Source organism: Macadamia integrifolia, chromosome 3, assembly GCF_013358625.1.
Source record: "Macadamia integrifolia cultivar HAES 741 chromosome 3, SCU_Mint_v3, whole genome shotgun sequence".
Classification (NCBI taxonomy): Eukaryota; Viridiplantae; Streptophyta; class Magnoliopsida; order Proteales; family Proteaceae; genus Macadamia; species Macadamia integrifolia.
Window position 1 is genome coordinate 6287447 of NC_056559.1, and position 61351 is coordinate 6348797.

Genomic DNA, 61351 nt, shown 5'->3' on the forward strand with positions numbered 1-61351 from the left:
ATGATGGATGAGACAAATAATAATAATAATAATAATAATAATAATAAATAATAAATAATATCTTTAAGTGACTCAATACTAATGCATTTAAAAGAAATTCAAAAAATATAAAATAGAAAAAAATAGTATGGGAGCTAAAGTGATGTTTGAGTTTCAGCCAAGAAAGCAACATTTAACCAAGTAATAATAGAAGGACAAAGCCACTTGATTGTTTTCTTAGATTAGTAAAAACATATTTTGAACCAGAAAATTTGAAAAAAGTTTAATAGATTATAAGTGAAAATGAGGGGTAATCTGGGTATTTAAAAAGAGGAGGGGAGAAAGAGATGTAAAAGTCTAAAAATTAGGGAAGTATCAGAAAAAAAGTAAAAAGTAGGGGAGTTTTAGTAAATATAGGACAGTGTAGGGGAGTGATGGTAAATTTCCCGAATTTTAAATATTGCAGCGTATGAGAAAACCAATTCCACCGTGGAACCAATTATAATCGTTTAAACGAGTATAATACGTTTTTCATTTTGAATCGATCGGAAAAAAAGTTTTCCCTTCGTATGAGAAAACCAATTCCACCGTGGAACCAATTATAATCGTTTAAACGAGTATAATACGTTTTTCATTTTGAATCGATCGGAAAAAAAAAAAATCCACCGTGGAATCCTAGGCCCTTTCTCTTCGTTTCTCTTCCCATCGCTTGTTGAAAACTCAATCGAGGGAGATTGCAGCAGTGGGAGGGCGATTGCAGTGGCGAGAGGGCAACATCTCTCTTCTTTTTCCTCTCCTCCGTTCGGCCAGCCTAGACTCCTCTATGTAAGTATTTTCTGACTTCTGAGTGAAATGGATGCATAAATCTCTCTCACCTCTATAATTTTTTCTTCCATCACTGTTAAACAAAGCAATCAAGTTGGGGATTAGGGACAGGTTGTCATTGCATTCCGATTAGGTGTTTTATTTGCTTTTATTCCTCCCTCTTTTGGCCTTTACTTCAATACTTTTTAGTCATTCAGAGCAGCAGTCAACTGGGTTCCTTTCTTCCTCTCTTTCTTCTCTCCTCTCTCTGCTCTTGATCTTGGGTACCTTTTGTTCTGTCCTGCCATATCCCTTTTTTTTCTTAGTTTTGTGGGTCTCTTTGGAGATCTATGGAAAATAATCGGTTGTTTCAGTGGACCGTGTCGGGCTCTTCTCACCATTCTTCAGTGGTGGGGCTTCAATGTTACAGTGATTTTCATGAACAAATGGATCTTCTACATATGCATCTGGTTTCTGAGATTGCATAGTCCGCAACTTTTTTTAGTTCTCTTCAATCGTACTCTTACGTTTTGTTTGATTTTATTTGAGTGGATTTTGATTTTTAATCTGATGGCTAAATTTAGATTTTCTGATGGTGTTAATTGTCTCTACCAAAAAAAAATAGTGTTAATTGTTAGAAAATCCTGTGCTACACTTCAATTGCTTTCTCCCATCATTCTGATGAGCTGAAATGGGTTCTGGGTTGGTATGAAACCGAGTATCGAAAATTACAGGGTACAGCTGAATGATAGAACAATTACAGGATATAGTACCATCCATTAATCTACTTTGATCCTCTTTGATAGAAATATTTTTTACTAACAAAATTTAGTTTTAGTTTGTTTTACTTCCATTGCAGCTCATTTACAATAAGAATTGAAGAAATGTTCAGGTCTCGGTAGTAGCCTATTTTTTGCTGTAACCATGTCTAAAAGTTTCTTTCTTAATTTTTTTTGGGTAAAGGTGTCCAGAAGTATGAGAGGGTCTAATTCAAAGAAATAAAAAAAAGAGTGATTATTTTGGATGAGTTCTTGAACTAATGCCAATTTACCAGTAGATCTCAATTAGTACTTACAAATCCAATTTGGTAACCACATTTTGTATCATTATTTGTTAATTAAGATGACAACCAACGAAAGGAACAACACTATTGGGTACCTTAGAGGAAGTACTTTAGAGGAGAATCTTATGTGTCTGATGCTCATATTGTGTGAACAACATTGATTGTTAAGAATAAGGATATAGCATTGAAAAGGTATGATGACATACTTTTTAATGTAAATCTAGAGTAATGAGAAAGGATTTCAAATTGGAAAGCTAGATGGGGTTTAATTGTTCATGAAAGCATGGCAGATTAGAATTTAGTTGCAAACAATCAATTTTAGTTCATTCTTAATACCAGAATAAGCATGTATTTTTGCTTCCAAATTTTTATAGAGCAACCATATTAAACATGTATCGTATCATTGCTATACACATTTTATTGTGCCGGATTTTTGAAAAGTATTATTGCCGCATATTCCGTTTAATTGCCGTACGTACCCGTTCTCGTACTATAGCTGTTCCCGAACTTACTAACTATGGTATGGTGGATCTCCTAAAAATACTTTTCATTTTCAATTTCTTTTCAATATTGCTGGTTCTTATCTACTGAGATTCACCTCTCATGGTGAGATATCCATGGGGCAATAGGTGGAATTGTTTAGTGGAGTCAAATTTGAATTGAAAAGGTCTTGTGTTGCATTACAGTGGCTTGGATGATAAGGTGATTATTTTATGGACCTTATGGGAAGATAGTTGTTAGAACAGGATTCCCTATTCTTAATACAACTTTTTCCTTTTTAGTTGGAGTAGGGGTTGGGGGATTATTTTATTCATTACTGATGGAGTTTAAGGAAATCATTATTTCTCTTTTAAAAGGTCAAATGGTCAAATCTTATGGGTAGATAGTTGTTACTTGTTAGAACAGGATTCCCTATTCTTAATACAACTTGGTCCTTTTTATTTGGAGTAGGGGTTGGGAGATTATTTTCTTCATTACTGATGGAGTTCAAGGAAATCATTATTTCTCTTTTAAAAGGTCAAATGGTCAAAGCTGCGGCATCTTGGTTACAGAAACATAATTTTGTGAATGTATAATCTGTCTCTCCCCCCCCCCCCCCCCCCCTTTTTCATTTGTCCTAGTTTTTGAATATTTGATATACACATCCTTGCTTCTGAATTCTATTTTATTCAGCCATAAACACCTTGATCCATGATTGTACTTTATTCTCTTTAAACAGATTGACAGTTAGTAATTTGGAAACTGTACATGGAGGCCAAATTCTTCCGCTTTCTTAAGATTGTGGGTGTGGGTTTCAAAGCAAGGGCTGAAGCGGAGGGTCGCCTTCTGTACCTGAAATTGGGCTACAGCCATGAGGTTGAACTGGTGGTTCCACCAGCTGTTCGTGCATTCTGCTTTAAGCCAAACGTTGTTTGTTGCACTGGAATAGACAAGCAAAGAGTGCACCAATTTGCTGCCTCTGTTCGCAGTTGTAAGCCTCCTGAAGTTTACAAGGGCAAAGGTATAATGTATATTGATGAAATTATAAAGAAAAAGCAAGGAAAGAAATCCAAATGATCGCATGAATGAAATTGGATTGTGTTGGTCGTGGTGGAAGTTTCCCGTCATCTCTGAAGCTGGAACTGATTTTCCCTTGCAGCTTTGAACAATTTTGAATTATTTGATCATTTTTGCAAGAAAGTTGAGTACCTTTTTTTTTTTTTTTTTTATCACAGAAGTGTATTGCATTCCGAGGCTGGGGCATCATTTGTTCAAGTTAGTCCCTCTTGTCAATTTAATCCCTTGAATGATAGATTTGGCAATTCGAGGGCTGCAGAGCATTCTACAAAGTTTGGTTCTGGGAAGTCCGACTGTATTCAGGCCAAGGCTCGGGACAAGCTCTTTTGCATGTGCACCGTGTGTGCAGTCTCAGTATTCGTTCAGGGCTTCTTAGTTCTAAAAGTGTCCTGGCCGTCCTGGGTACTGGGGGTTCAGGAAGAGATCATAGTTTAAAGAACAGACCAGGTTGGTTGAGCTGCAAATTAATCAAACCTTTCTGGGCTACTGGATTAATTCTTGGCTTTTGTGCAAGTGAACTTTTTTTTATGGAATGAAAGCATATATATTCAAGTAAGGTAGGGAAAGACATGGTCTCATACAAACTCTCCAGAAAGTCTTCCAAGGTTAGGTTTACAGGCTAACTGATCAGCTAGCTCAACATGAAGTCCTAAACTTACTGAACATATCATAATTCAACAAAAAAATTTGGAAACCCAACCATCAAACGGATCAGAATTGAATTTGTTCACTGTCTCAACACAATCTGATGATTGTTGGAGCTCTAAGGATCTTCACCAATTGGAAGGTGAGGTCTCCAATGTGCTGCAGTCTCTATCCCCGACTCTAGCTTGGACTTGAGATGAGCCTGGCAACAGAACAAGTGCACCCCATCCTGAAGCACTAGATGAAAAAATGACTTCCATCAGAAATAGCCACTGCAGAATTGTTCCGAAAAAGAATCTATTGGTTCTCTCTCAATTGGTTGGATCATAGGTGGGATGATTTACTTCACGTGTGAGTTTTCTAGTTCAAGTCTAGGATCGCCTAGCTGTGCCAATAGAAGTAGTATCCAACTCAATGCATGCTCCACTAGGCCTGGGAGTATATAGCTCAACGTCACTAACATGGACATTGATGTCAACTGAGACCAAGGTAAGACTCTCCACATAAAGTGGGGTAAGGCTGCATACATATATTACTCACCAGACCCTGTTGTAGTTGGAGCCTCATGCATTGGATATGCCCTTCCTTATGGAAAAGATGGTGATAGAAGGGAATGGTATGGTCACGGCCTTTACCAAAAAAAAAAAGAGCTAAAAGGTAAAAGTATGATATGCTCCTAAGGCCTAACCTTCACATGGGAAGTCTCTTCTCTCACTTTTTCAACAAAGATGGCTTTGCAAATGCTCATCTTCCCTTTTCCATTTCAACTTACATAAACTAGAGATGGGGCTCCTGACTTGACTCTCTAGCTAGCTTTAACTACTTTATACTTCTCTGCCCATAAAATTTTCTTTTTGGTAAACTTGCCCTTGTTAATTTTCACTTTCCATCAATGTGATTCCTACTTCCAGCAGCTTTGTGATTGAGACACTGAATCTAACCTGGCTACTGCTTTATGATTGAACCTCACTCATCAAACCTGATGGAGCTTTCTAACCCTTTTTATTAATAAATGACTTCAAACAATTCTTACTGTGATTGAACAAGAGAATTCAAGCCTCAGACATAGTTCATAATTGAATTATTAGTGTATTGTCATTACATACAAGGAAAGACTGACAGATTTGATAGTTTAACTTAACTGGGTCTCACAAAGGACTTCAAGCAATTCTTACTGTAGCTTTTATATGTTCCTGTTACAAAAGTAGTGATTGAACAAGAGAATTCAAGCCTCATGATTCATGAAAGGGATCTTGGGACAACCATTTACAGTATCACTAGGTAGACTAAGTTAATAAGTGAATTTTTAGCGTATTGCCATTACATACAAAGAAAGAATATATGACAGCTTTGATAGTAAAACTTCACTGGGGCCTCACAAAGAAGATACTTAACTCCGGTCTAGCCATGTCATCCGGGTTAATCATGTGGAAGGCTTCCGAGTCTTTCGATCCAGTCACCCTCTCGAACCGGGCCCTCACATAGGTAAGCTCCCCCTCCATTGATTCCTTCTCAGATGGACTGGGAAGAACACCAGCCCCCATGGAAACCCCTTGTAAGAGCTGCATCACATAAAGCTCATCATCTGAAGCTTGCTTCCTTCTAATAGAATATCCAGCTTTTCGCCCATTGCAATACACAGCCCATACAAATTCCTCCAGTAGCTTCTTCTTGTGGGTCTTGTTCTCACTCTCAAAGGCAATCCTGACTAGACCTGAGTCTATCTCCTTGTGGAACAAACTTGTGTGCACAGGTAGCTCTATAATGAACATGGGTGCACACTTGGGGTCTTCTTGTATGATCAAGCTTACCCTTCCTTTACGATACCCAAACAGAGTTCCTATTGTAGCCTTGTTGGTGAGGAGAGCCTTCTTTGGTCGCCCAAGTAGTGCCACCATCTTGCACCCTGAGTTCAGTTGAGGGAAGAGCTTGAACATGCGAAAGAGTCCTCCAGCCGACTTTGATCTCTTGTCACTGGACACACTGTGTTTAAGTAAAGATAGCAAACCAGGAGTTTCCATGGTGACACTGGCAATATAACATAAGAGGGCTTTGCCTTAGGTGGGTGCCTGAAAGTTTTGAAGGTTTGTTTCTGAGAAAGAATAACAGGCTTTAACTCTATATATAGAGACATGGCTTATAATGGGAACAGGAGAGTTAGCAAAGGTGGTTGGGTGTCCTCGGAATCTTTGAAGCTTGGAAGTGGAGATGAGGGAAGTGACCCATCCAGTTGGTGGGAAAGAAGAAAGGGAAAATGGAGAGTTTAAAGTTTGATGTGACCAAGTTTAGTGATTGAAAGAAAGATCAGAGTGGGGTTTGGAATTGATAAGGTAATGAGGTTGGACCACTTGTTGTGGGGACTGGGGAAGTGAGGGAAAGGAAGGACCCTTGCTCACTAATTATTGACGTCCTCATCTTAGCTCAAACACAAACACATGACATGTCCTGCTTGTTTGTGCAAATCTCTCCCAAACAATCAATGTGTAGAAAACGAAAACCTAAAATGATGTAGAAAAATGAATGGGAATTGCAAACGCATAATCACACAATGCACACAAAGATTTAAATGGTTCGATAAGATGTCTACGTCTATGGTGAGATGAGATCTGTTTCACTATCAATAGAGAGTAAAGTTACAAATGCTCGTCCACATATTTCTCTTAGATTGATTACAAAGAAAGAACCCTCGCCACAAATTTATAACAAAAACCTATATAAGTAATTTAAAGAAATACCCAAATAGTCCAAAAATAAATTATGGCCCTCAAGTCCTCTTTAACGGCCCTTTGGAATCAACCACAAATGCAAGCGATTGAATACAAGACATCAAACCCCAACACATTGATCACCAGTTCAATAACCTCATGTGACTGTTTCTGTTTTGTTTATGCATTGGAGATGATTTGAGTTCATAAAGTGAGGATTACTTGAATGCCTAAAAGAAAACTCTAGCATTCTTTCTTGGAGAAATTGAGCTCAAAGACAATGGAGAAGATGTTTGAGTGGGGTAGATGATCTGTTGAAAATAAGTCAGTCTTGTCGCTTGCAGAACAAGTGGACAAACTAGACAGGCACCACCAAATGCTTGTCAGGTTTGGTCCCTATCTTTGAATAATGGCAAAAGGAAACAACATTGGGACTACCTCTTATATATCCCACACAAGTATAAACATATACATCTGATACCAAGTCTAACACTCCCATCTTCACCTTGTACAAAGAAAGTTAAGCTTGTTTCGAATTCTTGACCTGTTTTGAAAATTGACCTGTTCTGACATATTTTGATCGTGACCCAAATGGGAAGTTTTCTGACATCTGATGGGTCAACCATGACTTGGAGTATATAATGTACTGTTGTCTTGTTGAGAAAGTTACTGTATTTTGGGGGGTTTTCGCATTGTTGGAAAACTAGGTTTTGTGACTTGACTCGTCATCTTCAAAACCTAGTGAGTCGAAGCGAGTCACAAAAAACTCGACGAGTCACATGAAATTTCCCCCTCTCATTCCCATACTACTTTCTCTAACAATTGAAATAAATAATTAATAAATTAATTAAATGAGACAAGATAGAATAAGTGTTTGTTTATCAAATTTTTTTTAATGAATCCCACCATTCATTGTCTCTTGGATGAAAGTGATAAGATCCGACTTGGAGATGTCATGGTCATGAATAATGTTTTTTTAATTAAATTTAGATGTATATACCCAATAGCCACTAGACTCAATACATAAGCTCAGACATTGAACATTTTTTTTTAAAACATCATTAGAATATATTTTAGTTCAAAACTATTCAAAAATGACGACTCAAAATTTTGATAAGAATTGGCCATTTTGTTGTGACTAGGGTAAAACAAACGAGTCTTGAATGACTGGGTATGATTTGGTTCAAGTCTTGTCATTTTTTAATATAGGACGAGTTTCCATGACTCTTGATCAGGTTTTTAATCTTTTGACCAAACTCGGCCTGGTTTCCTAGTCAAAACTTGGTTTGCCAACAATGGTTTTTCGAGCTAGGGTTTCAAGGCGAGTTTTCTCGCTGCGGCTTGGGTGTAATCTCTCTTCTGCACAGTGAAACATCTTCTTCTTCTTCGCCCAAGGACATAACACACCACACCGGTGTATGAACCTCGTTAAATCTCTATGTTGTGCAGATCTATTATCTGTTTATTTTCGTATTTTCTTGGTGTTTGATCTAACAGAGCTTATATAAATGGGGACAGAAGAGTATATATGATTATAAATGCTGGATTTTTCATTGCTTTATTTTGCCACATGGAAAACTCTATTTGGATAGAAAATCCACGAGTCAGCAAAGGATCTCGGGTTCCAGCTTCTCCACAAAGTTTGGGGCCCATACAAATTACCACACGTGGATATTTAAAGGCAGTCAAGGGATTCTTTTCCAAGCGGCCCCCTTAAAAGTCTCTTCCCTCTATAGATAATCTCAAGTCAGTACAAACAACTTAGCTTTGTGTCCTTTGAGTAATGAGAACTTCTTTGCTTGTTGCAGGGAACGAGGCCTACATAGGAGTAGCATTTCAAAGCAAGATGTCCAAGTTAAGGGGATATGCTTTTGGAAGGTCAGTTAATAATGGCCATCAAACAAAACCCCACTGATTGGATAGTTATGATCACTTGATTTTTCAGGACTCTAGGCTTTCTCCCACTACTGGACTTGCCAAATCACAAAGCATTTGAAATTATTGGTCCATTGACTACACCTTTAGGAACATTAATTTTCTTTGCATAAGAGCGTACCATAAGTTGTTCCACTTCCACATAGAAAATGCCAGTTCTCAGATAAGGTGGCACCTTCTGTTACTCTTGATATCACAGCCCCTAGCCCCCTACCTATATAATGGCAGGAGATCGCTGTCTGGTCACATGGTCCTGTATGGGCCAATGAGAGTGCAACAATGATATCAATATTGATGGAATTTTTTTATTTTAAGGGAAGAAGGTGGTACTTTTGCGCTATCTTATTTCTAGGCATAGGATCCATATAACTGGGCAATGTTCTTTTTCCCATAATATATTATATATTGAGTTAAATTAATTTCTGGGTGCGAACGCCTGATATGTCTAATTGGCTTACATCCCGGTTCAAAGCATACCCTACCATGCATTACATTGACGGAAAACTTTTTTCATTATCTCTATAAGAGAAAATAAATAAAGGGAGACAACGGAGAGAAGTCCTTTCTCCATGGTATGACACATGTTAGCAAAACAGGATGCATGAAGTGTAACTATTCTCTACGTATGAGGAGAGGATTTGGACTCATTGTGTGGAGGCAAAAATAAGTTAATAGTCATACGCTCAAATGAGTCTAAAAATGGCATACTCAGTGCATGAGGCTTCTGCCACTATAGGTTATGGAGGATCATAATGTACACAGCCATACCCCCACTTCACAGAGAAATTGTTTCTGTCTTGAACCTTTGGGTTTTAACAAATGAAATTCACCAAGGTTTATCGGATACTTTGCAAGTGCCAAACAGATGCTTCATTCCATTGCGAAAAGTCGCCATCAACCAGTAATAAGGGTCAATTTTATTTTCGAAAAGAACACAAATCTTCCAATCTTTCTCAATCTTATTATAAAGGGAGCTGAAAGGTCTCCTTAGCAGTAGTTACTCACATAGAGAGTCATTGTATTTTTTGAAAAGAACACAAATCTTCCAATCTTTCTCAATCTTATTATAAAGGGAGCTGAAAGGTCTCCTTAGCAGTAGTTACTCACATAGAGAGTCATTGTATTTTTTGAAAAGAACACAAATCTTCCAATCTTTCTCAATCTTACTTTTAGACTGTGTTTGGAAGCCTAGGAACATAAAAGAAAAGAAAAATTATACAATTTTTGTACTATTTTCTTGGATGATAAATTTTCCCAACGTTTGGATTGATTTGTACTATTTTCATTTTTTTTTTCTTTTTTTTTGCAGATATTCACCCAAGTAAGAAGAGAATCTCATCATCCAAGTGACATTATGATTGGATTCCTGTTCAGTTTTATCATTAAGGAGAAAGCCAGTTCCTAATCGCATGGCTGGCATTCCTTCCACGCAGCCTGGCGTACAGCTGTTGGATTAGGATCATTAATTATGAACTGTTGATATAATTAAGGCAATAAAAAAATCCAATTGAAACAATACATATTCTAATTGTATATTGACTTACTCCATCCTTAAGAAATAGCTCCTAAGCATTCCAGCTCGCAGGCAAGAGATTTCAAAATCAGAGGAGAAGAAAAGCTTATCAGCTCTGAAAAGACAAACAAGGCATGGGCTTACAAACAGTTCAATGGCATGGGTTTAGGTGGGCTTGTATCCAAGTCAGTCCACCATTACAGTGTTTGCTATCAATGTGTTTGGACATTGTGAAAGACCTTCATACCATGGATCCACTTTCCCATGTGTTCGGACGTCTCTAATGTTATCAAATAGTGTTCTTTTTTCACACATTGACACACATAAGGAAGTCGAACCCGGATGTGAAAAGACATCTATGCTCTGATCCACTTTGCTATGTGTGTCGGTGTATGGAACACTATCAGATAGTGTTCTTTCTCCTGATGGGATATATGAGTCAAGTAAACAATCTGAACTAATTTCGGGTTGAAAATGGGTGAAACCGAAGCCTACCTGATAAGGGAAGGTTAGGTTTCAGTTTTGGTCCGGTTGGGTTCAATTTATTTTAATTTTCTCTTATCAGGTTGTGATCAGGTTTGTTCCCATTTGGGTTCATTTATATATTTACATATATTAGTTTGGTATCATTTTAGGTCAGTCTTGTGTGGTCTAATTTTAGGTCGGTTCCATAATACTCAATTACTCATACCAAAGCCGGTTTGATAGGTAATTGGTCTGATTTGATCTTCTAGTCAGTTTGCCCAGCTCCTTTTTGGTATTTGACCAACCCTATGGGTGGATCTTAGCATAGGGCTCTTAATTGAACCCAATTGGCTGGAACCAATCTCTAGAGGCTTGGGCAACTTGGGCTGACATACAATATACTCAAGTGTAGAGTATAGCTTGATTTTCAATAAAAATTGAAGTGCATGCCTAGTGCATGAGGCTCCCCATCATCATTGGGTCTAGGGAAGGTCATACACTTATAATATTCACAGCTTTGCCCCCATTTTACGTAAAGGTTGGTCATCAATTTTCCAAGGAGGGTCATAATATACATAATTTTACCTTCGTGTCTCAATTTAAATTGACGACTGTTAATTGCAATGGAACAACCTTATTATTATGGTTCACCCTCAACATTTGAAATTATGAAACATGTAAGATTCATTACCTTCGTGTAAAACCATCAAAACAACAAACAAAGCATAGCATCATGTCCAAAGGGGAACAACAAAATTATTATTTTTTTGAGGGGGGGGTGCAGTGGAGCGGGGAGAGAGAGAAGTAACATCAAGGATGGGGGATGAGATCAACCCACAAGTTCCATGAAGCAATGATATGCTTCTTTTAAGGAAATTGGAGACAGGACAAGCATGAAGGGATTAGATTTTGGACGTAACATTAAAGTAGATGGATTTCCACATCTTGTTTGTAAACTGAGAGTTGGATGATCATCTACAGATGTTTCATTCAATCTAGAGATGATTTGTGGCTGCACAAAAGCCAGCTTGCCAAGGATGTCACAGATGGAAGAACCAATAAAGGTCATTTCAATCCAGGTCCATTCCCTATGGAAATGAATAATGGTTCTTCTAGCGGGCCAGCATCTATAAATGATAGTTTTTTGTATACAATAGCAGAAGGGGGCAACAAAATAAGAGATAAGGGATATCCTTCGTTCCCTGTGGCAAAGGTAGTAGGAAGGGTTGGTGGGGATATGGCGATGAATGAGGAAGATTAGAGTAGGGTGACAATTAAGCAGGCAACGCCATAGAGTGAAGCTATGGCTTGGAATATAGCCTTTAAACCATACTAAGTTATGCCATGGGACCACTGAGGTAGAAGACCAAACGAAGGACCAAGCAGAGGCATGAGTGAAGATTCCATTGAAAGAGGGGAACCAGGTGCATTTATCTTCCCTTTCTCTATGGGTAGGGGGGAGTGGAGGAAGGGAAGACCAAAGGTCGAGGAGGGGGGAGAGTGAGGGGGAGACTAGCCTATGGGAGATAAAATTAGGGAGACAGATGCAATGGTGTGGAGATTGGAAAGGTAGATAGTCCTCAGAGAGATTAAATGGGACAGGAAGCCGAAGGATGACAAGGGTCCTTACAGAGAGAGGTGGCATGACCATTGATGATGGTGAAGGAGATGGCATTGAGGGCGATGGGTCTGTGGCTGAGAATCTTTCTTCAGATCCAAGAAACATTAGGATTGAAAGGGATCGTCAAAAGAGAATTGTTCTTAAGCAAATCATAGTGGATCTAAAAACCTAAAAACCTCTCTACTTAGACACAATTTTCCAAATGAGCTTGAGGACTCCACAGTGTTAACCTCTTCGATTCTTCTAATCCCTAAGCTTCCTTCGGCCTTAGGGAGGTAAACCTTGTTCCAGCAGAGGGGCCGAAGAAACTTGAAGGAATCAAAGCCCTTTCAAAGGAAGGAGCACATGAGTCCTTCAATGGACTTGATCGCGGAGGTAGGGAGGACAAAAATGCCAGACTAGTAGAGGTACATGGATTGGAGGACTGACTGATGAGGGTGAGACGATCAACAAAGGAGATGAACTTGCCTTTCCAAAGCTAGAGCCTTTTTATGGAGAAGGTCAAGCATAGAGGAGCAGTGATGGGAGGAGAGCCTAGAGGAGATGTGAGGGAGACCCAAATATTTTTGATAGGTAAGGATCCCAAAGAAAATATCGCGATCCCAAGAAGGATGTCTTGAGACTGAGGGGAGACACCGGAGATGAAGATGTTAGATATGAGAAGATTGATACTGAGACCCGAGAGAGGTTCAAAGGAGTGGATGGTGGACATGATAGTGAAGATGGAAAGGGGATCAATCTTGGAGAAGATCATAGCGTCATCAAGCAAAAGTTATATGAGAAAAAAGAAGTGATTTGCATTTCGAGATGGGGTAAATAAGATGAAGGTTGGTATCAGATTGGATGGAACGAGATAGGACTTACAACGAAAGGGAGAAGAGAAGAGGAGAGAGGAGGCATCATTGTTGGATGCCACATCCTGATAGGAAGTATCCGACATAATTGCCATTATCTAAGACAGAGAAGCAGGGGTAAGAGATGCAAGAGTGCACATAGTGGACAAAAGAGATTGAGAAGGACATACAAAGCATAATTTTGAAAATAAAATCCCAATTAATCGTGCCAAACGCTTTATGAATGTCAATCTTGAAGATAATTGCTGGAGAATAAGATTTATAATTAAAATCGTAGACAATTTATGGCAAAGACTGATATTGTCCAAAATACTTTTACCAACTATAAACATGGAATAATTAAAGTTCACAAGAACATTAACTAGGGGTCCGTTTGATAACGTTTCAAAAAACACGTTTCTGTTTCCAGAAACAGCAGGAACAGAGTAAAAAGCCTTTGATAAAACTGTTTCGTTTCACTTATTTTCAGAAATAGAAATAGAAATTTTTACTTATTTATGGTTAAAGAAACGACCCAGGCGAAACAAGTTCAATTTGTTTCGTCGTTTCTGGAAATGACTTGTGACCATTTTTTCATTAGTTACTATCGACTTCTAAAAACATGACTTATCAAACACCTTCAATTTCGTTTCTATTTTTGCTGTTTCTTGAAACAAAAAAGACGAAAACGCTATCAAAGGGCCCTAGGATTTAATTAATCAGAGGAAATATGACTGAAGAAGAAGAAATCATTATTTTTCATTACCCATGTGTTGTTGTTTTGACTGCTCTGTCTTTATTGTTTGTTGTCATTATTAGGTTTAATTAATCAGAAGAAATTTATTTTTTACGGAGAAATCGCTATTTTTATTAAAACCGAAGAAGAAGAAATCATTATTTTTCATTACCGATGTGTTCTTCTTTTGATTGGCCTTTGTCTCTCTTGTTTGATGTCATTATCATGCATTTGAGTAAACCGTATACTCAGTGGCTGCTTCATAGTTACTATCCTTTAAAGGCAGCAACAGCTGCATCAGCAGCAGGGATTAAAGACGATGGCTACATCAGCGTCAGCAGAGGTGAAGATTGACGCTCCTTATGGTTCTTGGAAGTCTCCCATTACCGCCGACATCGTCTCCGGAGCGGAGAAGCGCTTGGACGGCATCGCAGTTGATGGCCGCGGTCGCCTTGTCTGGGCTGAATCTCGTCCAACTGAAGCTGGGTATGCCCTTCATATCCGTTTTTGCATGTTTCAGATTGAAATCTTTTTCTCCTGAGTTATTTAGCATTACTTTTTGACACTAGGGCCTGAAGAAGCATTCTACTATGTTTTATTGAGCTGATAAAAAGGATTACAATGACATGACACCGATCACAATCATCACAAAACATTGCAACTACAACAAAAACAAGAAATTAAAGTAGAAATATAGACCCCGTTAATCTTTGTTTTTTTTTTCGTTTGGTGGGGTGGGGGTGGGGTGGAGCACCATAAACCCTACTAATCAGGCAACGGCAATGAGTTCTCCGACTGACAGCCACCCCAATCTCCCAATATCCTGCCTAGCAAGAAGACCTGCCATGTCTTTTGTCGACCTTGGCTTCCATCCGAACAAGGGTATTTTCTAAATTTAAAATTTCAGTGTTGAGGGTAGTTGTTCCAAAGATGCGCAGCTTCCTTCTATGTTTTTAACACGTTGTATTTATTTGATTTAGTTTTACTCAGTTGTGTAAAAGGTTTGGCATTCTGTGTTGGGGAATTTTGTGAATGTCTAAATGATGAATGGGCTCTTCCCTTAATTCATCCAGACGAGTGGTTCTGGTCAAGGAACCAGACAAAGCAGGAGAGGAACCTGTGGATATTATCCCTAAAGAGTTTGCGGTGCGGACCCTGGCCCAAGAATATGGAGAGGGGGCATTTGCAGTTTCTGGGAATATGCTTGTTTTTTCAAATTACAATGATCAGAGACTGTACAAGCATTTCATGGGTTCTGAAGGTTTGCTTCTTTTTAACATCTCTGGCTCCAATTTTATCATTATTCTATAATCCTTGTATTGTGTGGGTGTTCATTCTGTTAATTCATGGAATAATCATCATCATCTCTTATTTTTTCTGTTACCCTTTTTTTTTCTGGTCTACCAATATACCTGTAGCCATTGATTGTTAATAATACCATCTCCTGTTGCAATCCTGTATGTGAATATGATGTTTAATGATGAACCAATTATTGCCTATCCCTTATTTCATCACTGGTATGGAAAAAATGCTGAATTTGACACTTGCTTCTCCTATTACATCATCTCCTATTTTTTCTGTTTCCCTTCTTTTCTCTGGTCTACCAATTTACCTGTAGCCATTTTTCAATAATACCATCTCCTGTTGTTGTCACTGTAGAAAGAATCCATTGGGTTCGATTTGGAATGTTAATCAAAAGGACTGGAGGTGAAAGCTAAGTGTTGAAGTAATAGATCTAAGAGTTTTCAATCTGTCTTAATTTGGTGACCCAAAATAGAAATATTTTGACTCAACGTATTGACCTTTATTTTGGAATTATACCTTTTTTTTTTTGTCTCTGTTGGTTGGAACCTGGGTCTGTTTTCTTTATGGAGCATCTGGAAGTGTACTATTTGGTAAGTTGGATAACAGAATTGGTTTTTTTTACTTAAAACACTGGCCAATAAGAGAATGTAGTGTCGGTCAGGCTGGGTGTCTATCTTTGTTGTCTCTTAATATCCATATAAGTGGAAGGTTTATTTACTGGATTCCCTGGCTGGCCAGCCTACTAAACCTCACATAGTTTCCCAAAAGCCTTTTCATGGAACCCCTACACATAGCAACAGACCATGAGGGAGCAGGTTTCTCTCATGGCACTCTTGCCAGGAGATTTAACCTTTCTTCTATTAGCTGCGGGATTCTGCACAATCGCCACCTCTCATGCCAGGTGCAGCCCTTATCGATTGTTCGGTTCTTAACCACGAAATCTGTAATTTCCATTGGAGAGGGAGGGTATAACATTTGTTCCACTTTTGCCTAATGATTTCAAAGACAAGTTCGTGTTCCCTTGGCGAATGCAATATTGGATTTCCTGTGTGATTTGCATAGTTATATCATTATCCAAGCTCATCTTCAGATCTTATAAAAGTCAAGCATCATTATACCCCAATATATTAATAAAAAGGGATGTACTGAGCTTTGTATATCCAGCAATCTCAAATCTTTCTACCACCCTGAACGTATTTGCAACGATATCAATCTGCATCTTATCACTCTAATACACAAATCCCACTTTCTGAGTTCCTTCTAACTTCAATCGGAAAGCTTTCTCGATATCACCTACAGAATTGTGAGCTTATGACTAATCATTTGAAACCATTGTTAAATAGACAATATTCTCTAACCCACCTTTGGGGGGCAATTCTTTAATAATCCCCATCAATTTCTTAATATAATTGGGGAAAAGGTTTCGTCACCCCTTTACTAGAAAACCTTTTCATCACAGACCATGTGGACTGATGACATGGCAGACTATCCATTGGATTGTTTTGGTCCCCAATGATAGGCCACCTATCAAATTTGTGGCAATATATCCACTATACATTCCACTATGCTTTGGATTTTCCCCTTGATTTTTGAATGGTTCCTGTTGGCTGCTGAATCCACTTCACTAAACATTTCAAAAAAATTTCAAACCTCAATATTGACACATAATGATGTTAGACATTTTGATTATGGCTAGATACTGATGCAGACAACATTGTCCACCATATTTGGGCCCTAAGGGAACTACAATGCGGCAGTAATAAGGATTTGATGGGATAAGATTTGAGTACTGCTTGGGCATGCTGTAAGCTAGCTCCCATATTTGATCCCAACTGATCAATAGAAGCATCAAATGTAGAAGCCTGATCCCTATCTGAATAGCTAGAGGTCCTTCATTGTGAAATGTAATGTTCCAAAATTTGGTCGAAACCAAAATATACCATCAAAATCTATGAAATGGGTTCAAAATTTGGTCCGTTTCGCAAGTCAACTCAAAATGGCCATTTCGGTGGCTAAATGATAGACTTTTGCCTTGAAACTTCATGTAGTGCCTATTTAAGCATGTTTACATATGTTTGAATCATTAGATTGGAAAAAAAACCCAAATTGGTAGTTTGGCTTCGAATCTTATGGCATATGATAGCTATGTCATCCCCTGACTGAAGAATCTCTCAAAGTCTATTGCAGCAGCCCTACAGGTGGGAGATTAAATTTTGGAAAAAATTTGGCCAAATGATGTTTCAAATATACCTAAATGTTGAAGTGAATGCTCCACAGTTGACCACCAAGCCTTGATTGAGTAGCAAAATGATTTTTTTTCCTCAACAAATTTGAGGTTTTGTAGCAGTTTTGGAAATCTCAAGAGAAAGGGGGCGAAAGCTCGAAATGAGTCAAAATTGTATTGAAATATGTGAAATTTTGTCGAAATCTGCAAAATTTCATCGAAATCTGAACTTCCCTATGCTTCACATAGGATTTTGTTCAACTTCATAATTAACGATATCTTTTGTTTCAATTTTTTTGTTTTTTGTTTTTTGTTTTTTTTGTTTTTTTTTTTTTTGTGATGAATAAATAAATTCATTACCAAGGAAGGAAGAATAAACAACTAAACAAGGGGGAAGAGAAGGGGGGATCACAAGCTACAAAGCCCAGGGCAGGGGCACAGAGATACACAGAGAGGATACATCAGTGGGGGGGAGATAATAGAGACAGGGAGATCCCAGGACACAACAATGAGCCTGTTCCTTGGGGTGTCAGCGACAGATTGATGGGGGAAGGCATCCAATTTTGGAGCTCACATCAAAGTAGATGGATTTCCAAATCTTATTTAAAGAGCGGGAGTTGGAAGTCCATTTGCGTAGATTGCGCTCCATCCAAATATGACTGATCATAGAACAAAAGGAAAGCTTCCCGGTTAAATCACAAATAGAGGGCCCTTGGAGGGTCATGTCTACCCAGATCTATTCTCTACTCAATGGAAGGATAGGTCTGTGGGAAGGCTATCAGTAACTGAGGACTCTCTTCCGATGGTGGAAGAGAAGGGGTAGGTCCTAGGAGAAGAAAAGATGATCAACATCTTCGATGCCATTCCAGCAAAGACAACAGCCATGGGGGTCTGAATGTAACGGTGGAGGAGTAAAGACTGAGTAGGGAGGTAGTTGGAGAGAGTGCACCACGTAGTGAAACTGTGGCGGGGATGTGGCCTTCAAACTAGACGATGTTTCTCCAAAGAATGAGAGTGGCTTTGAGTCGAATGAGGTCCATGCATATACTGATGAGAACTGTCCCAATGTGGATAGACGATGTTTCTCTAGGGAATGAGAGGGGCTTTGAGCAGAATGAGGTCCCAGGTAGATGCCGACGAGAACCACCCCAATGTGGACGGGGTCCAGACAACAACCCCAAATTTTGAACTATGCCAATATGGTGAAATATATTCTTTGCTTTTAATGGTTAGGTATTTGATATTGTGTCGTCATCCAACAACCATTTGACCCAAAAAATATTCAATAATTTTCTTTACTATTGTGGCAGTTGATTAATCATCTTGGATGACTTTTCTAGTCACAATTGGCTGTTTTAGAAGGCTGCCTCTATATAAGCGTCTAAACCAAATCATCATTGTTTCCAGGGCTAATGCTTATCCTACGGTACGTTATGGAAAAGATGTTCCGATTTATTCTAACTAGGATCTTCTTTTAAACACATGGATGGAAGCACTACCTGGCTAAAGACTAGAAGGGTAAAAGTACTCTAATTGTATGATGCTGTCAGGTTTTTGGGCTTTACCTTTATTTGCTATGCCGGTTTTAATGTCTATCTCATGTTACATTGTTTCTGCGGAAGAGGAGATAATAAAATTGTTCCCTATGACACGATAAAATAATCAATTAGATGAATGCCCCCTCCTCCCTCCTCTGAGCACCTGATGACTTGACTACCCAATGCCCCTCCCCCCTCAGGCGGCCACCGCCGTCGGGCCCTCCTCTCCCCCCAACAGCCACCACCTCCTCCCCGACAATCACTTGCCTCCTCCCTCTCCACCATCCTCTCCCTCCTCTCTCCTTCTCCCCAAGCCTACTCCCCCTATACTCCCCCTTGGAATATTGTGGTTTCCTCCTCCCCCCTATCGCCTCCCCCTCCATTCCTCCTTTTTCTGGTCATACTCTTTTCTTTTACCCTCCTGCTACTCATAACTCCTCCACCATTGGCCTTTGTACGCTTGGCCTCTTAGAACCTGAGATCCTCAAATGGAAGAATTGTGTTGTTGGCACATTATTGGGCAGTAGACCTTTTTCCATTGTCAAAGCCTCCCTTTTGAACCAATGGAAACCTGTTTGCTCCTTGTCCACTTATATGCTAGGCAGTGGAACCTTCATCTTTAACTTTGATTCTGCCCCTGATAAAACTGCCGCCATTGATGGAGGGCCTTGGTATGTTGGGAAGAAACCCATTTCCTTAGGCAATGGGACGCTCATATGTCCTTTAACCGAACTAAGTGCTCCTCCATTCCTTTTTGGGTTGTCTTCCCCAACCTCCCCCTTCACTTCTGGTGCGTAAAGGGCCTCAACCTCATTGGTTCCCTCATCGGCAAGCCCTTATGCTCCGACAAGCGCACAAAGACCATGGACATGCTTTCTTTCGCCAGAATTTGTATTGAAGTGCAAGTGGACCATATCCTCCCATCCTCGGTGACAATTATGGATGGAGAAGGTCATTCCTTCGTTCAAGAAGTTAAGTATGATTGGCTGCCCCCATCGTGTACAACCTGCAAATGTTTTGGGCACAATACTTCTCAGTGTGAGAAAAACCCGGATGCAACCATCCCCAATGCAAATCAAGCTCCCACTGGCACTCATCCTTAGAATTCCATCTTCAGAGACCATATTTCCAAAAGAAACAGGAAAAATGGAAATCGATGAGCTCCGTTAACGAAATCCATTGTTGGTCCTTGAATTGGAAATGCTTTGAACTCTCGGACCTCCGGTCCTTCACCGATGCCATCACTTGCTGGTCCAAACTCATTCTTGATCTTGGTGATGACAGACCCTAATGATGGAACAGGGTAGCCTCTTCCCTACCCGCAGGCCACCGCTGCTCCCCAAGACCTTCCTTGCAAGGGTTCTCTCCCTCTAGATTGCCAGGCTGGACTATTGCCCCCCTTGGATCCTTCTCTCACAACCCCCAACACTTGCCTTCCTCCTCTGCTACCTTTCCCAACTGTCACCGCCCCCTCTAGTGAAACCCTTGCCTCGAACCTCCTCCCTATCCTCCCTCAAACCTTAACTCCTTTAATCCTAACCATCTAAACCGAACTAATTCTAAACCGCCCTTCATCCTCTAAACCAGTTCCTCTCGGTTCAACTTTTAAGGTAGTTCGCCAAATACCCATCAGATCACCCATTATACCCTGGAAATCTCTACAACCCGAACCATCCACTAAACCATTCAAACCCATCCACTTCTCAACCTGACCTATCTAACTCTAACCTTCCAAACCTGTGACACCCTTCTCCTCTGCTTGACGATGGTGCTCCTTGCTTAGCTTCTGTTGGTCATCCCCCCTATTCGACCTTTGCTCACCTGCAAGCCACCGCCCGATGACGCCTTGCTCTCCGCCAACCATTGACACCTCTCCTTTCGCTTCCTCGACGACATTTGATGTTACTACCTCTCCGCCACGTACAACTGCTCCTCTCTTTGCTCCTGTGCCTGCGGTTGACGTTTGCTCGGTTGACCAGGATACCTCAATCAACCGCTCAGCCTCTCTTTTGACCTTGGAAGGTCTCTCTCTAACCTGCAACAACTTGGAAACATCCTTTCGTCTGCTCCCGCTGGCCTTGGAAGGCCCTGAAGACTCTTCTTTAACTCTGCTTCCAGCTCCTCTGCCCTGCCTCTCAGGGTCCCCCCGAGCATCTGACTTGTCAGCCCCTATGGATGGCTCTCGCTCATGACTACCTCTCGGGTCCCTCTTTGACAACAACGCAAGATTGGCTCTCTGGTTATTGCTGGAAATTCACCTAGCACTGGTTCTCTAGTTCCCCATGCTATTACGCAAGCTCCTCTTGTAGCTCTTTGGATGATCCCTGCTGTCCCTCACTCAAACCTTTCAGTCCTCCCAACCCCCTATCCCAGCACTTCCATCATCCCCAATCCTAACCTCCCATCCATTTCCAGCACCACTACCCTTACCTCCATCCACAGAAAACAAAATAAAAAATTCTCCTCCATCATCACTAGATCCTCATCCACCCCCATGTCCTTAGCCCCCACCATTGCCTCCCCTGTCATAGGTTACATCCGTAGGCCTCCCCCCACTTCGGGTCTCCCCTTCCCTAAGACCTCCTGTAGCTCTTCCAAGCATCTAATGCCCACTCCCCTTGGTTCCCAATGATTCCTTGGACTATTTGGAATGTTTGAGGTCTTAATTCCTCGTCCAAACAAGCTGATATCCGATCCCGTATCCGCTCCTCTCAGTCCAAACTTTGTTGTCTCCTAGAAACCCGAGTTCTCGAGGCCAATGCCTCCCAGATTGCCTCCTCGATTGCCCCTTCTTGGTCTTTTGCATCTAACTACCTCCATAGCACAAATGGTAGAATCTGAATTCTCTGGGACCCCTCTTCCCTGACCATCTCTATTAGATCCTCCTCTACCCAAGCCATCCACATCTCTATCTCTCCCCCTTCTGGATCCCTTATCTGCTTTCTCTCAATCATTTACGCACATAGCCGTGCCTTTCAGGCTTCCCCTTTGGTTTGACCTGCTCTCTTTTGCCCCTTCAAGGGATCCAACCCTTGGGGTATCGTGGGAGATTTCAATGTCATCCGTTTCAGTCTTGAGAAATATGGAGGCAACCCCATTGACTCCCAGACTGTTGATTCTTTCAACGATTGCATTGATGATTTAATCTCAGATGGTCGGGAGTCAAGCTTACTTGGCACAACAGAAGGTCTGCCAATCTTCGTGTGGCTTGCAAGCTTGATAGGGTCCTTGTTAATAAAGCTTGTCTTGACTCTTACCCTTCTTCCTATGCCTGTTTGGCAGACCATAGCCCCATCTCTATCCATGTCCTCCCCTTCTGCTCCTTTGGCCCTAAGCCTTTTAAGTTCTTTGACATGTGGACCTCCCATCCTGATTTCCACCCTTTAGTCCATAGTGTCTGGAACATTCCCCTCTCCCCTCTCCCCTCTCCCCTCTCCTTGCCTTCACCAAAAAGCTCAAGAATGTTAAAGCTTCCTTAAAGCTTTGTAATTCTTCCACCTTTGGGAACATCTCCTCTCGCGTCTCCTCTTGTCGGGACAAACTTCACTCCATCCAATCCAAACTCCAGCTTGACCTCCTTAACCTTGTTCTGGCTGAGGAAGAGAAAGCTGTTGCCTTGGACCTCTCCTTGCTTTTGGAGCAAGAAGAAAGCTTTCTTCGCCAGAAAGCTCACATCAAATGGCTCGATCTGGGAGATTCTAATTCAGCCTATTTTCATCGTTCTCTTAAAGCTAGGAACAATGCCAATACCATTCCTAAGCTTATCTCCTCTGGAACCAAGCTATACTCTCCTGATTACATCAAGTCGGAAGCTGTCTCTCACTTCCAGGGGGTCTTCTGCCCTCCTCCTCTTCCCCCAATTTCCCCAATCTCGTCAATAAGTTCATCCTAGATGAGATCCTCCTGTTCCTCCAATCCATTCCCAGCAATGATGAAATTCTCCTGGCCATCCTCTCCCATAAGGCCAATAACGCCCCGGGTCCTGATGGCTTTAGTATGGGTTTCTTCTGTGCCTACTAGAACATCATTCGCTATAACCTCATCCTTGCTGTCCGAAGTTTCTTCTACAACCCTAACCAAATTGGAGGGATCAACCACACTTTCCTTTTGTCTCATCTTCAAAAAGGAAGGTGCGGTTTCCATGAATGACTTCAAACCCATTTCTCTCTGTAATCTTCTTTACAAGTTCATTGTTATCCAGAAAGTTATTGACTCTCTTGTCAATCCCAACCAATCCGCCTTTATTGTGGGCAGGAGCATTTTGGATAATATTATTCTCTGTCATGAGATCATTCTCGGTTTCGATCGTAAGTCCCACTCTCCTGCTGCTCTCCTTAAGATTGACATCCATGAAGCGTTCAACACGATTAGTTAGGACTTTACTTTATCTCTAATGTTCTGCTCCAAATGTCCTTTCCGACCTCTTTTGTCTACTGGATCCACTCTTGCATTTCCTCCCCTCACTTCTTTGTCTTAGTGAATGGCAGCCCTGCCGATTACTTCCCCTCGGGGTGCAGTATCTGCCAAGGATGTCCCCTCTCTCCTCTTCTCTTGACCCTATCCTTGGAAGTCATTTCTCGCTCCATCCAATCTGTCACTGACCTCCACCTCATTTCCCCCATCCCCAAATGCAAATCCCTTCTCCTCTCTTATTGACTTTTGCTGATGACATCATAATCTTCTCCAAGGCTGATCCCCTCTCCATCACCACTATTATGACCACTCTCCACTCTTTCGAAACTCTTTCGGGTCTCATTATCAACCTTTTCAATTCCAATATCTTCCTCTTCGGTGTCTCCCTTGATATCCAAGGCATCCTTATTGGAATGATGGGATTTTATTTGGGATCCTTGCTTGTCAAATATCTGGGTCTCCCTTTCATTTCCTCTAAACTTTCATCCCATCATTGCTCCCCTTTGCTTGATCTTCTCCGGAAAAAGCTCCAACTTTGGAAAGGGAAACTCCGCTCTTTCGTTGGTCGTCTTACCCTAATCAGGTTTGTCCTCTAATCCATATACCTCTACCGGTCTGGCATTTTTGTCCTTCTTGCCTCCATGATCAAGTCCATTGAAGGACTCTTTTACTCCTTCCTTTGAAAGGGCTCTGATTCCACCAAGTTCCTCCGGCCTCTTAGCTGGAAGCATGGTTCATGGTTTCCACTGATAGCGTCGAAATTTCCTCTGATACAAATGCCATGTGACTTTTAAAAGTCATTGGTTTTAACCAGCATCGACCAAAATTCCCACATTTCGGTCGAAATGTGGGAATTTTCAAGTGGACCAAATTGATCAACCTTTATAAAACCTTCTTAAATGGGAAACCAAGCCTTTTTATTTCAAAATTTCGACCCTCTCGCTTATTTCTTCTTTATGAAGTGGGAAACTTGGGAAAACACTCAAGATTTTGCCCTTGTGCCATCAAATCTTCATTCTAAGCTTGGATCTTGTAGATTCCTAGCAAATCTACCTAAGGAAGGGAGCTTGGACCAATGAGGTAATTCCCATCTTCCCTAAACCTTGTGTGCCATCCTTCGAGAGAACCAGTTCATTTGGATATGGTGGTAGGTATGGACCATGTGGTGGATCTTCTACTTCATTTGGACAAGAGGGTAGTTCAGGTGCTGGGTCATCTTCTGTTGACAGTATCTTTGAGTATCCATCCCAACCTTATGTGCCACATCCACATCCTATCACTGTGACTGAGCCATTCCCTAGGCTGGGATACCTAGCTGATGTTGATGATGCATTTTATAGATGGGCAGTGGCGGACTACCAAAACAATTGCACCCAAAACATGTCATGGGACTCATGTGGTGCATTCAGAGGAGTGGCTACAACATCTGTAGTGGTACGCAGCTCGTGGACTAGAACCTCCTAGACACTCTAGTTGGAATTGACGATCGAGTGTTGATTGTTGAGACTTGAGAGATAACTCACAATTATGTACTATTATTATTTATTTTAGATCCTTTACATTATGTTTTGTTTGTTTTATACTGTTAATAATGTATTTTACATTTTTAGTTAGTAACTTATATATGTACTTATGTAGTATAGTTTCAGTCAATGACTTAATGTACATCAACAAACTTTGGTTAACTCCACAAGTATGACTTTAGGTGTTTTTTCCATGAAACTAATTATGTGAATGGGTTAAAAATGTCTAAATTAGGATGTACACAAAAAATAGGCAAGAAAAAAAAAAAACATATTGGGGGTTGAAACTAAAGTTTCCACCATACTGGGAAAATTTCCCTTGTTTCCTTGAAATTTCCAACCAAAATTTCAGTCTCCCTAAGGGTGGAAACCCGATATTTTAAACATTAACTGGAAGAAGGTATGCCTTCCCAAAGTAGAAGGAGGATTAGGGATTAGAAGAATCAAGGAAGCCAATTCTGTGGGAGTCCTCAAGCTTATTTGGAAAATTGTGTCTAAGCATAAAAGCATTTGGGTTGATTGGATCCTCTCCGGTTTGCTCAAGCACAACTCTCTTTGGACGACCCCTTTCATTACTAATGCCTCCTAGATTTGGAGAAAGATCCTTTGTCATAGGCCCATTGCCCTCGATGCCATTTCCTTTTCCAACGTCAATGGCCGGACCACCTCTCTTTGGAAGGATCCCTGGCATCCTTCGGGTATCTTGTCTCACCTGATCTCTCCTAGGAATATCTACTCTTGTGGTCTCCCCACCAAAACATTTGTCTCCCTTATCCTTTCTCCCAGTGGCTGGTCCCCCCCTCTCCCCCACTTTCCTTGACCTTTAGGCCTCTTTTCCTCCTCTGCCCTAGCCATAGAGGAAGGGAAGATAAATGCAAATGGTTCCCCTCTTCCAATGGGATCTTCACCTCTACCTTTGCTTGGTCCTTCGTTCGATCTTCTACCCCGGTGGTCCCGTGGCAGAACTTGTCCTGGTTTAAAGGCCATATTCCCCGCCATAGCTTCACTCAATGGCGTTGCCTATCCAGTTGTCTCCCTACCCAAACTTTTCTCACTCACCTCCATATCCCCGTCAACCATTCCTGTTGCCTTTGCCCCCAGGGTACGGAGGATATCCCCACCTCTTCATCTCCTGCCCCTTCTCCTCTCTTGTCTGGAAAATATCCTTTCTAGGTGCTGGCCGGCTAGAAGATCCATTCTCCCTTTTGACAGGAATGGAACTGGATTGACATGACATTTTTTGGTACTTCCATTTATAATACACTTGGCAAGTTGGCTTTTTATGCAAGCATTAATCATCTCTGGATGGAGCCTAACATTCTTAGATGGATCTCCAACTCTCGTTCTCCGAATAAGATTTGGAAAGCTATCTACTTTGATTTTACTTCCAAAGCCCAATCCCTTTATGCTCGTCCTGTTCCTAATTTTCTTAGGAACACCCACATCATAGCTTCATGGAACCTGCAGGTCAATCTCATCCCCATTCCTTGATGGCTTTTCTTCCCCCCCACCCCCCCTTTTGATGTTACCCTTGGGTCGTGATGTATAACCTTTGTTCCATTGTTGATTTCCCCCTGGATTGGCTTTTCCTTGTTGGCTTAAGCCTTCCCCTCCCCCCATTCTCCCTCCTTGTATATTCTTCTCCTCTTGGTAATGAATTATTTGTTCATCCAAAAAAAAAAAAAGTGTAAAACCAGATTCGAAGGTTCACCGAGCAAAATCAGGTTTGCCTGACTAGGTATGCATGGAGGATCTTCTCTTGCCTAAATCTCCATCAAATAAAATCTTCCAAGTTAAGTATTCAAAACAGGAAATTTCCTCCTCTTAGAGAGAATATGTAGGATCTTATGGTTTAGAAATTTGTCTTGGTGGCTGAGAAATTTTCTGAGAGGATCTAGGTTGCTGTGTTGGCAATGACACTGAAACCTACTTTGTGGGTCTTTGATTACCCTCTTATTGCTTCCATGAATCATTCATCTAGATCAGAATGGGAATCGTCAATGAGTAGGTGATTACATTGGCCAGATGATGCTTTGAATCTTAGGATCTTCCAGTGCTGTAAGTGGAGCATATATTCGTATAGCCACATATCCTATCCGTTAAAAAACAAGAGGATATCCTTATCTGTTTAAATATTTTCTGGATATGAAATAAAGGAAATCGTATTTCTATGCAATTTAGTTTATCAGATATTCTGATATAGATCTAAAAATCTGCTTAAACACTTCTAAGGATGTACAGATACACATAGATGCATGTACCTTTGTACATAATCAAATGTTTCTTAATGCCTATGTCCACATCAATCTGGTTATTGTTCTGGTAAGCAATAGATGGTTCAGATATTAATTGGATTGGATGACGATATATTTGTATCCCCCTTATGGAAGTATCTGGTAGATTCTGGTCCATTGACAGGCCTACGTTTCTCCTTCCTGTTGTGTTTTGAGTCTATGATGGGTGCATCTGAATGCAGTTTTGTATGTCTGTAACTGAGAGATATTAATCTGACCTGATATGCAATGAATGGTTCCAATATTATTTAATTTGGGCAATTGAATGTACCTGCCAACCGCTCCACCCCAATTGGATGTGACTGGATTGGGTTTGTGGTCTGTCCATTGATGTGCATAGGTTCCTCCTTAATGCTGTTGCTGAGTCAATTAGCTTTTCTTTAGTTAATCAGCTGATTTGTGCTTATAATTCTGGCAGATGGGTGACTTTTAACTCTTCTGTTTGGTTTCTTAGAAGGTCATTGCTGCCAAGATCTGACATGGAACAGTATATTTAGATTGTCAGGGTTATTAAGATTTGTGCCTTCTTATGGAAGTTGGATACCCATCTCTGCCAATTAGATAGATTGTATTATTTCTCATGGTGGATGGGGTTGAAGATTCCTTTCTGGCTGCCTTTCCAAAAATACCTTGAGGGAATTGAATCAATGACTTGTAAATCCAGGCAAGTTCATATGGTTGGGATAGTGCTTAAATCGATTAATTTTTTCCCCTTGGGTGTAATAGTTGAATTGAATATACCCAGATGCACTTCCTTCCCCCTTGTTTGTTTTGTTGATTAAGAGAACTGCATTTTTTTCCCTTTTCAATCCTTATCTTTCTTATAGACTAAGATATTCACTTGTAGTTTTAATATATATATTGCATCTTTAATTGGAGTTGAATGATATTGATACGATTGGTTGTCAGCAGATTCCTTTCCTTCACCACTTACCCCGGATTATGGTGGACCTGTAGTTCGTTATGCTGATGGAGTGTTTGACTTCCGTTTTAATCGTTATGTTACTGTAAGAGAAGGTATTTGCTGATTTTTATACTAAGTGTGATTTAATTAGTTTTGGTGCTGATTTATGGTCCTCATGACATCACCTTTTTTTTTTCAAGCCCAGATCATCGTGAAAGTAGCTTAAATCCAACTACAACGATTGTATCAGTGGGTCTTAATGTTGAGCATATACAAGGTAGACATTTCCAGTCTTGGAGTATAAATTTAGTTAAGTGCTTTTCTTTTCAGTTTTCTGTTCCTCAAAATTATTTAATTAGGGTCATTCCATCCGTTGGTTCTTTCTCTTTTAAATGTGCCTACAGAACCAAGAGTGTTACTCAGTGGCAATGACTTCTATGCCTTCCCACGCGTTGATCCAAATGGGAAGCGAATGGCATGGGTAGAGTGGAACCACCCTAACATGCACTGGGACAAGGCAGAGCTTTGGGTTGGTTATATTTCTGAGAATGGGTATGTAGTATGTGTTGCTTATGTTTGTTCGCCCATTCCATCCTCTTTGGGATTATCATCCTTCTGAAGAATGTATTCGGCAGTTTTGTAGGCCCCAAGGAGATGTATTTAGCAGTTCCTACCCTTAAGATGAAATTTCCTTGGGATCTGAGTTCTATACATAATAAGATCTATTGAATACACTAGAGGTTTTCTCTTAATAGAAATTCCACATTGGTCTGAGTTTTTTATTCCATCTTTAATAAATCTGTCGATTATGCTGTCAAAGTTCTTTTTGGATGGAAGATATAAGCAGGTGTATTTTCTTCTTGGGGTTATGATGCAGTTATTTTGGATTTATTATTTGCCTTCTCTTCAAATTTGCTTTTGCGATATTTAGTGTTTGAGATGTGCAGTAATTATTAAAAGCTATGATTCTGGCTGGTAATGATTGGTTTGTTTTGTTTGATCAACAGTTGGCCTTTATGTCTCTTCCATCCTCTTTTTCTTTTGGGGGGGGGGTGGTGGGTGGGGAGATAAGTTACAATTTTGTTGGTGGAAATATTGGAGAATATGGTGATACATGGTATTATATAATAGTTCACCCCTCTTTGAGGGATCATGAGCATAACAAGTTACCTTCTACCAATTATAGGAGTAATGTAAGTTACAACCCACAATGGATACTATTCCCAGAACAAAGATCTAACTGCCAGCTTCTCTGCAACTTCATTGCACCTTTTTCTGCCACTGAAGTTGAATATGCAGTTGGGACTTGTGAAGTCAACTGCCTTATGGGCCTTATCAACTGAGCATGGTACCAGGTTCCTCTGTTGTATTCTTTTCCATAATGTGTGCAGAATCATCCTCTACCGTTGTTTTTCCCATCCTATATTATTGTTTTCCCAGAATCTGTAGATTATTTTGTTCTCAACCATCTTCTTTCACTTCCAGTTTAATTGTCTCAATCATCCTTTCCAGTTGCTATCCGCTACTTAAAGTTGTGTCAGTATTATCAGTGTTTGCCCAATGTGCATAGGAAGTTTCTATATCGAGCCAACCAATTCAACACTTTTAAAGTGCCTATGCTGCATCCATAAATATGAAAATTTTGGTATTCAGCAGCTCTGGTTTCTTGTTTATTTTAATGCTATATGTGTTCCTTCACCTTTATCCTCTATTACTGAGTCGTTTTCTTCTAGCATGTATTTTTTTTTGGATGAATTTCTAGCATTTGTTGGATTCATACATATTCATGTGCAGGGGTATCGACAAGCGCATCTGTGTTGCTGGTGGTGATCCTGCACTGATAGAATCTCCAATTGAGCCCAAATGGTCCTCCAATGGTACTTGTTATTCTTTTCCAGTACTGGTAGAGAGAATGCGTCTGTGGGTGCTAATGCAGTGGTGAATATTACATTGTTGTTGTGAGGGTCCTAAGACGTTAAATGTGGCACTATGGTCTGTGCTATGCAGAGCAGTGTTTGTTTGCTTGGTGACGAGGTAAGCTAGGCTGAAGTAACAAACACTAGCAAAACATAGGAGAAACCAGAATCGCAATGAACCAGAAAACTGAGAATGCAGAAACTAAATAGGATCAAAACTGCGGTTTGGGCTTCACCACCCTCCCTCCAAGACTTCACCACCTTGGCGGATGCAACTGAATCTCCACAGTGCGTACTCACACGAGCACAAATTGTGTCTAGAGTCAGAACCGTAGGCAGCATGCCCATATCCTTCATTTATAACTTCTAATGGCCAGATTACAATAATATAAACTCTCCTTGCTACTTGGCTGCCTAGTAAACTCTAGAATAGAAACTAGGATGGAATTCTTCTAGAGCATACATTGCTATTACATGCAAAACAGATTGTAACCTTTGCCAGGATGTTTTTCATCAAGCAAAAGAGGGCTTAAAATTAGACACTTTGACTTAGTATCTATCTTAATCACTAAGTAATTCATTACAGCTCTGTTTGTTTCGGTGTGGAAAATTTTACTGTAAAATTGGATTTTCCTTTCCAATTTAATTTGTGCACCTACTTTGTGGTATCTGTTGAGAATTGTCACCTAATTTCTCTCATAGAAGGTTATGTGGAAACTTTTCATCAGGGAAATTTTTACCAAAAACTACCCATTTTCCTGAAAAAGCCCCTGAAAATTTGACGCCAATTTTTTAAAAAAATTTCCCATCATAAACGTTTGGATTTACCAAACACGCTCCTCGATCGTCAAGTAGTAAAAAACCAGAGCTGTCAAGCTCCTCGACGGGCAATTTGTGACTTTCATTGTTTCTCTTAACTTGGTCTCTGATCTTCATCTTCTTCCTTTCCCTCCTGGTTCCACACTCGGCTTCCACCTGCTCAACGATGGTGGACTCGTACAAGAAATTCACAACCACGAAGTGAAATCCAGATCCAAATCCTGCAGTTCTGGTAATCAACATGCGGAACTGCTTTGCATGAATCGTTCTCTCCTCCAGACCTGTTTTAGGGACGAGTCTTTCTCTACTATTTCCAAACCCCTCTCTGTGGACTGCTAATAGTCTCAAATTCTAGCACATCTTCTTGTGGATTGGCCAAGAAGCGAGAGGGGGTAGGAGCTTGGACAAGGCCTTAAGAATATTAGATCTTATATTCCCAAAACCTTTCTACTGTGACTGAAAAGCATCGAAATTGTCTTCGGCTAATCGAAGCTTGCATGTAGGATTCATCGTAAATAGGCGCAGATCAATATTTCCATGTAAAATTGGCGTGGGTCAATGCTTCCCTGTAACGGTGATGACTAGAGTTTTGTAGATTCAGTTTGAACAGAGGCAATACCAAATATGTTCGATGAAATTTTCGGTTTTGATGTTTCTTGGGCTAATGGATCGCACATAAGGATGGAGGTTCTCTATCTGCACAAATGGAGCAAGTACAGAATTTGCAGAGAGTACGCTCTCCCTTGATATGAGTCCATGTGGAGCTGCACGTTCTCTCTGTCTTGGTATTCAGCCTCATTCCCTGGCGATCGAAACTGGGTTATATATGTATATTTTCATTGGAAGCGCTCTGTTTAGTTGGTGCATATTGGGCATTCGAAGAAAACTAGGTCATAATCAACCCATAACTTATCAAAGACAAAGATCGAGGTTGAGAAGCTCATTGCTCATGCTTCCAACCCCGTGCTTTCAACGGCGGAAACACTTTGCTGACACACATAAGGTCTTGGCCGCCCGCCCGGCTCGTGATCCCTCTCTGTCTTGGTATTCAGCTTCATTCCCTGGCGATCGAAACTGGGTTCTATATGTATATTTTTGTTGGAAGCGCTCTGTTTGGTTGATGCATATTGGCGTTCGAAGAAATGCCTATGAAGATCATAGTTTCTTGGACTGCAATTATTGATAGCTTTGCACAGCAGTTGCTAGTTGACGTGTGTATGAAACTCTACCACCAAAGATATGTTTCAACTTGAAACTGAATGATTTCACTTTCGTGAGCTTGCTGTGTGCTTGCACCGGTTTATCTCAATGTTTTCTGGGAATATAGGTCAGGGGTTTCAAAAACTGAAAGTTTCACCTCTTATGAACAAACAGTGGAATTTTTTTTAATATGTAAAATTTTACATGTAAATTTTTCCATGAAAATTTTACATGAAATATTTTACACCGAAACAAATGGAGCCTACATGGAATTAGAAACTACTAGAACTGTACGTCTTATTTATAAGCAATCCAATGGGTATGTATTCTTAGTAGGAATCCTACAGAGAATACAACACCTGATTACAACCAAAGAAGGAGACTAAGATACAAGCTAAACATAACAATCAAAGACATTATCACAATAGGGACTCCCTATCGTGATCACTACTAGGAAAGCCTATCGCCAATGGTACTGCAGAGTGCAGGGGATTAGACATAAATACCCGTCCCTGTACAACTTAACACTTCTCTTTTGGCCTTTTAGTATAATGAACTTTTTTTTCAATGGGGGTAAATCCTGTCCTTTCACGTAAAAACTGCATTAAATAACTTTCAACTTTTTTAAAACCTTTTTCTACCTTTGCATCAAGTAACTTTTGGGAATAAGTGAAGGGCAATTAAAATAAGGTTAACAACATCTTAGTTCACCGCCCCAAGGGAGTTGCTCAGTTGGGAAAGACCAACACCTCAAAATTAAGAGGTCATGAGTTCAACTCTACTTTAGGGCCTAACTATTAAAAAAAAAAAAATCATAGTTCACCAGTTTGGTACAAGAAGTTGTTCCCTTTATAATAATTTATTCAGACTCGAGAAATTATATGAGAATATAAGCTTTTTGCGTGCCCATATACTTTGGGTGCTTGTTCGTATTTCATAGCTAGAATATGTATAATTTATTATTTTAGTAGATGAAAAGTTCACATTCTATGAAGTGACTGGAGATGGTTTACTAAATGGTTTGTTTAAAGAAATGAAATCTGTAATGCTCCCTTTTATCAGCCAAGGTTGTTTCTGCTAACTAATAACCTCCTAATTAATACTGTGCTGGTTCTAATGCTATCTAATTACCCAAAGCTGGGAATCAGCAGCCTACAGAGATCTGGAACAGCAGGTCTCTCAATTACCCTCCAAAAGAGCAATATCAGCAACTTGATCGGGGATTGTCCGATTAGAACCAAAGTCTGGTCGACTGGACTAGGCATGATTAGGAATGTCCCAGTCAAATTGGAGGCCGATCCAAGAGTCAGATTTTGAACAACCAATAGAACATGCAAATAGCAACTTGCAGGAAAACAGTATTCAGATTTAGTAATTTCATTAAAACAGCAACTAGAACAAAGAATAGCAAGTAAATCCAAAATAGAAACTAGAGAATGGGTTTAGTAACTAGTAAAACAAAATAGGAAGTGGTTGAAACAGAAATTCAAACTTGGAAACTGTAACAAAGATTAGCAAGTGACAATCAAAGAGAATAGAAACAAAGATTTAGTAACTAAATGGGACTGAAATGGCAAGTGGAATTGAAAATAGAAACACAGAAGGAAATAAGCAACTAAATGAAACAAAGTAGGTGTTGATGCATTCATTTACAGCCCCTTGCAAGTTTGAGCTTTTAATCTAAGTGATAATGCATATGGTATCAGAGCAGGGAAGTCGCGTGTTTACCTTCTGATAAGTGTAACAGGGTTCCCTGACACTTCTTTCACCTCAGTGCCACGTGATGTGTGTTCTCGCATGAGTGTGTATCACGTGCCAGGACCGTGTGTGTATATAGGCCTGCATGTGTAGGGTAATGCAGGAGTAGATTGCAAGAAACTACTCCAGCAGTTTATAACCCTAAACAATACAAATAGGAGCAGGAAACAAAGAAATAAGACCATCAAATAAACGCCCAAGGATACAATACTCATATAGGAGCAAAACCAGCTCAAAACCCAACCCGATAGGAGAGAGAAAGACCTTCTATAGAGCTGGAGAGAGAAAGGTGCGGTCAGGTCTGTGGGAGTCCGATTGAGCTGCACTTTTGGATGTAGATAGTCCCTAGGGAGGGTACAAAACCCCCCAAGTATGAAGGGCTTTTGACTGCTGGTTATGGAGTTATGCGCTTTCTTGATTTTCAGACCTAGGAGAGAGAATGTGAAGAATTCTGCAGGAACAACAACTTGTCTTCTTCAGATAACCTTCAAGAGAGGATCGATTGATCTTCTTAGAGTATAGAACCAGTCCTCCAAAGGATCTGCAGATCAAATCTCAAACTTGGGCAGCAATGAGGGTCGATTGGCTTCAAGAACAAGAACTCTTTGGCTGGCTGATTTTGATTTTGTATGCTTTAATAGGTCTGAACTTCTAATAACAATAAATAGAAAATAAAAATAGAAAAAGAAGAATCAATGGAGGGTTGAGAAGGGTGAAAGAGAATAAAGGAATGGGCATCTCACCCCTCAGGTTTTGGGTATCACACCCCTTAAAGGTTTAGGCATCTCACCTCTCAATAACAGTTTTTTTAGCTAAAGAGTAATTACTTAATAATTCATTCATTCAAATCTCTAATTATAAGTACATAGACTCCTCTATTTATAGAGGGCATAATAGCAATCAAACTACTACTAGGAGCTAGTTTCCCAATAAGACTAGATACTCCTACTGTTACTAGGAGCTAGTTTCCCAATAGGACTAGACACTCCTACCACAACTAGGAATTCAAAATAGGACTAGGACTTGACTTTATGACTCCAACATGGAGTAGAACTAACTAACTAATAGTCCATATAGGACTTTACAACCGACCAATGGCCTAATGGGCCTTTATTGAATTAAATAGCAACTAAACTAATGAATTAAATCCCGTTTTTCTACCTTCTACCCATATTTTAGGCCTATTAAAGTGGCCCATGTCAAAGAAAACCGATGGGATCAAAGGCCCAACCTATATATAACACAACGCAAGGCTTATTTGCAATAAAATAAGCCCAAGTGACTTATCTACATCACAGGGGGTGTTGATGTATACATTTACGTTGCCTTTAATTAAAATTCAAGCTTTTAGGCTAAGAGGTAATGCACAGTAGGAACTAAGGTTGGAATTAGAAGCTAGCAAGAAATAGCAATCACAACAACATATGGTGCTGCCGCAGGACATTTAAAAAGGCAGTTTACTGCCAACAACATGTGGAGTCCATAGTATGGCTGGAGACTGTTTCAGCAGTGGAACCTGACCTAAAACTTGAGAGAAGAAGAAGATATGTTCTAGGCCTCCTACCTAGAGCTTGACCAGCATATCACTATAGTCTATATGGCTTCCATCCAAGCGACCTTGGCATCCCACCAAGATTGCATCTCACAAGAGAAACCTGTAACTCACTGCAAATCACAACAAAGAGCTATAGTTTTTGCCAAAATCGTTGGGGTAGTATGATCCCCCTACTCCTTTATTTATACTTTTGAACATTACAAGAAAATAGCAACTCTTCATGCACAAACGAGAGGTTTCTAGAGAAAGAAAAATAGATAGCTTCTTGACTACTATAAATCAGAAACTAACTACTCAATTCCTTGTAGGACCTAAATCTTTAATAGTTGGGCTTATAAAATTGGCCCATTACAATAGTAATTAGTTAACCCAAAAACCATAGCCCATATAACCGTGGACACTCAAAATTAAACATAATGGTCCATTCTTGGTCTTGTCCAACAAGTCTAATTTTCTTTTCCCTTGTTCTTGTGAGCTACATCAGGTCCACCACCACCACCACCACCACCACCAATAAGGCAAGAACAACGACAACAAAGCCTTATCCCGACTTAATGTGTTCAGCTACATGGATCCAAGCAAGGATAGGGGAAAGTAAAAGTGAAAGTGAAAGGAAATAGATCACGAAAAATAGTAACGAAGTAGAACACAGCTAGATAGGGTCTACTACCCTGATCTTGGCCCTCAATCCGCTCTATTCTGCCATACTTGGAGCAAGACCTAATCTTTGCATGTCTTTTCTCATCACTTCTCCTATGGTCATTTTTGGCCTGCCTCTAGCTCTTTTACATCCTCTACTTGGGTAAGATCACTCCTTACTGGTGCATCCAATGGTCTCCGTTTAACATGGTCATACCATCTCAAATGAATTTCCCGAAGTTTATCATGAATTGGTGCGACTCCCAAGTCCGGTCTAATGCTTTCATTCCTTACCTTATCCTTCGTAGTTTTCCCGCACATTCATCTTAACATTCTCATCTTTGCTGTACGCAACTTATTAATAAGCTGCTTCTTAACTACCTAACATTCCCCCCATACATCATAGCCGGGCGTACGACTGTTCTATAGAATGTTCCCTTAAGTTTTACTTGGACATGTTGGTCGCACAAAATTCCGGATGCACTTCTCCACTTCGTCCATCCCACTTCAGTTCTATGACACATCATCCTCTATATCGCATTTCTTATTTATAACAGTTTTTAAATATCTAAAAAAGTCATTTTGCGGCATCACTCTCCCCCCAATAGTCACCATATCATTATCCATCGTAGTGTGGCTAAAGTTACATATAATCTACTTTTCGTCCTTGTTCTACTCATCTTAAAGCCTCCTGATTCCAAGGTTGATCTCCGTCTCTCCAGTTTAGCATTGGACCTTGTTTTTGTGTCATCAAATTATACAATATCGTTAGCAAATAACATACATCATGGAACCTCTCCTTAAATGTTTTTGGTCAATTCATCCATTACAAGCACAAACAGGTAAGGGCTTGAAGGTGATCCTTGATAATGCCCAATAATAACTGGGAACTTGCCCTTGACCACCCTGGGTTCTCACACTAGTCACCATATCATCATGCATATCTTTAATTATATTCGCATCTTTGCTCGACACCTTTGTCTTTTCTAGCAAATGCCAAATTAACTCTCTAGGGACTCTGCATAGGCCTTTTCCATGTAAATAAAGACCATGTGTAGGCTTTTCTTAGCAGTTCTATGGGTTTCCACGAGTCTCCAGAGACGATAAATAGCTCTTGTAGTAGATTTCCTTGGCATAAAATCAAATTGGTTAACTGAGATATCAGATTATTTTTTCAAGTGGGCTTCAATAACCTACTCCCAAAGCTTCATAGTATAGCTCATAAGTTTTATGCCTCTATAATTATTGCAAACTTGAATATCCCCTTTGTTTTTGTGGATGGGGACAATGGTGCTCCGCTTCCCTTGTCTGGCATTTTCCTTGAACTCATAATCTTGTTAAAAAGGTTGGTTAACCATAATACCCCACAAAGTCCTAAGCTTTTCTAAACTTCTGTTGGGACTTCATTAGGGCAGGGTTCTTACTTGATTTCATCTTTCTTAAGGCATCTTTAACCTTAGCTACACCAATCTTACACACACACACTATATATATATGTGTGTGTGTGTGTGTGAGATGTGTAGTTGTCTCCATTAATAGCTTGCTAAAATAATCATCCCATCTCTTTATAATGTCTTCTTTCTTTACTAGCACCTTACCATCCTCATCTTTGATACGCCTGGCATGCTCAAAATCTCTGCTATTCATATCCCTCATAGCTATATCTTATATATGGCCTTTTCCCCAGCCTTAGTGTTCAGGTAATTAGAAAGGTCATCATATTTCTTCACCCTTTCTTTCCCCACAACTTTTCTAGCTTCGTTTCTGGTAGCATAATATCTCTTTTTATCATTAAGCTCTTTAGTCCTTTGCTAAGTCTTAAAACAATCTTTCTTAGACATAATGACTATTCAGATCTCATCATCCCACCACCAAGTCTCCCTATCGGCCCGACAAGTGCCCGTTAATTCCCCTAGGACGTCTTTAGCAACCCTCTTAATTACATGCCGACATCTCGGTCCACATCACATTAGAGTGCCCATCACTGTCCCACTTTCATTGTTGGACCACTTTATTAGAAATGCATCCAATGCGTCTCCCTTTAATCTCCACCGTCTAACCTTAAGGCAAACAAGCTTCCCTATTTTACGAGTTGTGAACAGAGATGCATATCCAAGACCACCAGTCTATGCTGAGAAGTAAGGTTCTCCCTAGGTATAACCTTGCAATCCTTACACAAGAATTTGGCAGACCATCTGGTTAGGAAGAAGTCAATTTGACTGTTATGCAGTCCACTTTTGTAACTAACAAGGTGCTCCTCTCTTTTCTTAAAGAAAATGTTCACAAAAGTTAGATCATAGGCAACCGCAAAGTCTAAAACAGAAATCCCCTCCTCATTCCTCTCCCTAACACCATATCCTCCATGGACATCTTCTTACCCTCGCCAATCCTTCCCAACATGTCTGTTCAGGTCACCCCCTAATCCCTATAATAATCTTTTCGTCCTGGCCAAATCTTTGCACTAGTCCATCCATGTCTTCCCAAAATTATATCGTATTGCCTTCATCCAACCCTATTATGTGCTGATTATATTGACAACCTGTTTCTCCAAATTATCTTGATGGATATGATCCTATCTCCCACTCTCTTCACATCCACAACGCCATTCTTTAGGTCTTTGTCTTGCATCAGGTCCACCACTGTAATGATATTTGGGTGCTTACTGTATGTTTCTGTAGATTGTTCTGTAAGTTGTGTAATTACTGAATCTTTTACTGCTGATGTAGAATTGTTTGAAGGAATATTACTTCCGTCTTAACATTTTTTATTCATATCATACAGGGGAACTATTTTTCATCACAGATAGGAAAACTGGATTCTGGAATCTTCATAAATGGGTAAATGCATGCATCTCAATGTTAAGCTTGCCCCCTCCTCTCATTCCTTCTTCCCTTAATATTATGTTTGAGTGGTCCCAATAGTCTTTGTCAAGTCCTTTTGCCTATTAGTGTTTATTTAGAATCCAAATATTTATTCTCAACCACTCTATGCTACATTCATGGTTACTATTTCATGTTCCACAATATGCACTTATCTTTTATTAATTTTTTTTTTTGGGTGGGGGTGATTTTGGTGGCAGTGGAAATTCTTCTCTTTGTTGACACCAAATCTCTGGTTTAGTGAATAGTTTTGGACACATGAAGGTTTCATCCGACATTTTTTTGGGTTGGGAGTGGGGTTGGTTTAGCTGGACTTGAATATGTGACCTCATTGTGGTGGTGTGCAGTACTTCAGCCAGTGAAGTTATTAGTTTGTCCAAAAAAAGAAAAAAAGGTAGGAATGGTTCTTAATCAGTAATCCACTTTCAGGTGTGCATACTGCTGGATGCTACTCCTTTGCTAGTCTGGGGTGTGAACTTTACACTCAAGACATAACTTAAGGAATTCTCATTCATATTTGTATTTAATGTAGAATGTAGAAGTTAAAAAAAAAATTATTAATCTCGAATCTCATTGTTATATTAACATTGATTGAGAGGAAACACAACCGTCCCTATGGTCTGGCTTAAAATAAGTTACATTAAATTCTCTGTGTAGGCAACAATAGCAAAGCAAAGTAGAATTAACAGACAAAAAAAAAAAAAAAAAAAAGACTTATTTCTGTTATAAAATGCACCAAAAAATATTACTAAAAAATGTGGTCTTCAGTTGGACAGTGACAGGAAAGTATTACATTAGTACAATAAATTTTCATTTTATAGTGGCCAAGGATTAATGTAGCTGACCCATTTAGCTGAGATTCTCCTAACTTGCTGGGCTGTGCCTCTTTCCTTCTACTTTCATATCTCATCTTTCATTTTTCATTCTTTGTTCTTTTTTCATTTTTCATGTTTGATTTCTCATCTCATTTCCTTTCCCTCATTTTTGCATCTCTTCATCCCCCCCCCCCCCCCCAATTTTCTATTTGGACCTAAGTTTTCCTACTTTGTTTTGCATGGATCCATGTAGCCAACCCCATTAAATTGGGATAAGGCTGAGTTTGTTGTTGTTGTAGAGGCCAAGGTAGCCTTTCAGGTACCCAAGTGAACTTTTGCTTGTGTGGTTCCTATCAATTGCTTTGACACATGCTAGTTTTACAACTTTTATTCGGGTGGACCATTTATTTCTTGACATCTGTGTTTTAAAATGGACTGACTTTGGACTGCCCTCTCTTTCTGGTTGACTCCCTAGTGATCCATGCATGGTAGTGGCACCATGGTGTCTTTGTGTTTTCCGAACAGCATACTACTGTCCAGGGTGATTAGAGCCACCTAAGCTGTTTTTTCCTGGTGAATTTAAATTATTTTCATATATTAATATCAAATTTTGTCTCTATAGCCTAAAAATGTCCTGTTGTGATGGTAATCGCTTTATATGAGGTACACGTTGTTTGGGTTAAGTCTTACCAGCATCAAGTTTTTATTGACATTATTACATTAATGCTAAAATGTTATCTGGTTTATTGAATTGATGCTAAATTGTCCACTGGTTTATTGACGGTCTGAATGATCTGACCATCAAAACTGGAGGTTTTTCCCACCATATGAAGGTTTTCTATGAACCCTCTAGTCAGGTCAGAGATACAGATTGTTTCCCTAAAAAAGTTGACAGTCTGAACGGTCCTCAAAAGCATTGTTGTCCACGGTTTCTTTCATTACTTGTTTGAGTAACATTAATTGTTTGTTCTTTTTCTCATTATTGTATTTTATCTTTCATATACTCTAGTCTTAACTTTTACACAGCTCCAGCATTCTGGCTGCATGGTGATTTCTTACCCCTGAAATCATTGTTTTTGTCCTGGATTTGGATTTTACAATGTGTAGATCCGATTTATCTCAAGCTTTTTCTACAAAATTGAATTTTTTTATGTATAATTCTGTGCAAAACGAATAGAAAAGAAAATAGTATTTTTCCACGACCACGACTGACAAACACGCGTAGTTACATTTTCTAATAGTTAAGTGCGGACAATGGGAAGTTTAGAACCATCCTATGAGTTATTACCCATCCCAACCCACCCCTGCCCCATGAAGCATGCAAATATCCTGCCAATTTTACAATGTGGATAGGGTCAGGCCTTCCAATGTTGGTCAGAGCCCTGCGATTTTGGTGCCTGGCCCTGATCCAATTTGGATTATAGGAAATCTCAATCATTAAGGCCAGGGCAAGGTGTGTTGGGTTTGACCCGTTTTACTGCTTCTCTGCTTTCTAATAAACTGTTATTAGTTGTGAAGCTGACATTTGATTTATCATTTTCTTGCCGCTTTTTACAGCTCGAACACAAAAATGAGGTGCTGACATTGTATTCCCTGGATGCCGAGTTTACAAGACCATTCTGGTGTTTTGGATTTAGCTCTTATGATTTTATTCAGAGCAATGGGAATAACAATTTGATTGCCTGCAGCTTCAGGTCTGTGAAACTTATCTATATCATGTCATTATCTGCATGAATTAGCATTGTAATTCTCCTGAGTGCTAATTAGTTGTATATTAAACTTTTATGTAATTGCGTTCTACAATACATTCAGGAGGAATGGGAGATCACATCTTGGAATCCTTGATGATGTTCAGAGCTCATTAACTGTACTTGATGTGCCTTTGACCAGTATAAACAATATTGTAAGTTTACTTTTCCTTGGGTTATATACTTTTGTAGTTAAGAAACTTAAGTGGTTGCACAAAACCATAAACCGCACTGACTGCACTACGCACACCAGATTGATTGTTGGTTTGTGTGCATGGTGCTGTTGATCACTAGTGTAGTGGTTCCCAAAGTGCAGTACGTGCTTCTGTTTTGGGTTGGTAATCATGTGTATTTAAGGGTGGCTGGTTTCTGAGATCTATATCTTTGGTTTTTGAAGATTTCTGGGGACAGCTGCCTATACATTGAGGGGGCGTCAGCAGTCCATCCATTATCAGTGGTAAAGGTGTGTTTCTTAATCATCTTTTCGGTATTTTGATGATTTTATTGGCGCTGATGCCAGAGAATGTCTAATACACCCATCTCTAAGCTTTGTTAGTTTGTCATGCGTAATTGCATCCAATCTTTGTGTGTTATCAGGTGACTTTGGATGGTACTATATCAAGAACAGTTGATTTCTCCATTATTTGGTCTGCATTGCCAGACAGTACAAAGTTCAGCTCATATTTTAGCTTGCCAGAATTAATTGAATTCCCGACAGAGGTTGCTGGTCAAAATGCATTTGCATACTTTTATCCTCCATCCAACCCCTGCTATCAAGCTTGTCAAGAAGAGAAGCCCCCCTTGTTATTGGAAAGTCATGGTATATGATGATTTTTTTCCAGTTTTGAGATTGATTCTTCTGTGGTTTAGTTTTTGTCTTGGGCAATGCGTATCGACATAGTTTCATAGATCTTGCTTTTCTGATGCTATAGATTTTCTGAAAATAAAGGACCTTTTCTGTGATCTTCATATGTGTTCTCTTTTCCTATAAAGAAAAACTCCAAACTCACCTAGAAAGAGGATCTTACTCCACTTTGCCTCCTAACTGATAAGATGCATTTTGCAACTGCTTCCTGTATTGTTGCAAATGGGAGCCATACCTAGTGCAGAAGGAGAGATTCATGCTTACCATATATCTCATTTATCCTGTCATCTAGCCGCACCATACTAAGGCGGTCAGCCATGGCGGTAGGCAGGGGCACTCACAGTAGGGTTGATGTTTAGTTTCTTTATTTATGGTTGGACTTGGAATTTGGAGGTCAGGTTTAGCGAGCCTGTTACTCTCAACTAATGTATAAGACAAGAAGAAACTTATAGTGCAATAGAATGAAAGGTTGAAGGAACACATAAAGACACCTTTAGGGCCCTTGAGCCGGAAAGTGAATGAATGATGAAAGGGTGAAATTATATTTTTCATCTAACATTTCAAATTACAATATGTCAAAAATTATATTTATGGCTATGATATGATGTAGTTCAGCGATGTTTAGTTTCTCTATTTATGAATTAGATTTGGAATATTCTTGTTCAAATATATTTTTCCTTTGAATTATCAAATGACTTATATGTTAACAGGAGGTCCGACAATTGAATCACGTGGGGTCTTAGATCTTAATATCCAGTATTGGACTAGCCGAGGTTGGGCATTTGTGGATGTTAACTATGGAGGGAGCACTGGTTAGTCCTCTGATATTTCTACTTGATATACATTTTCACTTCCAGATTTAGGATATGTTATTGATGATAGAGTTAGGTTGATAGACACTTTGACTCTTATTCTAAAAACTTGGGTTGGCATGATTGACTCTTGATGGCGATTTACCTATTTCTCAATTTTCCTGGCTCATAGTTATCATTGTGCGCTTATGTAGGTGATGGAGAACCTTAGGGAAGAAATGGGAAATCAGAGTAGAGAGGGGGAAGGAGGGGAATCACACACTTCAGTAGTGCACAAACTCAACATCTTCATTCGATAATCAAATCACTCTCTTTTGTCCACCGATTACAGTCAATATATAGGAAAGTAAAAACATGAAATTGTAAACTCTACTAACATAGTATCTAGCCTAAACTAAGAAATAACCATAAAAGGAAACTAGTGCAAAGGAAATAAATCCTAAGTCCTACATTCAAATCTGGAAAATAAAATGCGTGAAATAAACTACTAAATAACTACTAATTTTATTTCCAACCCTTGTTGGACCAAAACCCTGGGTTGGATCGGTTCTTCTTGGCTCTTGGCTTCCAAAGCCAGTCATGCTGGTCCAACCAGGTAACGGCAGCCGTATCTGCATCAACTCTCCTCCTCTGAAAAGAACTCGACTCCGTTGAGTTAGGAAAAGGACCGAGGAGACCATCTGAAGGAATACGCTGAATGAAGAACAATCCCACCATCTTCTTGAGCTTAATTTCAGGGAGATCTTTGGCAGAATGAAACTTCATAGTCTTGTTGGCATGCTTGAAAGCATAGGTATTGGCATAACCACAATGCTGTACGTTCTTGTCAAACAACCAAGGTCGACCAAGAAGGATATGGCACGCCTTCAGAGGGAGGACGTCACATTGGACTATATCGTTAAATCCACCAATATAATATGTGACCAAACGCTTATTTGCAATTTTGAGATTAGTGTTGTTCACCCAAGCAGCCTTGTAGGGATTTGGATGTGGCTCTATCTTCAATCCCAGCTTACGAACAACGTCTTCAGAGACAACATTAGTGCAGCTACCTCCATCAATGACCAAGGTTAACAACTGGTCATTGCACTTCACACGAGTCTGAAAAATACTACTGCGGTGCCAATCTTCATTGTCAGTGGCTTTCTGAGTGGTCAACACATGACGAATGACATAAAAAGGATGTTGGTCTTCATCACTGAGAGTGTCATTGACTTCACGTGGTGCATGCTCTTCTCTTAAATCAACTGTGTCAGAACCAAGTTGCTCTTTAAGAATATATGGTATAGGAGAATCCTTATCAATAAAAACAGCCAAACGACTGGGACATTGAGCACTGATATGTCCAAATCCATGGCATGAGTAGCGCCGAACTGTAAATTTGGACATGTAGGCCGTGAAGATGACATTTCAGAAACATGTCGAGGTGGAGAATATGGCCGACTAGGTCGTGAAGATGCCATAGATGTAGCACTAGCTTGTGGTTTGCTAGATGACATTTCTTGGGTAGGAGGCTGTTGCAGAATGGAACTAGTACCTCGAGGAAAAGTATCTGCAAAATTTCTTCGATTGTATGGGCGTTTCAGACTTTCTTCAACCTGATACACTACTTGCACGACGTCTTCCATGGTAGACAGTCGACTAGATGCAAGGGCAACACTAAGTTGAGGGTGTAAACCATTGCGAAATTGTGCCACCAATACTTCTTCATCCCACTCAATCAGAATGAGTGGCCAAATAATAAAATCTCGCAACATATTCTTCAACAGTTAAATTCTCCTGTTTCAATTGTGCAAACTTGAGATGCATGCGTTGCTTGTAATCAGAAGTCAAGAATCTCCGGTTCATGACTTCATGCATTTCAGCCTAAGTAGTGACTAAACTAATGCCTTGGGTTCGGTTCTGTTGTTGTTGCTTGATCCACCAGACTCGGGCCGTGCCTTTTAGTTTGGCCTCTGCAAATAGGATCTTTCGAGCCTCAGTCAACCTGTACCATCTAAAGAATGTATCTAAGCTGTGAATCCAATCAAGGTATAGTTCTAGATTATTGTCTCCATAAAAATCAAGGACATCCAATTTTACTGCTCTTTCTGCTCTATCATCATGTCTACCAGTTCCATATGGTGGTGTATGATGTGGTGGCGGTGGTGGTAGTGATACTGACGGATCCTGTGGAGTGGTGTTGGAAGAATCCCCAGATTGAATGGGACTCTTTCCTTTATTTGCTGCCACCAAACGATCAATAGAAACTTGCATAGATTCCACCATTGTTTTAAGGGACGTGACCATGGTAGTGAGAGCATCAATTTTTGTATCAGTTTCTCCTTTATAAGAGTTCAGTTGTTGAACTTCACTATTGGCTACCATGGTGATGATTAACAAAATAACACTCAACGAATAATGGTAGAATAGTAAATAACTGGAGGCTTAAAGGGCAGGGGCAGAATAGTAAATAACTTTTTTTTTGGGCAGAATTGTAATTTTTTTTTGGAAGTTCAAATTAAACTACAAAAGGGTGTGTCACGTCACGTGTGGGGCAGGGGTTTAATTGGAAATAAAAAAAATATGGGACAAAAAGGGGAATAATGGAGAAAGGGAGGGGTATTCTAGGAAATAGATAGATAATAAGAAAGAAAAAGAACAAAATGGAAATCGTGGGTTGAGGGTTTCACCGTAAACCTCCAATGGAGCTCTCTCCTTGGAGATGAAACCAGCAACGATGGTTATTAGTAGGTTTCTCTGGCGATAGACGCTCGAGGCAGCAACGGAACTTTTGGAGGAGGCGTGAACTGTGATGGAGTTCTAGGGAGATCGACTTGGAGATGAGATGCAATAGAAGGTCATCGATCAAGGAAGGGTTTCGAACCAGAAACCAGGTACGGTTCTACCTCTCTCCTTGCTTCATCTTCTTCTGATTCTGTTCCGTCTTCCTCTCGTCCTCTCTCTTTTTATTTTCAGCCTCTCTCCTCTTTTCTTTTGCTTCTACTTCTTCTTCTTCTTCTTTTCTTCTCTGCTCCTTTTCTTCTATTCTTCTTCTGTATTCTTTCTTCTGTTCTTCTTTTGGCTTCTATCTCTCTCTCTTCTCGACTTTCCTTCTCCTTCTTCGTCGACTTCTTTTTTTTTTCTGCTGTTGTCGGACCCTCGAAAAGGGACTCGACCACGGAAGTCAGAAGGAAGGAGGGGGATGGGCGGTGAAAACAGAGGGGTCGATTCTATTCGATAGAATCGATTTTTTTTTTTTTTTTTGGTTCTCTGTCTCTATAGGAACAGAACAGAGAATGGGAATGGAGAAAAGAGAGATGGAAGGAAGAAAGGGAATGGAGATCCTTCGGCTCTGATACCAATTTGATGGAGAACCTTAGGGAAGAAAGGGGAAATCAGAGTAGAGAGGGAGAAGGAGGGGAATCACACACTTCACTGGTGCACAAACTCAACATCTTCATTCGATAATCAAATCACTCTCTTTTGTCCATTGATTACAGTCAATATATAGGAAAGTAAATACATGAAATTGGAAACTCTACTAACATAGTATCTAGCCTAAACTAGGAAATAATCATAAAAGGAAACTAGTGCAAAGGAAATAAATCCTAGGTCCTACATTCAAATCTGGAAAATAAAATGCATGAAATAAACTACTAAATAACTACTAATTTTATTTTCAACCCTTGTTGGACCAAAACCCTGGGCTGGACCGGTTCTTCTTAGCTCTTGGCTTCCAAAGCCGGTCATGCTGGTCCAACTAGGTAAGGACAGCCGTATCTGCATCAGTAAGCCTTACAAATATGATTAATATTCTTTGCAGTCTCATGAGTATTAATTCTGGTCTAGAGCTGACTGTAAATGTGAATGTTACAGGTTATGGGCGGGAATATCGAGAACGGCTTTTGGGTCATTGGGGTATTGTTGATGTTAATGATTGTTGCAGCTGTGCAAGATTTCTGGTAACTATGGTTGAAATATTTTTCTTCCCTAAGGCTCTCTCTGGTTAGATGTAGAGTGAAGTGAAATGAAGTAAATCAAATTTTCATTGGTAGTGTGAAGTGAAATGTGTAACAAATCTGGGCCCACACAACAGGACCTGTAGAGGAGAAGTAGAGAACCAAGAGAGAGCTGTGCTGAACCATGATAGATTCAGCCTGAAAATCTATCGTGGGTTGTTCCTCTTATTTATAATAATTTGTATAACAAACAATCATAATCAAAATAGGAAACCTAGTCTACTTGGTCTAGCCTACTGACAACTAACTCATACGAACAATAAAACATGCAACATAACAGGAAACTGCGATTGGGGCACTCCCTTATCGTGGTACATATCTTAACACTCCCCTTCAAACTGGAGTATACATAGCAAATGCTCCAGCTTGGAACAACAAGAACATATATTTGAATAGCAGCTGTAGACGCCAGTGAGCTCGGAGGAACTTCAATCGATCATCATAAATTCAGCAACAGTATCAGTTCAAGCATACCAATCATCAGCAACAGTTGTAGGTAAAAAATCTGGTGTCGAATAAATTCTGCCTTACCATCAAAATAAGTGGTAGATAACACGAACCGCAATCTAAAATATCATAGCAGTGACGGACAAGGGGTAGATAACACGAACCGCAATCTAAAATATCATGGCAGCAACAACATCATAAGCTCTTCCCAAGGAAGGCAGGTAGTAAGTGACTATCTTCACAAAAAAAGACAAATAAAAATGCATCCAATAGCTACATCATAAGCCATACTCAATGAACGCACTCCAACAACAGGGTAACAATAATGTCACTACTAAAAGCGACATAATTATAGATCTGATTAGTAAAGATCAGACTCACTCTTGAGCCCCAAACCGAGGTCTCAAATAAAATTGCAGCAAACAGCATAAGGTTGCTATAGACTAGACAACATAAGGTTGTTGTGGACCAAACAGACTGCATTGCTACTGAATATTATCATCATAGATAATACATCTTTGTAGATAAAATTGTTGCTGAGGACATGAGCAAATGACATGGACAAATAATTAATAACTAGTTTCCATCCGATGACTTGAGCCGAGTAGTTAATAATATCCAGTATCCCCCTCATGTGTAGCTTTACAAGTGGACAAAATTTTTCCGGTAATCGGCATCACAATAAAAGAATTTCTCATCTCCCCCTCACGGTAGCAAATCTGAACAAATGTCCAACCACCTCGTCATGCAAGTACCAATTTTCAAAAAATTGTAAATCCCAAACTGATATGAGCCAGGGCCCACCAAAGCAATAAAATTGCAAATATACAGACCAAAGGTGATTCTGTAAATTCTGAAGTAATGACAATATGGTAATTAGCCATGATGTTCAAGGGGCCTATGGGAGAGAAAATAGAAGGAATGACAAAATTGTAAATACCCAAGGTTGAAAAGGGGATAGCATGGCTTAATGGCTGTAATTAATTTGAAATCCAATTAAAAGCACAATCCAAGGCCAAAGGGTAAACTGGGAATAGGCTTTAAATTATGGACGAGGGAGGATAAAAGAAGATGATAGAGTTAAAAGTGGAAACTCATATAAAAAGAAAAATTGATGCATTGAAACAAGGTAATGTGGGGAGGGTAAGTGAGGAGGGTAATTTAAAAAGGGCGTACCCAGTACACCATGTGCGAGGTCCCTGGAGGGGGGGGGGGCAGAGCTACTCAGCTTACCCCGAGAATGTCGAGAAGTTGTTTTGACCACTTGACCACCAGTTGCAACATTCGTACCTTACTGTTGGACCAAGTGCGCCCTTTTGAGGATGGTAATTCTGGAACAAAAAATATAATATCAGCAAGGGAAACCAAGGGAATTGTATCAGTGAAAGGGAAAACTTGGAACGATAAGACAACTAAGGGTAAAGTGTAATAAACCTAAGAAGGAAGGGTGAGAAATAGGGGGTAGGAGAGAGGGACAGTAGAATCTTTACCCAAAAAAAAAGTGGGACAGTAGAAAAATATGAAACGTTAAAGGAGGAAGTCTTCTTCCTCACAACAATAGCAAACCCTTTATAAAAAGGGGAAAATTACAGGATTACGCAAAATCAGGTTTGCTCTTACAAAATTGGACATTCATTATTTCAGTTATAAAAAATACACTGTTTTGGGTTTAGGTTTGCAAAACTACCCAAAACAGTGTTCCTCCCTCAATTAAAGACTTTTTTAACGGTTTTACCCCGATCTCCCCTTCTCCGACAACGGTTCTTCCAACCAGACCACCTGCTCCCACCCCCCTTCTTCTTCTTCTTCTTCCTGCCGCCCCACCGTCCCTACCCCCTGCTTCCTGCAATCCACTTGCCCCTGTAACTGCCCCGATGGTTCCGTGCAAGCCCGCCTTGCAGCTCCTGCAACTCTAATCTGGCTGTAACGAATGGGCGAAGTTCACAGTTGGTCAGAGTTGCGAAGTGAGATGTCCAAGATCGTCCCAGTCCAGCAGCACCCATGATACTCTCTAAGAGTGTTACAGGCAGAGATGAATGCGCTGAAGTTTCCTAATTCTATTCTGAGATACGAGAAAGACCCACCTGCAACTGGGATCTCAACAACGAATTCTGTGTAGCAGAAAGAAGAGAGCAAGGCAGAGACTTGAAGCAGTGTGGAATAGAACAATGACAGGGCTGGCATGGTAGTGAGCTTCTTGACCTGTGAGAACAAAGATGGCAGTGCAGACGACAGAACAGAATCTAAGCCAGATGAGATCGCACCATGTGAGACACCATTTCATTCTGTCATTCTGTTCTCACTCTGGATCCTTAGCACTTCCAACTTGTTCGACTTGGTGGGGATGGTCCAGGAGGTGATCGTTGAATCGGAAACATGTCTGGGAGGCGCTGATCTGTAGATACCCTAGCTTTGGAAGGACTGTTCAGGGAAGAAATCCTGTTGCTCATCTCCAATAGCTTCTCTCTTGACCTTCTTCAGCCCTTCCATCCATGGCAGTGTTTGAATATCAAGAGAGATAAAACTTCTGATCTTTGTTGTGGAAGAGTGGCAGTGGTTGTGGTGGTGTGGCACTTAGTGAGACCAATGGCTGCGGCAGCAAAGGCAAAGTGGCATGATGGCATGGTGGTTCAGTATTTTAAGTCCGGTGTTATACCTGACTCAAACAAGAACCGGAAGCTACCCCCTGAATCCCCTTCCTACCTCTCCCGCTCCCTGCTACACATAAAACCATGCCCTCCCTCTCCTGCTCTCACTCTCCTTTTCCCAGCCCTCTCCCTCCCTAGTGCTTCCTAGTTCTTACTTCTGAGTGCCACAGACTAAAAACTACTCCAGAAATCGGTAAGGCAGATCAAGCCGGATATGGTGGTCGCACAGGACGAGTCCAGCAAGTACAAGACCAAGACCATCAGCACGGCACTGAATGTGGTTCGTGTCTTATGGCGGTGGGATGGGGTGGGATAACAGGGAATGGCAAGGGCAGGGTTGCAGGGGAAAGGAACCAAAGTAGGGAAGGGAGGGATGGGAAGTCAGGGGAGGGTTAGGAGTAAAAATTTCAAACAATATAAGCGAGGGAGGGAAAGACACTGTAGTGGGTAGAATTGTCAACCCAAACTCAATGTTGTATAGTTTTGTTAAGCAAAACATACCATGGGTAGTTTTGTAAATGGAAACTCAAAAGTGAGTAATCCTGTAATTTTCCCCCCCCCCCAAAAAAAAAAAAGCAGTGAAACCCGTTAACCAGCACCAGGATGAAGGAGCTAGTCTTGTCTTCAGCCTCTGGAATCAGAACCAGAGGGGGGGAAACCAGCGACAAACCAGGGGATAAACTTCCCTGTCGATAGCCAAGGGGATGGAAGGAAATGGGTGGAATCAGCTCCAGCAAACCAGCAGTCCAGCGGCAACCCTTCGAAATACAATCAAGGAGAGATATATCCTCCCAACAGGTTCGCCTCTTCAACCTAAGAATAGGGATTGCGTCTTCATCCTAAAGAAAGAGAAACCAAGCATTCGTATTCTCAATAATAGCAGGAATCTCCATCGCAGGGACTTTCATAGAAGTAGTATTATCAGTATGAACCATTGAAAGAGAATCCACCGAAGCTTTATGAACCGAAGAAAGAGAAACCCAAACAGCAGGTACCATAGCAGCATGAATCGTAGAAGCAGGATTAACATCCAGAAAAAAAAAAATAATAATAATAAATAAATAAATAAAACAGCAAGGTATGACCGAAACAATAGAAACCCTTTTTTTTTTCCTTATTTTCTTCTTCTTCATGGCTTTGATACCATGTAATAAATCTGAGCCTAACACAGCAGGACCTGTAGAGGGGAAGAATAGTACAGTGTACAGAACCAAGAAAGAGAATCCACTGAAGCTTTATGAACCAAAGAAAGAGAAACCCAAGCAGCAGGTACCGTAGCAGCATGAATCATAGAAGCAGGATTAACAAATCTGAGCCTAACACACCAGGACCTGCAGAGGAGAAGAATAGTACAGCATACAGAACCAAGAGAGCTGCCCTGAACAACAATAGATTCAGCCTGAAAATCTATTGTGGGTTGTTCCTCTTATTTATAATAATTTGTATAACAAAAAATCATAATCAAAATTGGAAACCTAGTCTACTTAGTCTAATCTACTGACAAGTGACAACTAACACTTACGAACAATAGAACATAAAGCATAATAGGAAAGCATGATAGGGACACTCCCCCTATCATGGTACATATTTATCAAAATGTATAATAAAATCTTCATTTTGGTGTTTGGTTGGAAGTAAAGTTGGTAGTGCCTTCTTGGCCTTGGTCCCCCCCCCCTTCTATTTTCTTCTCCCCTTTGTATATTCTTTCCTCCTTGGTAATGAATTTATTTATTCATAAAAATAAAATAAAAAGTTGATATAAGGTGGTGTAATAAACATGTGGGGACAGTAAACAGAGAAAAAGTAGGATTTGAAAATTTTGCAGTTGTACTACCACTGAAAATGGAAAATATTCTTTTTAGATAAAATATTACACGGGAAAAGCATGTGGGGCACACAAAAATATGCATTACAACCAAACACATTGAAATTGATTTTACATGTAAATGTGTTGATTTAATTCCACTTCAGGCTATTTTAACTAACCCGTTTTCATTCATGTATCCCTTTTGCTGTACCAATGAAAAGTTTATATTACTGAAGATCTAGCTAGACATGCGTTAGTGTGCAAGGGAGAGGCATGCTAACACATTCTTTCAAGACATGGTAACTGAAAAGAGTTGCTGTGGTTTCCAGATGGACAGCGGAAAGGTAGATGGTGAACGACTCTGTATTACTGGGAAGTCAGCTGGTGGTTACACAACATTATCTGCTCTTGCTTTCAGAAATGTGTTCAAGGCTGGTGCTTCCTTGTATGGTGTAAGAAATATATCCCTTGCATAGGTTTTTTTTCTTCTTCTTCTTCTTCTTCTCCTTTTTGTGAATGACTTTAACACAATACTCTTAAGATTCCAGTTGTCCACAATGATGACTGAGACCTGTTATCGTGCTTCTTGTAGCATGGCTGCCAGACCTGTCACTCTTCAAGGGCTATAAGTGCAACATTGGACTGCACTTATTTAGCCTGGTATCTAGAAGTTCATTGTTAGAAATTTGTTGCAGCTTCAGCTGAACTCAATAAGCCTTATTTTAACTATCTAGGGTCGGCTACACCAATCTTACTCTGCCATCCCACTTTATTTGAGACCATATCTAATTATTGCTGCCTACTTTTGGATTTTATGTTAAATCTTGTAACTGAAAGTCAAATCAATCATGAAGCAATGCACTCTAGGTGTATCCTGGTTCTCATTATAAATTCAAGATTTCGTTACAACCTTAACCACAATTTGGGGGTTGTGCACAAAATACTGAATACCTAAAGGCTGCATTTGGTTGCAAGGGGAAGTAAAACTTTCAAACCTAAAGAGGAAACTTTTGTAATCATTACCCCACATGATTATTTCACTAACTCCAAATAATTACATTTTCGGTTATTAAACTCTACTTTCCAAATCCCTTGGATTTGCAAAATAAAATAAAACTGCATCTAAAAAGTATCATTACTAAACATGGTAAAAAATTTAAGCAATTCAGACAATAATGTTAGGTCCTTTTTGGGTTTTTACGCTTCTCTAAATTCCTTTGCAATCAAACGGAGCCTAATGTGTTTGTTTCTATTGTTCTTTTTCTCTCTTTTTTTTTTTTTTTTTTTCTTTTTTCTTTTTTCCATTTTCTTTTATTTTTTGATAAGGTAAAGAGGTTTTAGGGGGTGAGGTACCCCACCCGAACAGCCTATCAAAGGCTGGGAAAAGATCCAAACAGCATAAAATAGCCTTCTAAGTGTAAAAGAGAAGGTTAACAAGACATGAAGGAAGCTAATATATCAGGTTCCTAGAGCGGCGCTACATCTGTTTCTAAAGCCAACTGCTTTTGTTGCAATTCATTGGAAGAGCTGGTTTTTAGTTTCTGCAATATAAGTCAGGCTGGGATAGGGATGGCCACTTCGAAAAATTTATAATCTGACCAACCAGTGTGAGTGTGTGACAACTCATGCAGTGTGGGTGGGGCAGGAATGAATCAAGAAAACTTGCTTAAGAGTGGAAGAAGATAATGTTAAACATCCAATGACATGCAATTAAGATAGAAGTCTCTAGACTCAAGAGAAAAAATACAGGGTATAAGTTTCATTAAGGGATGAATATATATCACGCTTCGTCGTGACCTGAACTGGTCATGGGATAACAAAAATGGGAAACCCGACTTCAAGCTGAAACCCAGTGTGACCTCTGTTAAAGATGGACATCCCTGGCCAGAAACTACATTTTTATTTTAAGTGATTTTATACTTCTGGGATCTACCCATTCATTACCCCCATAGTTTGTTCTAAAATTGCATTCCAAGTGGAGTTTATTTGACCATCTCAACTTTGTGTCGAAGGACCACACCCTATCCATCCAATTTTATCTCCATTGGATTTGCCCTTGAGTCACCAATCCACAGAAAACTGAACCCTTTTGTTCCAATATATATGATAGCAGGGCCATACACATCTTTAAATCTGTTCAGCATCACCTCAGCTGTTTCCATAGTTTGTCAGCACTTCTGACCATATGTCTGCTGCATATGGGCAGTGAATGAGTAAATGATCTACTTTCTCCTCATTCTGCAGCACATTAGGCACAATAGAGATTGAAATTCATATCTCACAAGGTATACTTTCCTGAGGAATTTGTGTGTCCTGGAGCAATTCAAGAATGGTATCATTAGTGGTGGGAAAGTTGAATTTTTATTAGAGAAGGAAGAAACTTTGGCAATTCACTCCTTGTGCTGTTCTTGGAGTGTCTGGAAAGAAGCAACTAAAATCACTGAAGGCTAGCTTTCATGGTTGGTAAAACAATGGATAAACATTGACCTCTTAGGTGTACTTCATCTTTAGAGATCATACAACTGGATTTCTTTGAAATGCTATCATTGGGCAAGTTATAGGCCTCTGTAAGTACAAGGGCCTTCACTCTGTTCCCTTTATAAAATCCTTGCCTTCCTGGGAGAAAAGAAGAATTGAAATGATCAACCTCTATACTGTGTGCACTATGATAGTTTATCAAGCGGTTTATGGTTTATAAAACCTAGAATGACTGATCAGCCCAATAGTTTTCTTATTGACTTGGCAAATGAATGTTCCAAGTTGGGGTTGGGGGGTTGACGTTGCATTCAATTTTTACGTCCTCATTGCTTGATATTTCGTTTTGTTCAAGTCCTATTTATGCTTTCCCAACAAAATGTCATTTTTTGTTTCCTGTCCTGCTTGTTGAAAATTGTTAACATTCCTATTTGACAGGATATCTGGAAAGATTACTGAACCATTGTCTTTTATTGGCTGATGAACAGATAGCTGACTTGAGTTCTTTGAAAGCAGAAATGCACAAATTTGAATCTCACTATATTGATAATCTTGTTGGTAAATACTACAACACAATTGAAGTTTTATTTTCCAATTAATCTGATCAATATGAGTGAATGGTAATAGGTTATTACATTGATTGTAGGGAGTGAAAAGGATTTCTTTGAGAGGTCACCTATCAACTTTGTTGACAATTTTTCTTGCCCTGTGATATTGTTCCACGGATTGGATGATAAGGTATCCAGCTTGACAACCTTCCTATTGTTGTTGTTGCTGTTGTTGTTGTTGTTGTCATTGTCGTTGCTGTTGTTTTAGGGAAAGGACATTGAGCGAATTAAAACTCAAATGAAAAAAAGGAACATAAGAAACATTCCTAACACAAAAGATAATCACTCTATAGATGATAAGAAACAAGACTAAAGTTTATAGATAGGAAAAATTTTTACTAGTGTGACAAGTCTTTAGACCAGTACAAATATCTGCCATAGAGCTAAAATTTTGTGGACAGGTAGACCCGAAGCTTCCTTGCTTACATGTCAAGTTTCAGCTGAAACAGAGTTGGCCAAGTGGCAAAACAAAGCTTTGAGAACTTAGTGAAAAATAGAACTTTTCTAAAAAGAAATGAACGGCTGAAAGCACAAGTGAATATGCCAATACATGGGGGGCATCTAACTGAATGGTAATCTGAAATTTGACAAGTGGCCAATCTAAGACCATTTCCTTGATGTATTCAAAATTGCCACATCAACCTCGTATGTGGCAAAACTTGGTCCGAGTCTAGTATACCCTCTAAACATTCTGATCTAGAAATTTGTTTGCCATTTTTTATATGCATACTTTCCAATGATAAAAATAATTGATGTAATTATAATCAATAGAAGCTTGTTTACACAATTTTAAGGAGGTATTTCCTTGGTGAGATTATTTATCTTTTATTTCTAGATAAAGGTTTTTGGGCTTTGTAATGCGACACAAAAATCCAAATAATGAATCTTGGACGCAAGCAGGCCCAATGGTCAAATCTGTGATCAGATCAGAGATAAAGGAAGCAACTGTTTTGTTAAGGGAAGAAATCAAATTGATTGAGGGGAGGGAAAAGTGATGAGATCGATCTTTTTGAGAGGAAGAAGAGAAAATACATGTGGAAGAGAACAAATCAGGTTTGAGATACCAATCCCATTTGCACTGCTCAACAACACCAAAACTCGTAAAAAAAACTCATATTCTTTACTCAAATAATCCTTAATTGATGGGAGATATATTACATATATAAAATTTGTTATTTGACTCATTAAAGGACTCCCAATCACACTTAATAAAGTAAATAATCTTAAAACATAATTCTATCTAACTGTTAAGTATACTAATCTATTCAAGCACTTAACTACTAATCCTGTGTACTAACTTTACCCCCCACTTTATGGGCTTTTAAAATTAGGCCCATTATAATGAAAAAAAAACCTGAAGGCCCAACTTGTAATATAACTACTATCTAAATGTCAAAGTTTTTAAGCCCATTGGACTACCACCAGCACCTTATGAGCCTCCCAGGAAAAAGCCCTCCGTAAGGGATTAATGTCTATTGCTACTGCATCAATTTCCCCTTTAGACCTTTTGTATTCTTCTTTTGTTTTGAATTATTATTTATTTTTCCAAAAATAAAAAAAATTTCCATAGCCTGAGCTGAGAGCCCAACTCAAGTGGTTCACTCAGAGATTTATGAAGCCATACATTGATGGTTGATACTTGACCAAACTAGATCTTTAAATTTTTTTTTTGGGAGGGGGGTGGGGTGGGTGGGAGCAGGGGGAAGGCCCCTGGTGTATACTCAGGGCGTATCGGTGAAAGGGGGATTTGTCACCTTGTGGGGGCAAAACTGGCAAGCTGGTATTCTTATGTGATCAGACTTGGATATGAGCAGGCTATTGTCATAGATCATAGTTGTCAAGGTGGCGTCCAGGCGGTTTGCCTAGGGGCTTGGGCGACTATTACCTTATTGCACTATATGTCGCCTTATATTTTGGCACACTGTCGCCTTATTGTACTGGATGTTGCATTATATTTTGGTACTTATTTATGCCAACTATCTTTAAGTAATTTCATTTTCTTACGATATTATTAAAAAAAAAAACAAATACCCCCAATTTGAATCCAATAAAAATAGTTTAAAAATAAAATTCCAAAAGGATAACAAATTCAACCCCCTAGTCCAAGAACAAAAATTGGATTTTTTTGTTATAGGAGCGATTTTCAGTTTTCAAATGTTGGGATTTTTCTCAATTCTGAAAATTATATAAATCTTATCATGGTAAAGCATTGCTAAAAACTAAAATTCTGGTAAAATAATATTTTGTTTTGATTTTCATTAAATTATTTTCATTCGAGCGATTTTAACAGCATTCGTGCACTTTAAAATAAGTTTGATCGGAACATAACTTTGTCATTACAACTCATATTTAAGTAATCTTAGACTTGTTGGAAAGTTGGTTTTGTGCTCTACCTAATACAAAATGTCTCATGTTAAAATAAAATCATTTTAACCAGTCAAATTTATTATAGAATAAGAACATTTCTCTAAATGTTAATTTTTTATCACTTGATGTTGATTCTTGATGATTTGATGTAGCTTAATGTTGATTTTTTATGATTTGATGTGGCTTAATGTTGAATTTTTATGATTCAAGGTATATGTAGCATACCAAATAATGTTAGAAAAGAGGAAAAATAAAAAATAATACTTGATCGCCTTGTTCACCTTAAGGCGGGGGACTTGCTAAGTGCTTAGGCAGCCCTCCAACGCCTTGATTTGCCTTGGCGCCAAGACAACTATGTCGGAGATTAGCCACGATAATTGGTTGGGTCTGTAGTGGAGGGGCCTGTCCGTGGAGATTCACCCAAATTGTTTGACATATTACTCACTTGGCATCTGTGGTGAACTCATCTTCCAATTGGATCTCTAGCTCTGCTATTGGCTTGGCAGATGTCTTCACAGGAGTATTCTGGTGAATTTATGAAAGTGACTGACAATAGCTGGTCCTGTGCATCATGTACCCTCACATGGCGGTCAGCCTTTGGAGTATCCTAGTTCCCACTTCCCAGTAGCATTTTCATTTTTTTCCTCCTTTATCAGTTATTTTCCCCATTTCATAATATATTTCTTAGGATATAAAATGACTGATCACTATTGCCCACTCATTAACTTAAAGATTCCATCCCAATGGATTTGTGCTTCTACCTTGATAATGTCATGCTTTTTTTAAGCACACTCCAAATGATGATCATATTTTAATATCCTCAGTCGTTATTTGGTGAATACAATCTAACTGGTCAATTTTTTTTATGCCCAGTCATGTTATTAAAGCCTGTCAACCAATACCTGCGCCTTAACTTTGAGCTTTTTAAGCCAGAAAACGTTTTGTTTTGTGTGGCAATATATTTTGAATAGTACATCATTTAAGTTGTTGCACCCTTTGGTGATATAATAACTGTTGCTGATCCTTGATAGCCTAAACTATCAACTGTTTCATGTAATGTTCCAGGTTGTACCACCAGATCAAGCACGTAAAATTTATTTGGCATTGAAGAAAAAAGGGGTTCCTGTTGCTCTCATTGAGTATGAAGGAGAACAACATGGATTCCGCAAGGTATATACTATCCCATATTTGGTTCAGTAATCTGTGCATGTTTTAGAAAAGCAGTATTAATCAAATTTTTGTCTGCAGGCTGAGAACTTAATCTTCACCCTTGAGCAACAGATGGTGTTCTTTGCACGATTAGTGGGGCACTTCAAGGTGGCTGATGAAATTTCTCCCATCAAAGTCGATAACTTTGGCTAATCTGGTTTCTGGATTCTGAACCTTGTGTATCTATGCAACGCTCTGAAGGCCTTTTTTCCCTCTTTTTTTGGGTTTTGGGTTGTTGGGGTTGGGGGGGGGGGGAGAGAAGCTGTGGGTATTTTTATATGGTATTAAATCCAAATAAAAATATTTATATAAAAATCTGTTATTGTAGTTCCATCACCATTGCACATGCACCACATTGATGCATTAATGCTATCATTCTAGAAATTCATGTGATGCAGGATGCCTGATGATAGTATCAGAAGAAATGCTGTACTTTTCTTTGGTAAGGTTGGGGTGGGGGTGTTCTAATACCAGCCTGACTCAGCATATCGACTGGACTGCAGTGTAGGCAAAGGTAATAATATGGGATGATATGCTTTTTTATTGATGTATAAGAACAATTACTGTCCAAAAGAAACAGAAAAGCTCACTGGCAAAGAGGTAATGGATAGTGTCAGTGGCATGCAAGCTTGAAGAGGTTTGATAATTCGTCTCTTAGATCAAAGGATGGATTTTTAAGTTATAGCAGTGGAGCTCTATAGTGTATTGAGCTCATACAAACCTAAGAGTCATGTTTAAACACTTATTAGAGAGGATTCTGGTGTCCTTAACCAGGGAAGAAGCGACCACATGTGACAGTAAACAGTAAGGGCCTCGGGCAAGCGGTCTGTCATAATGGAATTTTGAGATTACAGAGAGATTCATTAGAACACTGAGCTCTGCGGAGACTCCACCCAACACTGGTCCTTCAAGTGTAGGAGTCCTTTATGTTATCGATCTTACTGTTCGTGCATAGTGAAAGCCCTCAAATCTCAAAGAGTAGAGGCAATTCTTTTCATTTTTTAATTAGGGCAATGGTTCAATACAGTGGGTTTATCAAGTTTAGATGGATTAGTATCCCTAGAAAGAAAGACCTGAAGCAGAGGTGGTCTCCATCACCTGTGACTGAGCAAGCAGTGCTGAACCTGTGAACCAGCTCCTTTCCATTTTTCCCCCATCAGCAAGTAATAAATCCAAGCATTGGTAATTGAGACAATGTATTATTCATTGCAGTTCTATCACTATCAGATGAACTGTTATTGGGTTTCTTATGGTATTAAACCCAAGAGTTGGTAATTGATAGAAACAATTATATCATTGCAATTCCATCACCATTAGACTGGCACCAGATTGATCAATATTTATGGCCTCAGGTAACCTGGAGAGCTGGGTTGACTCTTACCTTTTTGTGCTTCTTTTAACCTGTTGGGTTTCCTTCATTCAGAGGCTCTAGAAAGGCTTGCAACACAAGAGGAAGAGGTAAACAAAGGATGGGATATCACTGCACAGTGGATGAATTCACTTTTTTTCTTTCTGGGTAACTGGTGAATACTATTGCTTTGGTGCACCCCAAAGACATGAACACATCAGACCTTTCCTTACTTGATAGCATAGATACCAACTCACCTAATACAACTTATCTCAGTCTCATCACCAGGATGACATAAAGAGTTAGTAAATACAGATTGTAACCTTGTATTGTGTTTAGAACATGATTCTCAGACCTGGAGTGACCCCGGATGATGGACCAGTTGAACTGTCACCCAATCATGAAACTTGGTCAATTCATAAATTCACCTACCTCCCTTGGTTTGTGGCCAAGAAAAACTGTTACCTGGAGAACCCATTTTCAAGTGACATTGAGGAAAAAGTTTTTCATGGAGAGAGTGTGGACCTTGGCATAAGGTTGCTTTATTGTAACCTAGTGGTCCACTAAGCAGGAGTAAGGCTGCATACAGTATAACCCTCTTCATACCTTACAGCGGTGAGAGTTTGATGCACTCGCTACACCCTTTATGATGGAGAGAGAATCTATTCATCCACCATAATTTGACCTTATGATTGGACTCTTGGGTAGGTAAATTTAATCATTAACTCCCAGTCTTTATTATGCTTCTTTACTTATTCAGCCTTATCCCAACTAAATGGGGTCAGTTACATGGATTCTACCACTTTCCTATCCCTATTATGAGGAGTCAAAGCTCCCTTTCTCAGTCCAATCTAAAGGTCAAATGTCATGGCTTAAGATATTCATTCTTCACCATGGTGAAAGGAAATTTAGTCTCAACAATAAACATCTTCTGCTCACAAGCTCATTACACACACTGGCTAATTGTCTTGTATGAACTTTAGCTGGGTATCTTTTTCATCAAGATCTTACTCCTGTAAGTAGTTCTATCTTCTGAGATATTAGTGATATACAAGGCTATGAGGGCCCACATCCTAACCACAAAGCTTCTTCCAATAAGCAGTTCCTTGCACGTATTTTATGAGAATACTTCGTACACACAGTTCGTGTGGATTGGGTTATTGGAAGCGTGAGATCTCATTATCTTCTCCAAAAGGAAGCAGTTATCTTCTCCAAAAGGAAGCAGTTATCTTCCATTGCCCAATTTACTTCAACCCTCCTTTATATGTTCTGCATTTTCATAAAAGTAACCCTCCTTGGTTAGGTACCCATTAATACTTTCATCTAACTTCTCTCTCTCTCTCTCTCTCTCTCTCTAGGGTGACTTAATACCTTTACC

General features: G+C 39.7%; 3 protein-coding genes across 5 annotated transcripts; 2 read left to right on the top strand and 1 right to left on the bottom strand.

The window, feature by feature from the left end:
• The first annotated feature begins 607 nt into the window (after window positions 1–607).
• Window positions 608–3546, top strand: LOC122074798 (60S ribosomal protein L6, mitochondrial-like). The gene is made up of 2 exons (XM_042639767.1): window positions 608–804; window positions 3066–3546. Exon 2 carries the CDS (start codon window positions 3095–3097, stop codon window positions 3401–3403), a length of 309 nt encoding a protein of 102 aa, XP_042495701.1. The 5' UTR covers window positions 608–804; window positions 3066–3094; the 3' UTR covers window positions 3404–3546.
• A 360-nt stretch (window positions 3547–3906) lies between these two features.
• On the bottom strand, window positions 3907–6267 carry LOC122074797 (protein MIZU-KUSSEI 1-like). Of its 2 annotated transcripts, none has more exons than XM_042639765.1 (2): window positions 5444–6267; window positions 3907–4285 (listed from the first exon to the last, which is right to left on the bottom strand). In XM_042639765.1, the coding sequence occupies exons 1-2, from the start codon at window positions 6067–6069 to the stop codon at window positions 4177–4179; spliced, it is 735 nt and encodes a 244-aa protein (XP_042495699.1). In that variant the 5' UTR covers window positions 6070–6267; the 3' UTR covers window positions 3907–4176. The 2 variants fall into 2 exon arrangements, with proteins under 2 accessions (XP_042495699.1, XP_042495700.1); XM_042639766.1 differs by having other exon boundaries at window positions 3907–4277; window positions 5444–6265.
• A 7762-nt stretch (window positions 6268–14029) lies between these two features.
• Window positions 14030–59018, top strand: LOC122073991. 2 transcript variants are annotated; one of them, XM_042638749.1, is made up of 18 exons: window positions 14030–14342; window positions 14930–15117; window positions 28066–28170; window positions 28263–28334; window positions 28417–28609; window positions 29852–29934; window positions 38726–38781; window positions 41196–41332; window positions 41451–41541; window positions 41784–41849; window positions 41984–42206; window positions 42962–43063; window positions 46922–47007; window positions 52296–52418; window positions 54930–54999; window positions 55088–55179; window positions 58482–58586; window positions 58665–59018. In XM_042638749.1, the coding sequence occupies exons 1-18, from the start codon at window positions 14176–14178 to the stop codon at window positions 58776–58778; spliced, it is 2073 nt and encodes a 690-aa protein (XP_042494683.1). In that variant the 5' UTR covers window positions 14030–14175; the 3' UTR covers window positions 58779–59018. The 2 variants fall into 2 exon arrangements, with proteins under 2 accessions (XP_042494683.1, XP_042494684.1); XM_042638750.1 differs by having other exon boundaries at window positions 14031–14342; window positions 28462–28609.
• Window positions 59019–61351: the final 2333 nt, after the last annotated feature.

Coding starts and splice junctions, on each gene's coding strand:
- LOC122074798 (XM_042639767.1), top strand. CDS start 3,095: ATGGAGGCCAAATTCTTCCGCTTTCTTAAGATTGTGGGTGTGGGTTTC.
- LOC122074797 (XM_042639765.1), bottom strand. CDS start 6,069: ATGGAAACTCCTGGTTTGCTATCTTTACTTAAACACAGTGTGTCCAGT. Junction 4,286..5,443: donor GATGACATGGCTAGACCGGA/GTTAAGTATCTT, acceptor TTTTTCATCTAG/TGCTTCAGGATGGGGTGCAC.
- LOC122073991 (XM_042638749.1), top strand. CDS start 14,176: ATGGCTACATCAGCGTCAGCAGAGGTGAAGATTGACGCTCCTTATGGT. Junction 28,610..29,851: donor GGTTATATTTCTGAGAATGG/GTATGTAGTATG, acceptor ATTCATGTGCAG/GGGTATCGACAAGCGCATCT. Junction 42,207..42,961: donor CTTGTTATTGGAAAGTCATG/GTATATGATGAT, acceptor ATATGTTAACAG/GAGGTCCGACAATTGAATCA.